We start from the raw sequence: 72,089 nt of genomic DNA, 5'->3' as shown, positions 1-72,089 counted from the left end.
TATCATCGTACAGCGCCTAATCTGAATAATATTGATACTGAACAGTTGCATTAACAGATGCATATGGGAAGGTATGAATTGGATTCCATAAATTGTTCAACTTGACTAACAATAGAGGATTCATTCTGGCTCAAGCCAAGATACCATAGTTGACTATAATGTTGTAATCACATTATGTAAAGTCTAACAAATTGAATGCAAGTATATTAATCCTGGACGGATCATTCTTTGACAATTTGTTTAGGACTGACATAATTGTATTCTCAAATTGGAAGCCCAACCATAAATATTTGGTAAAGTATAATATGTAGTATATAATAAGGATGTTGTTTATTTAGGGTTACAACAAATAAACAGGAGAATATACTTCCATCCTGCTTAAAATTGATTTTTGTACACATAAATTTGTATTAACTTTGGTCAATGATAAATTTGGTTGGATTATACAACATGCGGAAATAGTGCTATTTGACCTTCAAAATGTCTTAAATTCAATTTATAGTCAGAGTCCATGGCATTACCTGATTGAATGTTTTCATTCAATGGATTATAATAATAATGATAGGTAATGTTCAAAACTGTTCCCACTTCATCACAGTCCAGTATCAAAATTATAGTAGCAGCAGAGGTACCATTTAAAACTAGATTGTCTGTTAGATTCGGTTTCAATCCCTCCGTTCGGGAGACACTCAGATTAAACACACTGTGGCCTTCGCCCTGTCAGTCAGGAACAGGTAGAAGCATGTGTTTTAACTAACACCCTGGTCAGCTTAGCAGCATTGACAAAGCACTGCAGCCAGGGGCAAACAATATAGACAAAATGTACATCTTACAGCTGCGTTTTGGGACAGATAGCCAGAAAGTGGCTGGAAAAGCAATGCCACCTTCACGCTGTGAGGGAAGGTGGGGAACACTGTTTTGGCGTCAATGGTGCGTGTTACGACCTTGGGTGTATAGGGATTACAACTAATTTCAATCAATTATGAAACCACAGAATAAGCGTGTATCAGTCTGCAAAATTTTCTTGGAGAGCAGGCAATTAAAAACAAAAACCCTTCCATTAGCCGAGAGCCTTTTACAACAGTCCAAACTTATTGTGTCGTTCTAAAAAAGTTTTAAATTTTGAAAACAACAGTTTGTGAAGTGGCGTCATCTGAAACATACATTGGAAGTAGTCACAGTGTTTTGTTTTCATCAAGGTGAGCTAAACACGATTAGGCCTCCTCCAATTGTCACGGACTGGGCTTGGATTTTGTGTGGCCGCGTGTTCGCGTGCCTTTCTTTGCCGTCGTGATTCTTTGGGGATCTCAGCTGGGAGCTGTTTTACACACTCAGGGTTCTCATGTTTTGTGCCAGAGTTATCCCGTGAGGGAGGGCGACCACGGTCATTTGAGGAGGACCGAGCACATCTCCAGGAGGGAGTTTGGTGGTCGTCCCCCCTGTATAGACCGTAGTCGTCCTGTCTCCTGGGCTGCCATCGATCGATTTGGGCGTCAACAATTTTACAAGATGCCCTTTGAGGTTCATTGTATTCTCTATCAAAAGCTTCCCGTGCTAGTTTGCGTAACTCAGCGGCAGGCTTTTTAGAATTGGTTCCAATAGGGATGTGCTTTTTAATGGAAGGGTGTAAATTATTCAAGAACAAATTCTTGAAATGTTCATCTTCCTCCATATTCGGAACATTTTTGTTACCAAAAAATGCAATCCTCAGACGGTTATAAAATCGATTAACTGCTTCACCTTCGTGTTGACAGACGGACACGGCGGACAACAAACCTCCTAAGGCTCGGTGATCAGCAAATTCATCAATTATAGCTTGACACAGAACGGACCAATTTGCTCGGACCTCGTCTGTCTGTCGCCTGATAAAACCAGTTACCTCGCGGTTTGCGGTTCGATAAATCAATTTAACCTTAGTATCTGTGTCTCTTACACCACATTCTGTTAAGTGATATTCTATCTCCTCCAAGTAAATGTGGGTGTCTATAGATTCACCAGGCTTTGGGTCGAAAGGTCGGATGAATTTCGCAACTTTGGCTAAGTCGATATTACTCAGCGGATGCGCCGGCTGGCACCCCCCCGTGGTTTGAGGTAGGGGTACTGGTGCATTCAATGCGGCATAACCACAGGCATATGGCTCGAGGGCAGGTTGCCCGGCCGCCGGAGGTATGTTCTGAAGAGATTGAAAAGAAGGTAACATGGCGGGCAAGCCAACTGAGGCATGTCCTTGGACATAGTGTTCAGCTTGAGTGGGTGGTCTGTCTACCAGAGGCTGCTGCTGTGTTACAGGGTACTGATCATAGTGAGGCTGACCAGAGAGTGCCTGTGATTGGCCTTGGAGGTCATGGAACCTTTTAACAAAGTAATTCTCACTGATCCAGTTACCTTTCTCTAGGATTTCAGTTCTATCCCGCAATTGAGTGACACTGTCTTGTGCTATTTGTAACTTGACACTGTTTTGCGTGAAGTTTTCTGCAATGAGCAATTTTAGTTCAATGACAGTGTGTTGCAGTTGACCAATTTGCTGTTTGGCTAAGGTTATCTCACCATTTTGTTGCGTTTTCGCTTGCTCCAGTCCTATGTTAAAGTTCTGGAGCATGGTGATGTGCCCTGTTGCCGCATTCAGTATAGCTGTCTGCTGTTGAGAGGCCTTTACAGCTGCATCTAACATGGCAGTTTGCTGTTTTATTTGGTGTTGTGCCACTTCTAACTGAGTATTTTGCTGGCCCAAATCGACTCTCAGCGTTTTGTTAGTTGGTAGAGCACACCCAGTCTGTTCTATGTTGGTTTGACCTTTAGCTGTTTTAAAAGGTGCAACCAGGTGACATGCTACAGTTTGACTCATATCTCTATCAATGTCAAATTGAGCAGTGTCTTGCAGTTTAGGGTCAAAGCTGTCTGTTAAAAACTCCATGGCGTGTTTTATTGTGTATACAACTGAGTGTAACACGTGACGGAGCCCTTTTAAAGGATCTACGTATATTAAAACTAACCCCAATATCACTGTTAACAATGTTATTAACTGACCGACTATATCGGAGTAGCTGAGGGGAGTGGAGGGCTCAGACATCTTGTTGCGTTACTCGCTCTTTCTATGACTAAATCAGTTAGACTCGACAGGGAAGTCTCACTTATGGGAAGTAAAAGACAAGGATAGGATCACTCATGCTGTTACAACATATACTGCAGGTTAGTCTTAGAATAGAGTTAGAACGAGAAACTATACCCAAACTCAAAGTGTATTAATCTTTAAATAACCTCGGCCATTTACTATAAAAGTGTTTACACTGCTAAAGTAATGGACTATTAGTTACTACAAGACCGTCACTAGAATGAACAAAACCCAAGTGGCTCACTGGCCTGTTGTCTCTGCCTGTGGTTTTATGACATGCAGGACAAGGACCAGGCTTCCTCGCCCCCCCTCCCTCTGTGCCCGTTTAAGGGGTGTTCAAAAGGGTGGGTGCGAGGTATGTGTGTGTGTGTGTGTGTGTGCGTGTGTGTTGGAGGCTAGAGACAAATGGAGGCCATTTATGGCACTAAAAATGTCTTCTTCTAGTTGTCCCACACACACCACAGCACTTTCTCTACACCCTAGGTGGAGAGGTGCTTTCAACTATTAATTTAGTTTAGCTTACTGCTATGTGTCACTAAATTACAACTGGAGCACAAGTCTGCTTGTATCCGGTTACAAAAATAAATGTGTCACAGTTTCACTTTTACCTACCAACTTGTTGCAGTTTAATTATTGGTAGTTATTGGTTACACTAAGGATTAGTGATGACCTTATTTTTTTGTTTTTACTCTACAGGAAGTGAAGAATGCTGTATTTCAAACTTCCTCGACATGGAGAGGGTCATCCAGTAATTACAATATCAAACTAAATTCAATGCAGATATATTAATCAATGTATCAAATGTAGGATATTTTACTATTACTATTCTAGTAACGGATTTGTTCACGCCACTAGTGTATACACACGGAGGGAGACTCCATGGACTTAAATTTAGCACTTTGTCAGATCGCTATTCCAACAGGCTTGATGACTCAGCGTAGCTAGAGTCAAAAATATAGTATTACACTATATGATATGACAATACATTATATTATCATGAAGTGAGGTGTCACACTGTTGCTATCACTAGGCTCTCATCACTAGCAGCAAAAAGTGGGTAAAACTTTGACAACGAACCCTAACTCACAAGCTTGTGTATTCTACGAGTTGGCCACCAGATGACGCCAGCATGCGTTCTCTAAATATCTGTGGGGTTGGAGAGAAGGGGCACGGTTAAAGTGCCTTTGTTCTCTTACCACCACAGGGAATTAGATGTTTGGGAGGGAGACCTATTTTAACAAAAGATTTTCTCTGGCAATTTTTCCAAGCTTTCCAATATTTCCAATTATTCTCTAACCAGACATCAGGGACTGTGCCTCACTCGGGGCACCACTTTATGTAGCGGACATGGCGTAATAACTATGGGAAATATTAACGATAATTATGAAAATATTAAAAATATTTTCTGAAAAATCAAAATATTGATTTTCACCAAAAATTAAGGAATTGCGCAAATTAAGGGATTAATTCGCAACACAACCATGAAAAAGGCTACGCAAGAATCTTGGACACAGTAATGATGCATGGGTTCTGGTTAGAAAATGATTGGAAATATATGCGTTGAAATCAATGGGAAAAGGACTATCGTTTATACCAAAATAAAGTGTTTATTAAGATAAATCCTATGTAGATATTAAAACAACCAATGAAATGGGGAAAAGAACAATAGATCAATAACTCAAAAGATGATGAAACTGGTTAAAATCTCAACAAAATACAAAATCATAGATCTACAGTTCAATCAGGTCAAATCAGGAAATGGCCACATTTTGATCTACTAAAGGAGAAAGAGGGATTAAAGTCATAAAAGAAAAGAGAAAGATCAATGACTAAAAATAGCTAATCTACCCTTACACTACACTCAGGTTGCCACACCACATGTGAATGCATTATGCTCGCCTGGTCCATTGGGATAGGAGAGGAGATGATTCCATTGTCTCTGGGGGAGAGACCATGAGGCGTTGGCTAGCAGGTTTGGCTAGCATCCGGCTACCTCACTGCGTCACGCAGTTCTTCTCAGTCTCCACTCAACTTGGATTGAGGAGACAGTATGTGTGGCTTTTGGCCCACGTGTAGAGAGGGAACAGTTGGTCGTGGGCATCTGGTAGCGGTTCAGCAGTCCTCAGTCTCCATTCAAACTCGGATTTGAAGAGACAGGATGTGTGGCCGAGGGCCCACGTGTAGAGTAGAGGGAGCAGGGCGGTTGTTCCGGGTCAGCAGGGCATCTGGCTTTTGCTGGCTGGAGAGCTGGACGTAGGCTGTTGGCTCTTCTCGTTGGGGGGAAGGAGGACTCCGATCCACCCTTGTAGGAGAGAGAGAGGCACGGGGGAATGTTCACCCCGGAGAGATCGTCGTGGGGGGGGGACGTGGCTATCGTCTGCCCCTGGGTCCTTTGAGAGCGTTGAACTGGGAGCCACCCAGCATGTAGAGCAGGAAGAGGGGACTTGGTCAACCCTGGTTGTCGAGAAGCGGTCAAGAGAGAGCAGCGGGGGACGGTGTCGGCTCGTCACCCCGGATTATTTAGAGAGTGGGAGAGGGGACTCTGTCGACCCTCAGGACATCAAGCGTGCAGTGGAAGAGAGAGAGAGAGGGGTGTCCTCATCTCATTTATAGGTAGAAGGGGGAGTCTTCTTCTTGGTCACACTGGAGGCGTGTTTGGAGACAGGCGTGTGGAAGGCAACTTTCCTTACTACTATGAAAAACTAAACTTTTCTGCTAATTATCTTAGGGACTTCTTATTAACACATTTGACTGGATATTGGGAATCACAATGAAATTAGAATTCTCTAGATATTAAACATGACGGCATTATGTCAAATAGAAAGCAGGTAAGCATCAAAGTGTAATTAGCATGGAAGCATTTACATTTTACATCACCAAAGTTCATATTATTGTAATGGTCATAATACAGGACAATAAATATATATTTTGAAGTCACATAACATACTACGTAAGTCAATTTATTCAAAGTTCTGGTCGCTCCTTGTATGTGTGTTGGCCAGTTAGTGTGTGTGACACTATGGCAGAAAGCAAGACATTCTTTTGCATGTCATAAAAGTCTCTGGTTCCATCCTTATCTGATGCAGGATATGGAGTGAGGGAGAGAGAGAGAGAGAAAACCAAATAGTATCTGTGTGTCTTCTGGCAAAGACATTCCATGGGGCAATAAATGTTTGTCCTTATCTCAAAGCATGCAGTCTCTATTAGTGGGCTTGTTGGAGTTTGTGTTTCCTCTGAAAGGAGGGGGGGGGGTCTTTTATGATGAACCCCCGGGTCCCTTTGGTTATGAACTAAAAACAATATTAATTTGCTTTCTATGTTCACACCTGGCGGCCTCGGCATTATCATTACACCGCATACCAAAACAGTTGAGCTGCAGGGTCTTCAGCTGGGGACCACCTTTCATTGATGTTTCGCTCCTTACCCAGAACATCTCCTGGTGGCGGGGCAGTGAACAGGGACGTCTCCCTGACACCCCCTGCAGCTCAACTTATTTTGATGTTCCCCCCCAAGTCTTGTCTCGTCGTCTCAGCCAGAGCCAGTGGCTTGCTTTCTCTGCTTCCTCCGATAGCTCTTTAATGGCTTTGCTCAGTCTGGCTCCCCGTAGCCCCACGTCTCTGAGCAGGCGTGACGTGGAACTGCCAACGAAGCCCCTGGCTCCCACCTCCACCGGGTACGTCCTCGCAGTCCATCCGCTTTGCCTGCACTCCGCAACCAGGTCTGCATATTTTGCCCTCTTCCTTTCGTAGGCAGCTTCCAGACCCTCCTCCCATGGCACTGTCAACTCAACCAGCAGTACTGACTTCACCGCTGCTGACCACAGCACCACGTCGGGTCTTAAAGTGGTGGTACAGATTTCCTGTGGGAACTGGAGCTGTCTACCCAGGTCCACTTCCATCTTCCACTCCACCCCATCTCTTGCTGGAGTGTTCTGCAGGTTCCCCCTGCCTGTGGAAGTGGATCCCATGTTGGCTCCTTGATGGACCCTGGTTGTTCGCCTCCTGCCGGCTTTTCTCCAGCACCTCTGCCAGCTTCCTGAGCACTTGGTCGTGCCGCCATGTAAGTCGACCCTGTGTCAGAGCTGTTTTACATCCTGACAGGACATGCTGGAGTGAGGCATTGGTGGTCCCGCAGAGGTCACAGGATTGCTCTGTTCCAAACCACTGATGGAGATTTCGAGGGCTTGGGAGCGTGTCGTAGGTCGCTCTAATGAGGAAACTGAGTCGATTTTGTGGCATTTTCCAGAAGTCTGCCCAGTTGATTGCTCGACTCGCGACATCCTCCCAGGTAGTTCACTGCCCCTGCTGCCCCTGTGCCACAGACTTTACTCTGAGCTCCTCCTGTTCTATTCTGGTAACCTCGGCAACAACAAGATCCTTCCTCTCCTTCCTGTTTGCCTTGGACCATAGAATAGGTGGGTCGCTCCATCCAAGGCCTGCCCGCCCTGTTTGGACCCTGCCCACGACCTCTTGATGTTGCAGTCTGCCCATCACCTTCTGCACCTCCTCCTCAGCCCTCCATTTCCTTCCAGTCGCAACTCTAACATTTGCTTCTGCCACTGTCCTGTCGGCGGAGTCCCTTAATTCCATCACCAGTCTTGCCTTCTCCTGCCTGTAGCCCAGGGTGATGGATTTCAGGGGTAGTTGTAGTGAGTTCCGACCGTATAGGCCAGCTGCTGAGAAACACCGTGGCAGCCCAAGCCATTTGCGGATGAAGGAGTTGGCTTTTGCGTCCATCCTGCTTACAGCTGATGAGGTGACTTCACACAGTTTCACTCTATCATTCCTCTCCCCTTTCCGCAATGAGAGGCTCCTGGACTTCTGAGGCTTGAACTTCATCCTTGCCCAGGCGATCAGCTCGTCCAGCCTCTTTAGCAGCCTGGATGTGCATGGGGCAGTTCGTAGCAGGCAAGTGATGTCATCCATATAGCTCCTTAGGGGGGGAAGCCTCTGACCTGCAGGCAGTCGGACACCACCCACCACCTGCCTGGCCCCGATCAGGATGACCTCGAAGGCCGCCACGAAGAGGATGGGGGAGATGGAGCATCCCATTGCAATCCCTACTTCTAGTTGTTGCCAACCAGTAGTGACCTTTTTCAGTGCAAAGCACATGTACATGTCCTGAAAATAGTTCATGATCATGGTCTTGATGTTGTCTGGGATGTAGAAGAATTCAAGGGCATATGCTATCAGCTGGTGTGGCACTGACCCATAAGCATTGGCTAGGTCCAGCCATATGACATGCAGATCTTTCTTCTCCCTCTTAGTGGTCTGAATCTGTTCCCAAATCATTGAAGCATGCTCTACGCAGCCAGGGAAACCCGGAACTCCGGCTTTCTGGCAGCTGGTATCAATGTAGCTGTAATGTAAATGCGTGGATTCACGCAAGAGTGGATCTTTCAGCCAAGATCTTTCAGACCTTGCGTTTATCCGCTCTACACGACTTGTCCATTTCTGCTGGAGGCAGGAGCTGAATTTCCCCTTCTGTCCAATCGGGTGAGTCGAAGGCGGACCGTCCCAAGACTCAGGAAGCACCATGGTGCTCAAGGCAGAAGGCGGTGCGGGCTACGGGAACGGTCTTGAAAGTGAGTGACAGGTGCGTCACTCCCGTTTTTAGCGGCGCTAGCCGCTCTATACCTTTAGGTATAGAGCGGATATTAGCCCTCTATACCTGGCTTTTGCGTCAACGTTCTGATTGGTCAGGTCCGTCAACGTTCTGATTGGTCAGGCTCGCCAACGTTCTGATTGGTCAGGTCCGTCAACGTTCTGATTGGTCAGGCTCGCCAACGTTCTGATTGGTCAGGTCCGTCAACGTTCTGATTGGTCAGGCTCGCCAAGGTTCTGATTGGTCAGGTCCGTCAACGTTCTGATTGGTCAGGCTCGCCAACGTTCTGATTGGTCAGGTCCGTCAACGTTCTGATTGGTCAGGCCCGTCAAGGTTCTGATTTGTCAGGCAAGGGGACTATTCATGACATCACTATGATGTCAAGGTTTATTTTTTATTTCCTCATGTTTTTTTTAGATGGTTTATATAAACTGTAAAAGTCTGGAACATAAACACTCTGGGTACAGCTTATAAATTGTATAGATTATTTCATAACACATACATATCTTTCTGGTACCACATTTATACACACGCACACACAAAGTTTATTTTTTAGGTACCCACTCTATCAGCTATGACAGATCAGTTTTTGCCACTTACCTTGGAATGCATTTGGTGATTCGCTTCCAATGGCACTATTTAGTGCCACTGGAAGCCTTGAAATAAATTTACAGAGATTTAATATTGTTTCTCTAGTAGAAACACATATCTATGACAAAATATATCAAAGGCGCCGCTACCTTCACACAGGTGTGATTTTTTAGAATCTGCTGGCTGCAAAAAAACTGTGGCCGCGCACAACCTGCGTTTAACAGCAGCCGACCATGTTTTGGTGGGAGCGCGCCCTGACAAAGCATTGGCAGATTCTGCCCCAGAGGTAAAATAAAAGTGCGGTGGGAGCGCGCCCTAAGATAGCAAACATGTAATGTATCACTTTCCCTGACTCAGCTCAGGACAAAATGCAAGCTCTGCTTGGGTGAATAAAGAACAGTTAAACCAGTGTTGATTTCATCGACTAAAACTATGACGGAAAATGTTCGACTACCTTTTTTCACAGACGAAAACTAAATAAAAACTAAGCTATGATGACTAAAACTAAGACTATAATATATTGACAATTTCGTCAACAAGTAAAAACTAGACTAAGATGTTAGTGAGGGACTAGTGGAGAAGAGATCCAGTACTAAAAGACACGTCATTTTGTTTGGTTGTGCTCGAGTGTTGCACTCTGAAAATAGCCGATCTACAAGCTCACAAAGCGTCGCGCTGCCTGCGACGCGTTGTGAGCTTGTAGATAGGCTATTTTCAGCATGGAGCCAAGTGTAAAATCAGGCATTACGACGCCATCAAGGCACCGCCAAAACACAGTTTTAGTCGACTAAATATCATAAGATTATAGTCGACTAAATCTACAGTTGATTTAGTCGACTATAATCATATGATATTTAGTCGACTAAAACTGGACTGTAAACAGTAAAACATTTCAGAAGACTAACTAAATGGAATTTGATTCAAAAGACTATGACTAACACTGAATCAACACTAAATTAAACACATTCCTGATATCTGAGGGATGGTCTTGCAGCGTCATCTCCTGGTTGCATAGTGCAATAGAGTAAAATCAAACAGGGCAATACAAATGAAGGATTTATTTGCTTCATTATGCCATATTTACATACATGTGATTGTGTATGTACCTCATTAATAAATATACAAACATATACATTACGAGAAAGAAATTAATCTTGAAAATAAAATACATATTGTACACTTTTCCAGGTGATCCTGCTCATATTAACTATACATGAAGCATTAATAATGTGCTCTTATTGCCATAATGATAATGTGCTATTTCCTCCAACATTTACATGCATGCTTCATTGCAAAAGATATTGACACGGTGGCCAACTATAGTTATTGTTATTTCTCTTGTGTAAGTTGTCCATTAAAGCAATTAAAGCAGTCTTTTCAGAAAGTATATTGAGTTCACTATTGTATGCTCTTAAGTTACATCACCTGAACAACAGATGGCCCTCTTGTCAATAAAGGCAGCAGCATTAAGGATGATTCATGTTTCTGAGGAGTGTTACATGTGGAGTAACAATGAAACACTCATAACATGATGTAGGTCAGTCATTACACTGTGGGTTTACATTTTTTGTCTTATTGACTTCTTGTCAATATATAATTATTATATATTCTATTGTGTATAGATGTTTGTGAACCCATGAACACCCATGTTGTTTCATGGGTACTTCATGTGCATGTTCATTTATCTCCAGCCGTATGTGGTGATGGATGGAGCAAATCCATTGCAGACTACTTTCAAACCAGTCTTTCAACTTCACTACTGCACATCCTAAATGAAGAGATAAATGTATGTCAACCCTTTCTATATACTCCAAACATAGTTTTTCTGGCTCAACATCAAGACTAGTTGCTCTCTCCTTTTAAAGAGTGAAAACATCTTTGAACAACATTCAAATGAAGTCATAACATTGCACAGTTAATGTAGCTTTGAAAGGTGTTGTCTCATTGTTCTGTCACACCCCACCCCTGGCCCATTGATACAAATACAATAGAAATATAGAGTCCTGTAGCTCAGTGACACTATAATTATATATATATATATAGTATAGCAGCCTTTGCCTCTCACCATAGAGGGCTAATTTTGCACAAAGCCTTTGGCCATATAGCATAATATTCAGCCATAACAACAGTCTGTTCTTATCCTACAACTCTATCCTTTCTTAAGGGAAACCCTCAATACGTCCACACACTAAAAAACATTTCTATGTTCTGACTTCCACAGTAAAGCAAAGAAACAATGCATTTGTAAAGAAAATAATATCTCAATATATTTTCCCCCTTCATTATTAACTCAAATGGGCGAGAGGTGGAGTGTATCTTGCAATGGGTTTCGTTCTGGTTGCTATATATGACATAAGAGACCACTCAGTGGCCAATTAGTACAGAGAGGAGTGAAGATGTGCATTCTTCTTCGAGGAGCGGTGCAACTTTCCTTGCGGCACCACTGGTACAGTAGCTTCAGTACAGTGTGGGCTGGTCCAAAGCCTTCAGCCCTCATCACATTAGTGATGTTTTTGTTCTGCTGTGCTGGCTTGCAGCAGATTAGCCAGACGCTGATCAATCCTATTATAGGAGTCCAGTCCGCGCTAAGCCCACTGTGCGTATACGGCCTGTGCTCTCCGTCCTCTGCATGCTCACACCTTCCAGTCATCCCTCCCTCCTCTCTCGTTGTGCGAATGTGTCCTTTTTCTTGCTTAATGTCTTTTATCTCCCTCTCGAGTGTCCTCTTGCTCAGGTCTTCTTGTTGTTCTTAGACTTGCGAAATATGGTCTTAATCTCCTCTGTGACCATCTCCTGCCAGTTGTCCCTGAAGGGGGAGAGGTTAGAGTTAGGGCTCAGCATCCTCACTATTTTATGGGCCAGGGGTTGCAATTGCCATTTCAATAGGACTTTCAATAGTTTTATAGTTTTGAAACACTATGCACTATTATATCCAGATTTGTTTTGGATGTCTGAATGTTGGCTGTTCACTGAGGAAGTTTTCGTTTTAGGAAAGTTCATAGAGAAGGCGTGGCAGTTGCGTTGCGGAGAACGATGTATCCGTAACTCACAGCCTTGACAATCAATATGTTTATGTATTGTGTTTGTGGTGCATTGTGGTGTATGTACATTATGTGAGTGTCTTGTAAGCCTGTGCGGGCTGGGCATCTTGTGATGCACTACACTATAATAACAATCTATCAACAGTACTGTATCTATCATACCGATATGCTCTGAATTTTCCTTTAGTATCTGTCAAAGTAGCTAACAGCCAAAATCAGAGTCATTGTAGAGGAGAACCATATTGTTTATCTACTCTATATGAAATGCCAATAACGATGCAAGTCTGGACATTTAAAAATATGGTTTGGATTCTGGGTTTAATCTAGTCACTGAATGCATCCTGGTATGACGTAATAATCCAAATACACCACTGAAATGACAAGTGCAATTTTCGGTTATTTGGACATATACAGGTACATTCATTAAATGTGTATGACAAACAACACTGCAGCAGAATGATAACCACAAAACAAAAAGAAAATAAGGCTCTTTAATAGAAAACGTCACACGCGGAAAAACTGCCACCAATTTTGGAGAAAAAAATAATGAAACAGAACCAGGCACAATGAAAAATGAATGACCTAAATGAAGAGGACCTCTCCCATGAAGAAGATAAATCTGCTTAGAAAGATGTAGAAGGTGATGAGATCAGGAGATTAATGAGATAAGTAGATCAAGAGGCAAATAATGGAGATCACATCCGTGTGTCTATGTGTGCGCATTTGAACATGTGTGTGTGCGTGAGTGAGTGTGTGTGCGTGTGTCCACTGTTTGTAAATTTAGATGTGCCTCTGTATGTATGCATGCGTGTGAGGGGGTGAGTTTGTGCTCACAGTGTGTGAGTGAGTGAGTGAGTGAGTGAGTGAGTGAGTGAGTGAGTGAGTGAGTGTGGGGAGGGGGGGCATGTAGAGCTTCAGCTTAAAGATGCTGACAGATTAAAAAGCCACAACACCACAAGTAACATGCATCGCTGCATCTACCACAGCTACATGTTCACCACAACAACAGCTAGCTACCTCCTATTTTTGGACTGAGAGGGAAAGATTTTTCTCTGCTTTCTCTGCTTTCCTTCTCCTGTAAGCAGCTATATCTTCAGGGTTCAGTCCATGGTTGTCTTCCCTAAAGTAACATTCACAGAGTTCTTATTTATAGTAAATCATTAATTTAATTACACGCTGCAATGTTCAATAATGGAACAGCAGCTGCAGTCAGGTGATAATTGTTAACATAAATTATAAAGTGTTAACAGAGAGGTGTTTGTAAGATAACTACTAAAATGTACACCTTGAATTTAAACCCACTACCACTACTACTACTGCTACTACTACTACTACTACTACTACTACTAGTCATCATCAGCTATAATTCTGAAATGACTATTTGCTGTAAAACAAGGCAACAATCAGTAAGGGGATACTGATTCCAATAATTAGTCTCCCACAAAACAAAGGACCAGTGCAAAAACAAAGAGTAAATGTGTATTGAATTCTTACCCTGGTTTGATAGATGGAGGTTTTGGCAAAGGCTTCGTAAAGTCTGCTTTTCCAACTAGCCAGTATGTTTCTTCAATGCCTTTACCCTGCAAACATAAAAAATACAAATTGAATTAAACCCATCATTTATTCAGTACGTGTTAGATGGAGAAGTTATCTAGTCTTCGAAAATGCTTTGTAACATAAAATCATAACAAATTAGGTACTTATTGTCTCCGCCAGGCCGAAAGGCATGGCCGAGACTATGTTTTGCACCCTGTCCGTCCATCCGTCCGTCCATCCGTTCGTCCGTGTGTGTGTGTGTGTGTCCGTCCTTCCGTCTGTGTACAGCTAATCTCCGGCACCGTAGGCCCTATCGCAGCGAAACTGTGCACACCTGGATGCCAGAGCAGAACCTCTGCCCCAAATGTTTCACATGGGCCTGTTATAGTGCCACCATGAGGCCGATTTGTGCAACAAACATAATTGACAGTACTCCTACAGATTTTGTCCAAAAAGTTGGTACACAGTATCTCTATCGTCATTGAACAAAACGGGTGTTTCAGATTTTTCTTATTCCATCCTGACTGGCTAAGATTGTCTTCCAAAGTTTGCTGGAGTGCCCCGTTTTGAACAAAATGCCTCAAATCATGAACACATCGTGCCATTTTCGTGATTTTTTTGCACACACATTCGCAATAGGTCGAGGAAGAAATGCCACTTGAAAATGTTCAAATCAGCCTCATGGCCACCGATCTGTGTAAGACTTTGTATGCGTACTCCCTAGAGAACAAGGAAAAACCTTTGCCCTGCATTTTTCCCCATCTGCCTTTTATAGCGCCACCAGGAGGCCGACTTATGTAAAACAAATGTTTTGATATTACTCCATCATTTTTTCTAGTTAGTATTTATTTTTGATGTTAGTCCCTGTTTACTCAAAATCACAATCAATTTCAAATTCTTTTTTTGAATCAAGATCTAGTCTCATTCTGTTTTAAGTTTTGAAATGAACCAAAACCTCTTAAGACAGCATTGTCTTGAGAAAGCTACTCAAGCATGCATGAGTAGCTTTAACAATGTGAGGTGTAATATGGGTTAGGGTTAGAGGTGTGAGAGTGAGAATCATCTCCCACTTTATGAATAAGCATTGAGATAAGAGGATTGCAGACGCAGAGATAATCTTACCTTCAGCTCAGTTTTGCCCCTGACCTCTATCTTATAACCAGTATTGAGAGAACGGAGGATGTTCACAGTGCTTATATTCACATGGATTCTATAAGCTGAGGGAGAAACAAGAAGTTTTTGAAAAAAAAACAACAAAACATCCCAATGTAGAATGGGAATAATGAACATGCAATATGGAAATTGATATGAACACATGAAACAGAGCATAAATATAATTCATATGAAGGAGAAGAGAAGAGAAGAGAAGAGAAGAGAAGAGAAGAGTGAGAGGAGAAGAAAGAACAGGAGGAGACAGAACAGAACAGAAGAGTATGTAGGAGACTCACGCAGCCCAGTGGATTCCATACGAGAGGCCGTGTTGACGGTGTCTCCAAAAAGGCAGTACCGAGGCATGGTCAGACCCACCACCCCGGCTACACAGGACCCTGCAGATATACATGAACCAATTTGAGCTAATCGGTAGCAAAGTAACGAATAACAACCACTGAACCTTTTTTTCTCAAATTACTCTAACTAAAATTAATGAGGCCTTTTGGAATGAGGGAAAAGTTGCTATGCATCCACACTGCACAGTCTGTGAACACAAAGACAACAACAACGAGACAAACACAGAGGTCATTGATTCAGAAGAAAACATAGGCATATGGATGCATAACAAATCAAAACATGATGAACAGCTGCAGCACACTTCATTCCTCTCCCTGATTCACAACACCTGAACTGCATATTGATTCACTAATTACTGGAGAAAATCACAGACGGCACCACAGATTGTGGTGATTGGTTTGATTGGGGTGATGGGGCAAAGGGAAGTAGGGTCCAATGTCAGCTTACCAAGGCTTGCGCTCAACAGCCTGAGTCGAATAATGACTTCACATTAACATATCCATAACCATAAAACAGCAAAAGAGGCCAAACTCAGCCTTCAGGTGAAGACTTACTGGGCTGAAACCTATGTTGTCATTTTCCGATTAAATGCCAGCTTAAAAAAAGGATCCCAACCTGAATGCATCCCTATGCGTATCCTGACAGGTACGTCAGGCATATGGCGCATCTGAAAGCTTCCCACTGAACTGAGGATGTTCAGAGACATGTTGGCGATCTCTGCAGCATGCTTGTTGCCATTTCTCTTAGGTAGACCTGATGCCACCATGTAAGCATCGCCAATGGTCTCCACCTACAGGAAACATGGACATAACAAAGTCAAAGAGCATCATTAATTACTGAATTACTCTATAAACCCTATGCATTTCTATAGCACCTTTATCCAAAGCGTCTATGTGCGTCGCATAAAGTACTCATTCACACACACATTCACATGCTGATGGTGGAGGCAGCCCTGCAAGAAACAAACCTGATAATACAGCAACACACCACTTATACTGTATACCCAGTGCAACTTAACTAACTTACACATACAGGATACATGTACAGTACTGTCAATGCGCCTGGTCATTAAAGTGATGTTAATTCAGACCATAAAAGTGATCCAATACATGAAGGCAAAATTGCTGACTGTATTCAAACAGCCACATGCCAATGATGTTATTGACTACAGTAATTAAACTAGCGTAAATATGTTTTTAAAAATCCTTGACACACATTATTGTCTTTCTGCAAATACATGTTCACTGAACTATCTTGATCTTTAGATCGACTGTAGTACTGACGTTCTTATCATCTAAATGAAGTTTAATAGGTTGTTTCAAAGTACAGTAGACTAAAGCTAGTCTAACAAAGACATTCTCAGATTTGTTTATATCTCATAAAATACAATCTCCATAATCCTCAAATACAAAGTTAACCAATCAATAGGCAGTGATATAATGATCCCAGTGTGTATTATTAGTACCTATCTACTGACCCATTACAGATGGGTGAAAAAAGAGGGGTTGGTGAGTTGTGAGAAGACATTGTAATGACAATGATTATACAGTACTATGCAATACCTTGTAGACATCATGGTTGCTGAGGACAGCGTCAAACAGGGTGTAGAGGTCATTCAGGAGGTCGACCACCTCAATGGGGTCGCTGAGCGAGGAGATGGTGGTGAAGCCCACAATATCGCTGAAGTAAATGGTCACGTGGTCAAAGTACTCTGGCTCCACGGTGCCCCCTGTCTTCAGAGCCTCTGCTACAGAGCTGCAGAACAAAGAAGGGACAAATGCATGTTTACATTTGTACATGCAGTGGTGGAAAAAAGTAAAAGTATCAATACTGGAGTGTAGAAATACTGTGGTAATCAAACATTACTTGAGTAAAAGTACAAAAGTACCAAAGTACCAAATGTAAAAGTGCTCATTATTCACAAGTTCAACATGTATACAAATATTTTGAAAATAGCATATCTACAAGCTCACAAAAGTATTGAAAATGGGAAATACTCCAGTAAAGTAAAAATTCCTCAAAAGTGTACTTAAGTACAGTACATGTATTTAGTTACTTTAAACCACAGTGTACATGTGTGTGGTATAATTTTGTGTGTGTGTTTATGCGTGTGCATATGTGTGTGTGTGTGTGTGTGTGTGTGTGTGTGTGTGTGTGTGTGTGTGTGTGTGTGTGTGTGTGTGTGTGTGTGTGTGTGTGTGTGTGTGTGTGTGTGTGTGTGTGTGTGTGTGTGTGTGTGTGTGTGTGTGTGTGTGTGCGCGCGCGCGCGCGTGTGCGTGCGTGCGTGTATCCATACTATATGTGTGTAAACTCACGGTGGGAGCATCTCAGCTAATAGTTTTTCGGTCCTCTGTTTCTCCACCTCCAGCTCATCGGTCCTCTCTCTGATCAGGTCCTCCAGGTTGGAGCTGTATTGTTCCAGCATCCGCAGCATGGAGTCAATGATGTTGGTCTTCTTACCCTTGTTGATGATCTTGAACTGGTGGGACAAAACACACAGGACACGATCCCTCAAACACTTTAGACACCATTATGTGCATTACAAAATTGCGGGTACGGTCTTAATTAAACTCTTTTGATTTATTTGGACATTTTAGGAACTATTTACGAGCAAAGTATTTACAATAATGGAGCGACTGAGCAAAACATGTTATAGCTATTATAGCACTAAAGCTACAGTGGAGTCAATAAGAAAAAGAGGTTGCGCATCAACAATGGATTTTCTCTGTGGAGAGCTAGACACAAAATCCAGACCAGTATACACATCAAAAGTAGGAATTGAAAAAAAAAAAACCAAAAAGGGCAGTGCTCTGATGAAGGCTCATAGCCGAAACGAGTAAGCGTTCGTTTATTGGTGTGTGGCAATAAAACAAGTGGAAATGTGAGTTATTTGTCCTCCATTGATTTGAAATTTTGTATGTGCTACCTTTTTTGGAATTCCTACTTTTGATGTGCTACAGTGGAGTCATTACTGCTGTATGGGGCCGAGACATGGACGCTCACAGCACAGCAAGAAAAAGCCCTGGATGGCGTCGTCTGCACAAGAAGACTACGAATGGCACTTGATGTAGTATGGGCGAACCGCATCAGAAACATGGACCTCTATAGAGGCCTCCCACAGGTCACAGATAAGGTCAGAGAGAGAAGGATGAGGCTGGCAGGGCACTGTGTCAGGCACCCGGAACTGGCAACGAGAAATCAGACACTGTGGGGGAGCCAACCCAAGGCGCTGCTAGGAGGGGAAAAGGGCGTGCAGTACCAACTATGTAGACACACTGCGGCACGACTGCAGAGCTCAAGACCCTGATGCTTGACAGGAGGGTGTATGTGGAGGGCAGCGATTCAGGAGTCCCGAGTTGGTGTCAGCTAGTCCACACTCTTGCATCGCATCACATTGCAGCACTAATGCAATGCATGCCATAACCTGATTATTACCAGTATGTTCGGCATGTTAGTGTGGTGTAAACTTAATGTCCGTCTCAACTACTGTATTCATTCCTGTGCAAAATGTGTTCCAGATTAGCACATTATTAGCACATGTATAATAATGTGAAATATTAACCTAGCTTTTTTAAATATACATTTATATCTATCTAAGTTATTTAACAACAATGACCTGCTTCATACTCATATTTATACATTCATATTTGGAACATCGGAACACCCAAGTTCAACCGCAGTCCTTACACTGTTATAGGGTCTTGACTGACCTGATCAAAGATCTCATCAAAAGCAGGCCTGCGGTCAGGGTGTTCACTCCAACACTGCTTCATCAGCTGGATGCACTCTAGTGGAGCTTGGTCTGGGGCCACGGTGGGCCGACACATGGGAGGAGGCTTCTTCACCTTACGGATGATCTCTGGTGAACAGTGGAGAGTTGGAACGTGTTACTTGTGTAAATACAATTTGAAGGTTTGACGCTGTTTTAAACACACTGATTGATTGGCTGGCAGAGGGAGAGTAGTGCCCACGATTACACACTTAGGCATTGGCACTGGGTGAAAAATAGGGGTTAAAAAATCATGGGATTAAAATGTAAGAAAAAAAACAAACGCATTGATTTAAGGTATCATTACGATCAAGCTATATATTATGCAGAAACAACGGGAAGGGGAGGAGGATTACTGACAGCATGGTACTGCAGATACACAGAGCAGTGGGGCCGAGAGGAAATGGTTGAATGAACTGAAAAGGTTTAAGATAAATATTGAAATATTGAATGACAAAATAAGACAAAGGTTAAAGCCTTTTGTTCAATCAGGAAATCAAGGATGTTATAAATCTGAGGAACTAAATCAATTTAAGGATACAAAGAGGCAGTCTGGTTCCTATGGCATGGTGCCTAAGGGGTGCGATGTCTAGAAGAGTGTTCATCTGTATATCATCCAAATGTTTGTTGTCTGTGTGTCCGTCCGTCCATCCTTCGCTTTTTTGCGACTAATCTTGCAAACTGCTACACCAATCTCAGTGGTGTAACGTAACTAAGTACATTTACTCAAGTACTGTACTTAAGTACAATTATGAGGTATTTTTTACTTTGCTGGAGTATATCCAACTTTTACTTCTACTCAACTACATCTCAGAGGCAAATATTGTACTTTTACTCCACTACAATTATTTTTATTTGAAAACTTTAGTTACTAGCTACTTTGTAGTTTTGATTATTATTAGAAAAAATACATTAACCACTTCAGCCCTATATATATTTCGGCCATTTGAAAATAGCTGATCTTCAAGCTCCCAATGGGAGTGAGAAGGTTACCGTTCATTCAACACAGTTTCACACCTTCATCAACACCTTCATCACCAGTTTTGATGGTTTAGTTTTGTTGACTGATGCAGTAATGGTCTTTTTCTTTTTTTTTAGGTCTTAAAAGTCCTTACGAACCACTGATGTAAATATCTGGGCAGTGAACTGGAAGTATCATGGCCACATACAGTGGTAGGAAAGATGGATGCTAAAACCACATTTTCGAAAATCAATGGTAATTGACAGGATGAAATATCTGGTGACCACAATGGTAAAATGTCACCTAGAAGATTGTTTGGTTACTTCATGGTTCCAAAACATCTAATACACTAGTTTTAGACAACTCGAAACAAACAAGGTAGGCTGAACTTGGGTCATGTTGATACAAGTTGTTTCCAGCAAGTCTGTGGGCTTCGGGTGGAAAGCACAGCTACAATCAAAACTCATGCATTTTAATAGCCTATACTGTCATTATTAATAACACTGATCCTTAATACCTGTGTAAACTATTCTCCCTTCATTCGGGCAGGACACCTGTTCAGTGGTGGAAAAAGTACTGAAATGTTTTACCTAAGTAAAAGTATTAATACTGCAATGTAGAAATACATGTTTACAGAAGTAAACATCCAGAATTCAAAATGTACTTGAATAAAAGTACAAAAGTATTGGCATTAAAACCAAAAGTAAAAGCACTCATTATGCATAAATCTTCCATTTCATGTTTTCAAAATATATACAATCATTTGAAAATAGCCGATCTACAAGCTCACAACATTGTGAGCTTGTAGATCGGCTATTTTCAAATAGCCAAAGTCTATATAGGGTTCAAGTGGTTAATGTATGTTTTGTAATAATATTTTAAATCTACAAAATAACTAACGGCCCGGCCTTACACCAAAGGACATTCCAATCATTTATTGTTGCAGACAAATTTCCCAATGTCGGAAATCACAACAGTTTTGCTTGTGCCATATGGTGACACTGCTGCCCAAGCTTTACTAAATCATCATCTCCATTGTTTTGTTTAGTGTAGTCTGAGCTATCTTAAGCGAGTATCTTTTTCCTCATCTTGATGGTCACAATCACGTTTAATATGATCCTATTAGTCTATAGTCTTAACATATGCTCAACTAAGTCCAATGACATGTACAGTACCTAGTCAACGACCAATAGGTGCGCTCTCTCCAGCGCCAAACAGGCATCATGGAGCAAACAACAACAACACCACCTTCCCATCAACAAATTCATCTTTATCATTTATATGTGCTGTAGTACCTCTGCTTTGTCACGAGATGGGGTGCTTTCCCAATATTCCATGTGGTTCAATACCACGTTCGAAATGAAACTCAAAAGTATGTTGAAAAATACTATAATACTAAATACTGAATCATTATGTATTTTTCAACATACTTTCTGATTCCATACTTATTAGTATCACTGATTAGTATGTAGCATGTAGTACAGGGATACATGATTTCGGACTCAGCTCCTTGTTGTTGCTGCAAATAATGACACTGCAAAATCCCCAAGCTTTACTAAATCTTATAGTGGCTGACAAATAACTGTAGATGTGAATTCAAGTCTTTTAGAGGTATTACAAAAGTATTTTCAAAGTCTTCTGGGGTGAGAGGGTGTCAGACTTTAGTCTTTTAAAAATCTTTTCGAAGTGGTGATTTTTTTCAATGATATTTGAGCAGTTTATTGCTTTATTAGGATAATAGAGAGACCGGAGGCGGTGGGCAGAGGGAGAAAACTACCTGGTCTCTAGTCAGAAACAAACCAGGGAAGTTGCGACTATACATCACAGTAAATTCATCAGCCTTAATTTCCATTTGTAAGCAAGTGTACTCTAAGTCCATTTGGTTACATTTGTACACTCTCTGAGATTACCACTCATTTTTACAGTGTATGTGGTCAATGCTCCAACCGGTCGTTCCATTATGATGAATTCTCTGTGTGCAGACCTACCCTCAGGCTGCAGCCCCAACATGCAGTAGGGTGGTCCTCTAACAACCACCTCTTGGAGTATGATGGCGAAGCTGTACACATCTCCCTTACACGTCCCTTTACGGGAGATATCTGGGTCCCGCAGGAACTCTGGAGCTGTCCAAAACTGATCTGTGAGGAAGGAAGGTAATAAAATAAAAACTTCAACTGACTGTGTGTGTGTGTGCGTGTGCGTGTGCGTGTGCGTGTGCGTGTGTGTGTGCGTGCGTGCGTGCGTGTACATATTACATATATGTATGTGTCAATGGACATTGTATGTATGTATGTACGTACGCCTGTACGTGCGTGCGTGTGTGCGTCCATGTGTGTATGTGTGTATGTGTGTATGTATTACCTTCGTATCGCGGTTCTTCCCGAGGAGCTTTCTGGGACTCCAGCAACTCATTGAAGCCATAGTCTGTGATCTTCAACACAAAACGTCCGTCTACCACGCAGTTACGAGATTTCAATCTGCCATGGGGGAATTCTCTATGGTGTAGGTATTTCATACCCTGGCAGGGCAGTAACATAGATGATGTTGTTGTTTATTACCATGCATGAAACGTTTGTGTAAACTTATGCTGTAGCTGGTATTTTTGAATAAAAGGATGAACAATGTTGTCGATCGTGCAGGCTTTGAAGAACAGCTGATGCACAGTTTGTGAAATGGATGCCTTGTTCTGAAGCCAATTCAAGGGCCAATCAATGGACAGCTCACCTTAATGAGATCAAGCAGCAGTGACGACTTGAACATCCAGTCTAATTTCACATCCTCATTCCTCAGCAGATCATGCAGACTGCCTCTCGAGCAATGCTCCGTTACGACCGCAAACTCTGGAGAGTCCTGGAAGAAACCGAGGAACGGGTTCACGTTCTCATTTCTCAGGTCCTTCATCTAGGGAAGTAAACAAACACAGTGAATTGATCACAAAAGGAAAAATGGTAAACAGTGCATTTTGAAGCCATTAATGTTGCCATACATAATTTCAATGTGGCTTTCAGATACCTAATTTAGATGATTTAGATGTTTGATATCTTCAATATACAGAAACCTATCCATTGAGTGTGATAGTGACAACCTATTCAATTATATTTGATCCTTACAGGTACACAGCTCCTGTTAAAATGTGAAACATGACATCTGATTGTCAAAAAAAACATTAAGCAACCTCCTGGTCAAGTATTAACTAGAGATTTAGAGTCCTGGACAGTCACCATATGATACAGTACTTCCATTTATTTTCTGGTGCAAAAAAAAATATTTTATATATATACATATATATATATACATATATATATATATATATATATATATATATATATATATATATATATATATATATATATATATACACACAGTATATATATATATACACAGTATATATATATATATCACTTTTATCCAAAGCGCTTTACATAGATTGTGTATTACATTCACCCATTCACACACACATTCACACACCGATGGCAGAGGAAACCATGCAAGGCACCAACCTACTCATCGGGAGCAATTAGGGGTTCAGCGTCTTGCTCAAGGACACTTCGACACAACTCTGGGGGAGCCCGGGATAGAACTGGGAACCTCACGGTTCCCATCCGGCCGCTCTACCGGCCACTCTACCCCTGAGCCACTGCTGCCAAAAGCCTAATAGCTCCCCCAGTCAAGGGAGAATTCCCCTTTAGGCTAGTGGAGAAGATATTGGCTTTCCATGTGGGAGACCAGGGTTCGAGTCCCGGGCGTTACACACATATATACTATATAGATATAGATAGATAGATAGATAGATAGATATATCAAGAGCACTGCACATGGAGGCATAATATGCCCAATAGCTATTGTAACAAAAACATTTACCCTTGACCTTGGATGCAGAATGCTGAAACACTATGCTGGTTACTAAGCCCCTGTATAAAGTATCATTCAAATCGGAGCTATAACGAAGGCGGTAGAATGACGGCAATCTTTTTTGTATTTATAATAAGAATGTTCTTGACCACCGACCTTGACTTTGGGCGGTATTGTATTCCTCAAAAATCGATCGACTGATTTGGAGCAAGAGAACACAGTTCTGGAATAAGATCAAAGAAATGCCACTTTACCTTTGTAAAGATCCTGGCAGTGCTCTGCTTCACTTCCTTGAATTGTCCTTCCTTAAACTTCTTCAGCCACACCCAGTCACCCTGGGAGAACAACACCACAGTTAGGAAAACATACTGTTTAGACCTTAACCTGTTAAGACCGGGAACAAATCTGTGTCATTTTAAGATGTATTTGGCTATACAAAAATAGCAGATCTACAAGCTCATAGTGCGGCACCGAGTGCCACGCTATGAGCTTGAAGATCTGCTATTTTAGAAACATCGTGAAAAGTTTGCGCAAATCTTTGAATAAATATATTTTCTAAAGCTAACATTTTTAACTCAAATTTTTATTCTGGGGGTCCGCGGCTAAATACATATAATTGTGGGGGTCCTTGACATGAAAAAGTTTGAGAACCACTGATATTATAGCATCATACGTTTTCTCAAAAAACGACATTTGTAGAATCCCTAGAAGCAAGATTTGAGTTACAAAATTTAAAAAACATATATATATATTCAAAGATTTGCAAAAATGTTCATGATTTTTCAATACATAGCAGATCTACAAGCTCATAGTGCGGCCCTTGGTGCCGCGCTATGAGCTTGTAGATCTGCTATTTTTGAATAGACAAAGTATAAGATAATGGTTAAAGTGGTTAAAATGAAAAGATACGAAAATGACAGATACTTTCCCGGTTGTAGTGGGTTAAGCTGCATGATTGTCTGCTACACTGTCTGCTATACTGCTAAAAACAAAAGTATAGCAGACTTGTGGAGCAGGGCTCAAGGTAGATAGATAGATACCCCAAGAGGAACCCCACAGTAAAATCCTCAGTGTGGATTTTGCTCGGAGAGTGTCCAAATGTAATAATAATTTTACAAATGGACATTCACAGACTGTGTTGATTTTATCGACTAAAACTATGACAAAAAATGTTCGTTGACTACCTTTTTTCACTAACGAAAACTACATAAAAACTAAGCTATGATGACTAAAACTAAATATATTGACAATTTTGTCAACACATAAAAAATGAGGCGCAGTTTACGGAGCTAGTTCAGGCCAGGCAACTCAGGGATTGGGCCAACCGACCAGGTGACTAGTCACATGCATTTTTCTCCTGGTCGGTGGGTTATAAGCATTGCTCTGCCTACCTGTTCATTCTAGTTGCGCTCTTCTGCTGGGCTGACGTGCCGACGCTGCTGCTGCTCTGTTGCTGAGATCTGCTGGATCTGCTGCCTTTGCTTGCTACGTATGCTGCTACCATGAATAGTCTCATCCCACCACCTCCCCGGCATCCACCTGTAGGTTCTGTTTCTAGATCCCCGTGGGGGTCTTTATTCACTCCCTGTAAATGCTATTTGGCATGTAACATTTATTAAAATGTTATTCTTACAGGGAGTGAATGGATTCAGAGACCTGACGCCAAACTATGCTTCTTCATGCTTCCTATATCTATGCTCAAGCTTGCTAATAAATATATATTCTAATCCAATCCAATTGTTGTCTGACTGAACTATACTAAAATGTTAGTGAGGGACTAGTGGAGAAGAGATCCAACTAAAAGACAAGTCATTTTATGTTTGGTTGTGCTCAGGTGTTGCGCTCTGAAAATAGCAGATCTACAAGCTCTGCGACGCGTTGTGAGCTTGTAGATCGACTATTTTCAGCATGCAACCAAGTGTAAATCAACCATTACGACACCATCAAGGCACCGCCAAAATACATTTTAGTCGACTTAATCAACTGTAGATTTAGTCGACTATAATCTTATGATATTTAGTCAACACTAGAACTAGACTAACAGTAAAACCTTTCAGATGACTAAAATATGACTAAAACTAAATGGAATTTGATTCAAAAGACTAGGACTAGAACTGAATCAAAATTTGCCCAACAAAATCAACACTAATTCACACTGACGTCTGTGTCAGCTGTAATTCAAATGTGACTTACCTCATACACGGCTATGTTACTTGTTCCATTTCCTGCAGAGTTGTCCCCAGACTTCACGCTATTCCCCTCGATCGCGCTCTTAGACTCTGAATGGTCTAGTTTCTGCGGGACAGCAGAATCAAAGATTACTACGTATAATCATGAAGCCTTCAGTTCATACAGTACTGAACTGTGTAGTAAGTGTTAGAAAGACACAGCAGACTCACACATTGAATTACTGACATCAAAACTGTCTGTTTGCAATCACCATGACTAATATCAGTATGCTACTGCTTATGGGGCAACATTGCTGCCTGATCACTGGCTTTGTTATAGGGACTTATTCGATATAGTAACATGTAGTGCTTTGTAAAGACCTGTATTGTCAGGTGGGAAAGGTTCCCAAAATATGATTTGTAATCTACAATTCTACAAGTTAAACACTTTTAGAATACATAAGAACACACTGAACCTTTAGATGGATTCAACAAATTGCTGATTTTATCTTTAATGGATAGAGTAAACCAAATAGTTTGTATTTAATAACATATTTCCTCTTCCCTATTACAGAATTCAAAAGTTAAATAACTTCTAACAGAAGTTATTTGAGACACGGTATGTGTGTGAGATGGTAATGAATTGTTGGTGCTGCATATTAATGTATTAACTTTTAAATAAAGACAAACAGTTTTAAGTAGACCGCTGGACAGTATGCAAGAATGTATTCAAACTAAAGTGCTAGAAGATAGACCTAAGGGCCTTACTGTATTGCTGTTCTGGGGTTCGATAAAAGTGAGATCTTCCACGGTCAGGAGGATTCGATTGGGCCCCTTGACCATCTGCATGTGCTGGACTCTTCTCCTGCAAAATAAATTAGGGTTCAGATAAGATATAGGAATTGATACAGCCGATAATTATGCATTTTTCCCAAAAGTATCTTTGTTGACTTGCAATAGTACAGTAGTAGTAGGCTACTCATTAAAAATACTTGCGCAAATCAATGAGTATGAAATAATTTCTTTCAGAATGTCATGAAAGTGCCACCAAAGAGTTTTATTATATTACTAAAAAGTGTTCAGAACATACAAATCTGTGTGAAAGCCTTCATTCCAATTATCCTTACAGAGGATCATTTTAGCTGAACCCAATACAAAAAACTCTCAACAAAAAAAATTGCCATTGATTATGCCTTTATTTTTTATGTCATAATACAGGGTTGAATGTACTGTATATGCTCTCATATTCCGTCTCCAAAGGCAGGAAAATGATCGTAAATTTTACCAAGTTTTATCCTTTATCCTTATCCTTAGTGAAGAATAAGGTAATGAACAAAGGCAGTATAGGGGATAAGAACACTATGGTTAATTTGCAATTTACATACACAAGAGCGTATCGCTATTTACATGTACATGTACCTTATAAAAAGACTTAGACCGATCCCTCCTAAAGCAAGAATGACGATGACAACCAATATCACGATGACATAGGTGATCTCCACACCTATAGGGGAAAGCATGATGGTATGGGAATGTGGATGGTGGATCTTACACACATGTACAGACAACAGACACATGTACTGCATGCACATCAAGTGGACATGTCCACACGTTATACAGACACATACATTTGAGATGTATCTGCTTTATCAGTAATGAGATTACACAACAGAACATTCAAATATTAGGGATTGAGCATATCTTTGGGACATCTAGCAAGACACGTCTGAACAGAAATTTGCAAGATAGTGACCGTCTGCATGCAACGCACACACATGCGCATGTGCATGCACAGCAGTGGTGGAAGAAGTACTCAAATATTTTACTTAAGTAAAAGTATCAATACTGCAATATAGAAATACTCTGTTAGTGTGCGCTCCCACCACACTTTTATTTTACCTCTGGGGGAGAATCTGCCAATGCTTTGTCAATGCAAATGCGTGGATTCTTGGAAAAAATCTGCAAGACCAGGAATCCACGCATTTGCATTGACAAAGCATTGGCAGATTCTGCCCCAGAGGTAAAATAAAAGTGCGGTGGGAGCGCACCCTTACAAGTAAAAGTTTGGAATTCAAAATGTGCTTGAGTAAAAGTACAAAAGTATTGGCATCAAAATGTACTCAAAGTACCAAAAGTAAAAGTACTAAAATATTTGAAAATATCAGATCTACAGCTTGTAGATCGCCTATTTTCAAATAGCCTATGTATAAAATAGAGCTAAAGTGGTCAATGAGATGTAGTGGAGTAAAAGTAAAAGTATTGGAAATGGAAATACTCAAGTAAAGTACAAATACCTCAAAATTGTACTAAAGTACAGTACTTAAGTAAATGTACTGTACTTCACCACTGATGCACAGTCACATGCACGCACGCACGTACGTACGCACACACACGCACACACACACACACACACACACACACCAAACCCAAGGCCCTTTTACCTCCATTGCAGATGGCGCTGCGGTCAAACCAGCAGCTGGAGTCAGCAGCTGGTGGGGAGCCTCCTGGGAAGTGAATGGACCTTCCAGCGAGGAGAAGGTCATCCGCTCCCAGGTCCACTGTGTAGGTGCTGTACAGCTGACTCCCCGTCCTGTCAGAGTCCAGGATGACGTAGCGGGTCGTTCCTTCTCCCGCGGGGTCGACCACGATCCTCTGGTTGAAGCCATTGAGCGTGGTGTTCCTGGTGAAGTAGGCCAGGTTGGAGGCCGACAGCCACACGCCGGCTCTCCTGGCGTTGCTGATGGACCTGGCCAGCAGGAAGAGGCTGTTGTAAATGGTCCCAAACAGTGGGTTCACCTGCAATGCAAGGTGAGATAATAGAAGCACACGTGACCACTGAGGATATACAATTTACAATTCAGGCATTTAGCAGACGCTCTTAATCCAGAGCGATTTACAGTAAGCAAGGACAACACAAGATAATACATCAAATGCATAGAAATGGTAATCTAATAATAAAGTAATACATAGGTAAACCAATAATCTAACTAGAAAAAGTGCTCCTCGGAGCACAGGTCTCCGCCAGGTCAGGTAGGTTATTGTGGCCTCCTGGTGGCGCTATAATAGGCCAATGTGAAAAGGGTGGCATTTCTTCTTAGGCCTTTCAATGGGACACTGCATGCATGATTTGAGGCATTTTGTTCCAAAAATGTGTTTTGCTAAATTAGACCTGCTGGTGGCGCTATAAAGGCCAATGTGAATGTGAAAAGGGGGGCATTTCTTCCTCGGCCTAGTGGGAATCTGCAGGCAAACTTTCACGGAAATTGCACACTGCATTCATGTTTTGAGGCATTTTGTTTAAAACTGACCAATCCTGCTAACTTTGGAAGCCACTGTAAGCCAAATAGGATGGAATATGAAATATCGGACAGATCCATCAGAATCACATGACCATGGAGATGCAGTGTACCAATTTGCATGTTTTTTGGACAGAATCTGAAGGAATAATCTCCAAAAATGTATTTTACATAAGTCGGCCTCCTGGTGGCGGTGTAAAAAGCAGATGTGAAAAATGCAGTCCAATGTTTTTCCTTGGCCTCTAGGGAGTGTGCGTGCAAAGTTTCACGCAGATCGGTGCAGTTATAGTTAAAAATGCAAATCGGCCAGTTATAGCGCCACCATGAGGCTGATTTGAAAATGTTCAAGTGGCATTTCTTCCTCGGCCTAGTGGGAATGTGCGTGTGCAATTTTATGGAAATGGCAAGCTGCGTTCATGATTGGAGGCAGTTTGTTCAAAACGGACCAATCCTGCAAACTTTGGAAGCCAACCTTAGCCAATGAGGATGCAATATGGGAAATCGGACAGATCCGGGTTGATCACATGACTATAGAGATACTGTGTACCGATTTGCATGACGTTTGGTTAAAAGCTGTAGGTGTAATGGGAAAAAATGGGTTTTGCACAAATCGGCCTCCTGGTGGCGCTATAACAGGCCCATGTGAAACAATTGGGGGAGAGGTTCTGAATTGGCATCCAGGGAGTGTGTGTGCAAAGTTTCGGAGCGAACGGGCCAATGGTGCCGGAGATTAGCTGGTAACACACAGACAGGACGGACACACGGACACACGGACACACACACGGACGGACGGACGGAGGGTAAAACATACTCTCTCGCCATGCCTTCGGCCTGGCGGAGACAATAATATCTAATACATACGTAAACCAAGAACCTATCATCAGCCTGTACATTGAGACTGTACATATTATAGGATGCCAGGTCAACAATGACCTGGCATTCTGTCTACATAACATGCTATCTAAGTTACATTTTAGCCTTTGCATAAGCCTGCAAGGTCGTCAAGGCTAGGGCAAGTATACAGTATACAGGCGGTTATACTGCTCTAAAGTGCGTCTAAAGAGCGTTTCACTGTTTCAGCCCAGCCCTGCACATGAACTCTGCAGCCGCACTGAGGCCCCTGCTGGATAGCATCCCAGCCCAAACATTAATGTAACTAATAATTGGGCCGCGCGACCTGGAAATGGCCGTAATAATCCTAAAATGGGAGCGAAAATATATATACATATATTTTTTGGGGCCCAGCGGCCCACCGGGCATTTGCCCGGTACGCCAAATGGCCAGTCTGCCCCTGGCACCATCCACTCATCCATACATGCATTTTTTACATTACTGACTACTGATTTCCACACCTCATCTGTTTATTTCTATTTGTTTGATTTGGGTTTTGATCATTAATAAATACTAAGTATACTTTTTACACTGCCTCTCCCTTGTTTTTGCTATGTTCCCTGGTTCCCCTAGCCCAGGGTCATAACAGTATCAATACATTTGATTCAGATTCTGTTCTGAGGGAGGGTGTATACAACCATGTGTCTCCTCAGATACTGTACAGACACATAAAGGCACTTCATTTCACCTGACAGTGAGAGTTCTATCAGGAGAGGAGGACATAATGCATGTGGAGGGATGTGCTATTCTTCCTAGTTCCTAGTTCTGAACAGGGGAATGATCTCTGTTGCTAGTGCAGTGACAGATCTCCAATTGTGTTTTTTGTATCGCCTGACCAAGCCTGATACACCATGGAAGATTCAAATCACTGTCCAAAGGTGGGCCCCTTTACCCCTGCACCACCAGGACACCATTTCAAATTACCTAATTATTAATAGTCAGGCCAGGCCAGCATAAATAAACATCTAACACAAAGAAACAATTCAACCAATAAGATACATACATATTTTAACATACACACACTGGTTTATGAAACAAATGGAAGTGAATGGAAAGGGGGAAAGAGAATCTTCATTCTCCACACAATGACCACAGAAGTTACAACAGAAGTTCTCGGTTATCTCATTATATACAATCAAATATTTTACAAAACTTCCATATCACTTTGAGGCAGTAGAAAATGCAATCACTGTCTTCATCAATTGGTTGTTTTCCCAAAAAATGATTTCTTGGTCAAGGAAGGCTTACAATGAATAGTCTTCCTGAGACGCTATGAACAAGTTACCTGTTCTGGCTCCATGGCAATTTGAAGCTCGTCTGAACTCCTGGCAATGTTCAATGCCTCTGTGAAGGACATGAGCTCTGAAGAAACAGTGATGGTGAGCACAGCGTCGTAGGCCTCCCGCAGCTTGCTGTCGTTCTGCAGGGGGGAGTAGGATGTGTTTGTGTAGGGCAGGCTGTAAAGGAGCGTGTCGTAGGGCACAAACACATACTGGCCCCGGGTCAGGCCCATTGCCCGGGCCTTAAGGAGAAAGTCAGCCTGCTGCTCCCCTCCAATCAGGACTGAGTGCATGCACATGATGATGACTGTAACACAGAAACAAACACAGTGGAGAGTTGTCAAGTGTGAGTGCATTATAATGTGTGAGTTGTACTGCTATTGCACTCAAGAGACAGCATACTGTACATGTTGTTGGTTTCTGGCATGTTGTTCTCATCAGTGGTGTAAAGTAACTAAGTACATTTACTCAAGTACAGTACTTAAAGGTAGGGTAAGTGATATGTTTTGGTATATATATTTTTTTTGTTAAAAAGGTTCAAGTACTATATTCTGATAGTAATCATTGCTACAGAGCATTTGTTCGGTCACAGGGGTCTCCCCAGCTCTTTAGTAAACACAATATACGTACATTTTTAGGTAGGTGACACATTTAAGCCAATCAGGAGAGAGCACTGAAAATGCATTTTCTGTTTAATAAAGAGGTGGAGAGACATGGAGACTCCTTTTACTTAACAAACACTCTATAGCAATGAGTACTATCAGAATATAGAGCTATTTAACACTTATTTTAACCAAAGTAAATCACTTACCCTACATTTAACAATTTTGAGGTATTTTTTTACTTTACTGGAGTACTTCACATTTTCAGTACTTTTACTTCTACTCCACTACATCTCAGAGGAAATATTGTACTCCAGTTACGCCACTACAATTATTTGACAACTTTAGTTACTTGAGATTTTAGATTACATTTTTATTATAATTACAAAACATACATTACCACTTTGTGGTTAATATGCTCTGTAAATATTTCGGCCATTTTGTCACGGTTTGAGTCAGGACGGAAAGTAGGACCCAAGTGCAGGAAGAGGCCGAGGCAGAATAGATTAGATCAAAGGGTTTATTAAGACAGGGATACAAACAGGGCCGGAGTGGGACTCCAAATCTGGCCGGGAGATACACGCCCACCCAGGCCACCCTGCGCGCGCGCAGCGCGCGCCGTTTTTTTTGGGGGGCCCTTTTTTGGGGGGGCCTTATTTTTGGGGGGCCTTACAAAAGGGGGGCCTTTTTGGGGGTTAAAGGTAGGGGGGAGGCCCGCAGCTGCACTGAGCTGCAAGCAACACTGACTGCATTGAATTGAAATTGACTGTGGTTGGCCTGGCCTGTGCTTAGGAGAGATTTTTTTTTTGCTGCATCACTTAAGCGCCGCGCTGGCTCTGGATGGCTGGCCTGACCTGATATTTTTTTTTGATGCAAAAAAAAAAAAAAAAAAAAAAAAAAAAATTTTTTTTTTTTTTTCAGGCAGGCCACTAGAGGGCAGGCCACCGGGAATAGTCCCGGTCCTCCCGACGGCCAATCCGGGCCTGGATACAAAGTATAAGTGCTGAACTCAAGACAGGATCACACAAAACAGTTCATCACATGAACTAGCAACCCAATACTAGGAACAGGGAGGTGTAAATACACAAGGACTACTAGACACAGGTGAACACAACCGGACAATCAACACTGGGATAGGCTAACAGGCAAACACAACACAGGTGACTAGGGTTACAATAATTACAGGGAGGTGAGACAAGACAGGTAACAGTAACTAAGCACAACAGGAAACAATACTACAAAATAAAGGTACACAAAGAACAGGGAACAAATGGAACGATACAACAGAAGATCCCTCATAAGTCCATGACCTTATAATGGCAGAAAAGGTCCAAGGACTGAGAAACACAGTCAAAGTACAAGGCCCGAGGAGCGGACCGTGACACATTTGAAAATAGCAGATCTGCAAACTCACAATGCGTCGCAATGCGACCCATTGTGAGCTTGTAGATCTGCTATTTTCAAAAGATGTTTGTACAATTTATACATTGGAAAACTTGAAATGGGACATTCTGCATAATGAGTACTTTCTACTTTTGGTACTTTAAGTATATTTTGATACTAATACTTTTCTACTTTTACTCAAGTACATTTTGAATTCCGGACTTTTTACTTGTAACAGAGTATTTCTACATTCATTGCAGTATTGATACTTTTACTTAAGTAAAAAAATGTAGTACTTTTTCCACCACTGGTTCTCATAGCCTAACTGAGTGGTGGACTGTTGACAGGTGCTCAGAATGGTGACCATGTTAATAGCCTATCTTGTGACCGCCGCTGTAGTTGTTTTTTTACAATGTGGAATCTGTGACAACTTAGAGAGAAAAATAACTCAATTCATCAACGATTTACTTTTTGTCAGAATTAATTAAAAGTTAAGTGCCAGACACTAGACAAATTTAACAAAACATATGCGTTTATTAAAGCAGGTCCATGATCCTGAAAGACTCTTCTATCCTGCCGGCACAGGATTACTGTAAAGTCAAATATTTGGTAATTTCACAAAGTGTGTGTGTTGTGAATTCAGTTGACCATCCATGTGGTCCTAAGAGTCTCGTGTGTGTTTGCTCTCCGCGTCATTTCCAGTTGCCATTGGCTGTATGCGGAAAACAAGATGCAGCTTGTGAAATGAGTGGTAATTCTTCAGTACTCTCTGTACACCAGAGGATTGTCAGGATTTGAAAACGCAAGACTTTTTGATAAACGGCCCGGTCTGCTGCCTGGGGTTTTGTTTTGATGTATTTCTGACAAAAAGACAATTCAGTCAGCAGCCTATAACTCACACATTTAATTAACGTATTTTAAATGACTAGAAAAGTGCACTTAGAAGAGCACAAATCTCAGCCAGGACCTCCCTCTGTTTTCTGTCTGAATCATGAGATGACAATGTTGTGGGATTGTGTGCGTTGTATGAAAAGGGATATAATAAATGTCTGTCATGACTCATGACGTCCTTATGGTGTAACCACAGTTGGAGGCAAATCTTTGAACAGTGAACACATTGAAAAGTAGTGTGGCAAGTTGTCATTATCACTAGGACAAACATGATGTTACAACTTAAATTCCAATTCATAGTACAGACTCAGCATCAGTGGTGTAGAGTAACTAAATACATTTACTCAAGTACTATACTTAAGTACAGTTTTGAGGTAGTAGGTTTGAGTATTTTCAATTTTTACTTCTACTCCACTACATATCAAAGGCAAATATTGACCAGTGCCCATAAAGTTTAACCCAACCTGTTCACCAGACGAAACATCTGGATGGAATCTCTGCTCCTGCTTGTGGCTAAAATAGCCAAACAGTGAGCATGGAGCCACACGCTTAAGTAGGTCACCACCTGTGGTGTAAATTTGCGACCAGAAATCCTCAATGTTAATTTAACTCTGAGAGTGTAAGTGTATGGATCACAATACAGAGAGGTAGGCTACACATCATGTATAGACAAGCTGGCAGAGACGGGCATGAGAGTGTCTGTACTTCTTCTCCCTGCTGGCCACAGCTGCTGGCCATATGTGACGCTGTAGCTACAGTATACCACAACTTGCTTATTAAAGGATGACTTCACCCATTTTCAACCTATCTTCATATAATAGATTCTCACTAATGCTCCTGATAAAATTGTGTAATTTCTTTCTACTCAGTCTGTGTCTCATAGGAGAGCTGTGGACACTTCAGAAACCCTTCTACCAGTGACATCATCGTTAGGAAGTTTTTTTTTCTTCAATATTTAATTTGGATTTTTATTAACGTGAGAACAGTGGCTTTCATTATAGCATGCTAACTTTCCAGGGATAGAAAGCCTGTAGTTTCTATTACAGTAGCTTGGATTCCCCATCGATGATGTCACTGGTAGACAGGTTTCTGAACTGTCCACAGCCCTACTCTGAGACACAGACCAAGTAAACAAAAATGGTGTCATATTATCATGAGCATTAGTGAGGACCAACTACTGTATATGAAGACAGGTTGAAAATGGGTGAAGTCGTCCTTTAATAGCGATATATCAATACGTCTGTGCTTAAGAAAATATAACTCCTTGATGAATATAGCAAATATAATGTAATTATGTTAGGTAATAATGGTTTAATATACTGTTTTTGTTGTTGTCAGTGACAGTTATTAGTGCAACATTCTACCCAAAGTTGAAAATGTTTCAACTGTGCAACCAATTGAAAACACCAAATATGCATGGCTTAGCACCGCATCCCATTGAAACCAATTTAAAAATAGTAAATACAAATCAATCTACAAGCTCGCAACTTGTCGATGTAGGTCGGCTATTTGAACTATTTTAAAATATTTTTCAAAATAGTAAAAAATGCCAAAAAGGTTTAGGCTAATAGGCTAGGGGGTAAGGCGCCACGCAAGATAGTCTCCCCTACCAAATAGGGGTCTTCTGAATCCAATCCGATCCTATATCAAGGGTCTTGAGAATTGAACCATGGCCTCCCAGTCTCAGGGTGGACATTCCAAGGAACATAAAAGTGGACAAAATAAACTTATAAGTGCATACTGCAATGTGAAATGTAACGTCCCACTGAGCCATAGTCGTCTATTAGACCTCCGTCTAAAACGGGGTTATAATTGGTCTACAGGTGAAGTACAAAAGTATTAGCATCAAAATATAGCCTACTTAAAGTACCAAAAGTATACTTTAGTAAAAGTATACTCATTGTGCAGAATGTCCCCATTTCACAATTTCAAAATGTATAAAAAATCATTTGAAAATAGCTGATCTACAAGCTCACAATGCGTCGCATCGACGACGTATTGTGAGCTTGTAGATCGATCGTCTATTTTCAAATGGATGGAATGTATATAAGGCTGATGTGGTTAATGTATGTTTTGTGATAATAATCTAAATCAGCAAAGTGACTAGTAACTAAAGTTACAATATGTAAAAGTACAATATTTGTCTCTGAGATGTAGTGGAGAAGTAAAAGTATTGGAAATGGGAAATACTCCAGTAAAGTAAAAGATCCTCAAAAGCGTACTTAAGTACGGTAAATGTACTTAGTTACTTTACACCACTGAACATTTGTAACAACACGGTTATCTGTCTAAATCAAACTGTCTCTATTGTTCCCTCTGACTGTGCACAACGTTAAGAGTTTTTTTGGGGTCTACTTTCAAGTTTATAAATTAATGTCTTGACAAAACATGTGCTTGCAGCGAACTGTGTGTTGGCTGTCTGTCTCACTTCAACTTCAACTTCTTGCTCTCTCGTGCTCGGTATAGGGCGTGGTCCAAGTAGACAGCTTATGACACTATACCTGTTCACACCGCTGTCTTAAAAGTGAAATTGTAGATTATAGATTATCAGGCTGATACCCAGCATGCATTCGGTGATGAGTGGAGCTTAATAAAGGAGAAAGGGGAGGCTGCAGACCTGGAGCATTTACAGTATGGCCCAGGCAGATAACATTTTAGGTGAGAAATAGGCCATGCAGTTGCTGAATATTGATTCAATTTCACATTTACACTGGCCAGTTTAAAAATATTGTTAAGAATGGTCAAGAGCATAAATACGTTTCATATCAGCATTTCTAGGCGTGGACATTGGCGACTCAAAGTACCTCAAAAATAAGTACAGTACTTGAGTAAATGTACTTAGTTACTTTACACCACTGGCCATCACACTGCTTGGTGTGGGCACTCGCTCTGGTAGCACCTCGCTTGGGCCTACTATATCTGCAGAGCTCAAGTCTGTTTCTTTTGTGTACCTGATTTGTTTTCAAATTATGTAAAAATCTGGAACAAAATGTTATCAGGTAGGTGAAATAGAGGTTATAGGGATGTGAACTAAATGGTTAAACGGTGCGGCCCCTACTAAATGTTTACCTTTTTTTTTGTTCTCACAATTTCAAATATTTTTTTATTCTGCCAAAAGACATCGTTTTGGAATAGAAATCCCACAGCTGTTGTTACAGCAGCTCTCTTTCAACTTCCTTAAAGGACCACTTCACCCATGTTCAACCTTATGTTTATACTATTGCTCTTTCATTATTAAGATGCCAGCCACCATTTCTGGCAGGTTTGGTCATTTCAAACAAGATGTCAAACTTTTGAAACCTTTTTTTTTGTAATGTAAGAACGATGGCTTCTATTTCAGCATGCTAACTGTCCAGGAAGCGAAAGGCTGTAGTTTATATTAGCTTGGACTCTACTCATTGATGATGTCATTGGTAGGCAGGTTTCTGAACCCTCGTCAGCCCACCAATGAGATGCAGAGTGAATGGATGGAAATTGTGCCATCTCATTATTGAGGACCAATGGGTGAAGTGGTCCTTTACATGCTCATTCTCAAGGTAAATTATTTTCCCTTGTTAAGGTAAATAATTTTCCCTTGTTAAGGGACATTCACTCCAAGCACGATAACTATATAACTATAAAGATATCGTTTTAAAAAATCCTTACTTCAGTGGATGGCAGAGTCCACACCACAACTACAATACATATAATTAAAGTTATTGTTATAGTGCTTGGTGTGAAAGGCCCTTTACTTTGAACAGCTGTGCTGTTTTCAGCTTTATAAAACAGTGGCTGTCTCATGGGTACATTTTGGGCAAAGAGACTGCCTTGCTAAGCGTAACCACACCACCATACGGATAATGGAGAATGTTTGCTGGAGTAGCCTATGATACATCCAGTCAGTTAAGTTAACCATGGTTTTCCCCGTTTGGATTTAATGTGATGATGTAATGATTTTCTAATTGCTGTCTGAATTAACATATTTTGCTGACTCAACTGCTGATTGATTTCTAAGGGTGATTTATACTTTGAAGTTCTACAAACTGTTCCACAAGCCCTGCTTAACTTTTATTTTACTTTGTGTTAAGCTATGCCACTTTGGGTCATGACTCATGAAAGCTCTGCCATTCTGCCTGCTCCAGGTTTGCATCCTTCCCCTATAGTAATTAAGTGCAGGCTCTGTAACTAATCCTCACACTGAAGCGACACTTAATTCTTTCTAAAATAATGCATTGTGGATTTTGTCGACTCAATCTAAGCATGGATGTATTAAGATATCTAAGTGCTACCAAAGTGAAATATGTTCCAGGACCAAATTGCCTCCTTGTCAGGTGGCAGGTTGTGAGTAATGAGCCAGCTGGGATGAGATTTTTAAACAGACAACCTAAGACAGGTGACTGCCTGTTTATTTGTGTTCCATTGCTCACAAGACAGAGATGCCCACTGATAGAATATCAGATCCAATGAGACCATGTTCTCCTTGGATCCAAGCATTTGTTTTTCTATTTCCCAAAGAGTTAAGACATCCCTCAATCCGATTCAACATGGTCACATTTTCTAGCCAACATGTCCTCTTAAATTAGTGCAGACTCACCCTTTATCCCGCCTGCAGCCTGAATTCTTCTCAGCGTGAGCTCAATCTCAGTGTCGTTTATCCCAATAGATGTTACTATACCGACAGGAAGTCCCCTGTTCCTGAGAGCACTGGCCACATTACTGGCAGTATCCATCCATATATCCTCATTGGAAGACACTACCCCAATGTTGGCCCAACGGAAGAACTTTAACACAGTGAGTAAGACTTTTGTGGGAGACGGCAAAGTCCTGGCAAATGTCGGGAAGCCAACGATGCGGTCTAGTTCATAGTTGATGCAGCCATAGGAAAAGATAGCCTTATCCCAGTTCTTGGCCAGAAGTGAGGCCGCGTTACAATAGCCCGGGTTCGTGGGTCCCACAAATGCATCGGCCATTTTCTCATAGTAGACAAAGGTGGTGAGAGCTTTGGAGGTCCTGCACGGCTCTTGGAGGATAATAAAGTCCATTTTCAGACCCAGATCTAAACTGGAGTCCTCATTTATTCTGCCCACGGCCAGTTTGGCTGCTGCGTTTGATAGGGCCCGGGAGTAAATCGGGTCGCAGTTCCAGGGCCCAAGCACACCCACTTTGAATATTATACATCGGACGCAACACGGAAACGTCAAGATTCCAAGGAGAATCCATAGCATAAAATTATGCAATGGCAATGTTGCAAGATTATTCCTTCGAATAACAGGTATGCATGGATAGTTGGAAAACTCCCATAACGCCCTTTTAAAGTTTTGAGGAATATGTTGCATTTTCCACCTTCCAGAATATCCTTATTAGTGAATCTTTATATTCACTATAGCATGATCAGATGAGTCCAAAGACACCTACAAAAGAGGTAAACATGTATTTAGTATAAGAGTCCAGAGTCCAAAAAGGTGTAATATTTAATATGAACTAAAAGTGTAAGCTTACCATATCTGGCACGCTTTGGACAGCTTCGAGCTCCGAAGACAATCTTACAACTGCCCACTCCAACTTTCTCAAGCAATTCCCACTTCACCATTCCAAACATCTAGTCACACTGAACTCAACTCAAAAGACTCATAGTCACCACAAGTCATAATGTTGAGATAGGCTGAGTGACAGGCAAATCTTGGATGCGTTGCGTTCAGAGACCACTTCAGCACCCCGGAGAGCTACTTATGGCTCACAGTTTAGTTGTTCACAAACAGGTCCACTCCACTCGCAGGCAGCATCTTCCAGGTTGAAACAGAACCATGACAGACCAGATCGGTCAATTTACACATCAGCTTTCTCTAGTTAGTCTGTCTCACAGGGAAAAAATAAAATAAAAAGTACTTCCCGATGAAGATGGTTTCCATACAGTGTTGAGTCGATCGATCCAAATATTGGAAATGGAAAATTAATAAAAGATATACAAAAATATATATTTGATTTGAAGAAATCTATTAATTAATAAGAAAGCAGGTCTAGATGGGCTCTAGGCCCATTCAATCCCTTCAAAGTGACCTGAGAGCATGTGGATCGTAGGCGTTACTCATTAACCTAATCCATATTGCACTGTAAGGCACAATATAAGAGGATTGACAGTATAGGCTACATACTGTAGGCTGGGGTTGGAGAGAAACCAAACCTTGCTATAAGGAAGAAGTGAAGCCCTTTCCCACCTCACAAAAATCATCAGATATTAAATTGAACTGATGATAACATGATGAAAAGGACACAGACATAATGCAAACTCAGATCTAAGATCAGTCGAGGTTTTTTACCATGGAGACACCTTGTTGCACGAAGACACCTGAACCGTGCCTTAATTGGTCTAATATGCCAACTGCACAGGCCCCACAGTTTAAATGAATTTGCACCTTGGTGGACAGGGAGTAATTAGAGATAACGAAAGGTTATCCCAGCCAGGGAGCCCCATGAGCTTTTCATATTTGTGTGCGTCAGTCTTTTCAGCTCTTTTGACAACACCACCCGGGAAACTGCAGCATGAGCACCAACACACTCACTCCAAAACCCTCTACAACCTGAAAGTGAACATTGATGTCAGTTTAAGGGACTGAATAAGTTGATTTACTTATACAGGATCAAATCTTATACAGGATCAAATCATAGCATTGTCTAATACGATCATGGCCCTTGTGGCCTTGCAGCAACCAGTACCAATAGGATCATAGCGATTTTGCAAATATTGAAAACAGTAAAGTAAATAAATAGCCTAAAGCAAAACTTAAAACACACATATTTTTGTTGAATATCCATAGTCAAATAAATATACATATAACTGTGAGTTGTGGTGGTTTAGGATGTAGGACTAGGTATTACAAATCTAAGAATCTAAGTTACATTCAAATAACAAAAGAACAAAATAATATATGTACCGTATATCAAAATAAGAATGACTATTTGGTAAAGTCAACATTTTGACAAAGGCCGGCAGGCTTCACATCACACTATCGCACTGATATCAGGCTATCGCCGTTCCACCTTTGTTGACCCATATCCCATAAGCTGATGAGCCTCTTAAACGTAACACCTTGATACCGCTGCACAGCATCCAGGAATAGAGGAGAAACATGAGGGCTCAGCAGAACACCCCTGCTGTGAATGGACACCGATGGGCACCAGTACAGTACTCTACTGCACTGTCACGACATCTGCCTCTCCCTCTGATTGATGTAGGTTTGTATCTTGCCAGTGGTGGAAAAAGTACACACATGTTTTACTTAAGTAAAAGTATCAATACTGCAATATAATAATACTCTGTTACAAGCAAAGGTCCGGAATTCAAAATGTACTTGAGTAAAAGTACAAAAGTATTGGTATCAGAATGCACTTAGTAGTACCAAAAGTACCAAAAGTAGAAAGTACTCATTATGCAGAATATCCCATTTCACAAGTTTTCAAATGTGTAGAATGTCTAAAAATCTTTTGAAAATAGCAAGATCTACAAGCTCACAATGCGTCGCATCGCGACGCATTGTGAGCTTGTAGATCTGCTATTTTCAAATGGCCAAAATGTATATAGGGCTGAAGTGGTTAATGTATGTGTTGTAATGATAATCAAAATCTACAAAGTCTCTAGTAACTAAAGTATTCAAATAATTGTAGTGGAGTAAAGGTGCAAAATTTGCCTCTGAGATGTAGTGGAGTAGAAGTAAAAGCATTTGAAGTTGGAAATAATCAAGTAAAGTACAAATACCCCAAAATTTTACTTAAGTAAATCTATTTAGTTACTTTCCACCACAGGTTAAGCATATCCTTAATATAAATCATGCTAGAACAGGGGGGATGCAACTTTGATGATGGAGAGGGCCACTATATTTCCACCCTCACTTCACATTGCATATACTGTCGTGCAGACATCTCTTATCTACGTATTTTAACTTTTTTTCGTAAATGAATGCCGCACCTCGCCATTCAATGTCACACAAAAGTAGCAAAAGTAGCCGATCTACAAGCTCAAAACACATTGCACGTTTTCAGCTTGTAGATCTGCTATTTTTTTATTGGAATCCTGATTTCTTTTTGCTATTTTTGAATTGGAATCCCGAAAAGTATTTTTTTAAATTTAATTTCAAATGCATTTAGTTATACTTATGTTAACTTTAGGAACTTGAATACAAATACATTGGACATAAAAAAGACAATACATTTTTAATACTAGTCATTAAGCTACTAATATTGACTGAAGTAATTAAAGCGGGTCATGTTTGCATGTTTGGAATTGTAACAGCTGAAATCAATAATAATATTATTGTTTTGGAGAGTATTGTTTTCACTTTCTAAATATGACACACCGATTGGTCAAGCCTCACGTGACACGTGACAATACGGTGAAATACTGTATAAATACATGGCGTCACTTTGACAGTGTCTTTGCCACTGTCAAAGTGAGGTAAGACAGGAACCATCACGAAATGGCTGCATGGCTGATACATAATTGGCAGATAGGACAGATAGGACACTTATATACTGCCCTGCCAAGGTAAAGAGCAGTAACTACGAAAAAAAAAATCACTGAAAAATGGGTTTAAAAGTGATTCAACTGGTCAGCCAAATGAGATATCGGCATATAAGTGATATTACACTAATTTTGCATCTGTTCTTGAGGTAATTGTTTATCCCCCAAAATCACAAAGGTTAATTTGACCTTTGGGATACACAAATAAGTCGGCGTGTCCAAAAACGTAGTTACTGCTCTTTACCTTGGCAGGGCAGTATAGACAGGAGGGATATGACACGTACACAGACGGATAGGACACTTACAGTACACAGACAGGACGGATAGGACACTTATACAGACAGGACGGATAGGACACTTATACAGACAGGACGGATAGGACACTTATACAGACAGGACGGATAGAACACTTACACAGACAGGACGGATAGGACACTTACATAGACAGGAGGGATATGACACTTACACAGACAGGACGGATAGGACACTTACAGTATACAGACAGGACGGATAGGACACTTACAGTATACAGACAGGACGGATAGGACACTTATACAGACAGGAGGGATAGGACACTTACACAGACAGGAGGGATAGGACACTTACATAGACAGGACGGATAGGACACTTATACAGACAAGACGGATGGGACACTTATACAGACGGATAGGACACTTATACAGACAGGACGGATCGGACACTTATACAGACAGGATGGATAGGACAGTTAGAACATAAGAATTAGAACATTCCCAACATTCCCAACACAAGTCTGGTAAGAGTGAGGTAAGACAGGAACAATCACGAAATGGTTGAGAAATGGCGGATACTGTAACAATTGGATAGGACACTTACACAGACAGGACGGATAGGACACTTACACAGACAGGACGGATAGGACACTTACATAGACAGGACGGATAAGACACTTATACAGACAGGAGGGATAGGACACTTATACAGACAGGACGGATAGGACACTTATACAGATAGAACATTCCCAACATTCCCAACAGCGGAGAGTTGTGCTCCGAGGAGCACTTTTTCTAGTATTAATATTATTATTGATTATTGATATATTATATGAGTAAGTGAAGGTGGGGGCCGCCAGTTGCCCATGTACAGTATTATGCTAGAATCAAGCCAAAATGTAATGTCAAGGATCTAGCCGATGATGCATTCATCCTGCAGACAATGATTCCACATTGCTGGAATTCCTCTCGTACAACCCAAGGATCTGTTCCCAGCGATTTGAAGGACCCTTACAATGTTATGTTTCCATTGACATGTTTGAGAGCATTCCTTGTCCTGCAAAAGTCCACACAACAAATCTAAAAAGTGTACAAATGTAAACACAACCCTTATATATGTGTACAAGAGCATCACAGAGGTCATCTCAAAGGAGCTGAGCAAGGTAACTGTACAGTATCCCAGACAGAGGATCATGACCTCCATCCTCACAAACAATGCCTGTAGTTCATACATGGGCAACTGGCGGCCCGGGGGCCACATGCTGCTCTCACCTTCACTTAATGCGGCCCGCAGGTTAATATCGGAATAATTATGTATTATTGATTTCAGCTGTTTCAACATGACCCGCTTTAATTACTTTAGTCTATATTATTAGCTTAATGACTAGTATTAAAATGTTATTGTCTTTGTTATGTCCAATGTATTTGTATTTAAGGTTATAAAGTTAACTTAAACATAGTTAAATGCATTTGAAATTAAATAAAAATGTTACTTTTCAGCACAATAGCAAAAAAAATATTCAGGATTCCAATCTAAAAATTGCAAAAATAGCAGATCTACAAGCTCAAAACGCATCGCTCTGCAACGCTTTTTGAGCTTATAGATTGGCTATTTTTGCTACTTTTGTGTGACATAGAATGACGAAGTAGGGCATTAATTACGAAAAAAAGTTAAAATACGGAGATAAGAGGTGTCTGCCGACAGTATATGCAATGTGGCCCTCTGGAGTGAGTGTGGAAATATAGTGGCCCTATCCATCATCAAAGCTGCCCACCATTGCTGTAGTTTGATAGCCATGCAGCCCAGAACGGACAAACTCATATAACCAGTTTATATAATTTCTATGTAGACTATCTTATGCATGTGTAATATTGCAGTATGTGATGCAGACTTAGGCTAATTATTGCATACATTGGAACATAAAATCTTACAACAGACTGCACACAATTTACCTAATGCCATATGCTCATAATGACAAAACCCCTGATTCTCCCAAACACAATCTGAAAAGCATTTGAAACGGTTTTAATCAAATGTACCCTAAAATCAAACTGGTACCAAATAGATGTGCAACCTGAGGTGGTACTGGTACCACATTCTGTAAATTCAGCATGTCATAGCTCTTGTTTTACTCTGTCGCCATCTGTTGGATCATGTCTTGCACTACAAACTGGTGCATCGATCCTAAATGATGAATCAGCCAGCCTTCACTCAAAATAAAGAAAGAAAGAAGGAATAAAGAAAAATGCAACTCTTTCTGTTTCTGAACAAGTTAGGCCATTGTTTTATTTCTGTGGACCTCAAAACTCTGGATTGCTATTGAAACCACTTCATCAACATACAATAGACATTTGTTTCAGATAATTAAGTTTTTGTTAAAGCTCTGTGTTCTGAAAGTAACCATTGCTATGGAGTGTTTGTTCAGTCTCTCCTGCTCTTTATTAAACACTAATAATAAATGTTCAAGTGTGTTACCAATTTCATCCAATCAGGAGAGAGTGCCCATATATCAGCTTCAATGTTATAGCATTCCAATTCCAATTGTGTCTGCTCATTTAATTATTTCATTACATCCAATTTCACTTGTTTATCCTGTAGGCCAACACTGATCTCTCTCCTGATTGGATGACAATGGTGCCCCGACTTGAAAATGTATTTTCTGTTTACTAACTGGAGAGAAGGGGGGGGGGGGGTACGAGACCCCTGTTTACTGAACAAACATTCAAAAGCAAAGAATTATGAATGAATGAATGAATGAATGAATGAATGAATGAATGAATGAATGAATGAATGAATGAATGAACTTTATTTGTCATTGTTACAGTTAAGAACAATAAAATTGTAGCAAACCCCTTAAAGTGCATTATACCACAACCATATATATTAAAATACAGAAAACTAGACCAGTCGATTTTTACAGTGGTGTCTCTGCACCTGCACGTGCAGAGAATTATCAGACTACAGAGCTATTTACCACATACTTAAAAAAGGGGAAAAATCACAAAGGTACACAGATTAGTGACAGTGATAGGGATTTTCAAAGTAAAGCATGGCAAGGCAAGGCTGCAAGGCAATTGGCTATATATAGGCAAGCTTATTCGTATAACAAATTTCAACAGCAATTCCGAACGTTCTATGAGCAATTAGACCAAAATAAACGTTATATAAATGTTATAAGAGGACCTTAAATAATTAATATAGAATAAAAAAATGCAAATACTTAAAATAAAACGTGAACGTAACATAAGAGAGTAACATGCACGCAAAACAGATACTTTGGAAATGAAAAGTACATCAATAAACAAAATGTAGCCTACTATCCTCTTGGCTTTTAGGCAAATCACCCCCCTCCCCCGCACACACACACACACACACACACACACACACACACACACACACACACACACACACACACACACACACACACACACACACACACACACACACACACACACACACACACACACACACACACACACACACACACACACACACACACACACACACACACACTCATGTTTCTGCACAGCATGCTAGCTGTCTGAGCTCTTATCTTATCTCCTTCAAACAGTAGACAGAGCTTTGAACATTCCCAGATTCTCTCACATAGAGCAGGAGAGAGAAGTCCTTTCACTTGATCTTTGTTTGTTTTTCAAAAAATAAAGATGGGCTGCCTTGAGTTAAGAGCTGGCTCAGATGAAATGATTAGCCTCATGTGTGGACAGACAGATGATGAACCCCAGTCTGGGATGTGGGAGTGTGTGCATGCAGTATGCATGGGTGACACTGGGCGTTGAGGTCATGACACACAGCTGGTGAGAGTATGTGGCCAGCAATGTGAAGGAGATGACCCCCACCCCACAGCTTTGGAGAATATGTGAGGAGACCCAAACAAACACAAAGTTATGAGTAAACACCACAACAGCTGGGAGTGTGTTTGAATCTGCAGTACTGTGTGTGTGTGTGTGTGTGTGTGTGTGTGTGTGTGTGTGTGTGTGTGTGTGTGTGTGTGTGTGTGTGTGTGTGTGTGTGTGTGTGTGTGTGTGTGTGTGTGTGTGTGTGTGTGTGTGTGTGTGTGTGTGTAAAGTAACTAAGTACATTAACTCAAGTACTGTAACATTTTGAGGTATTTTTACTTTAGTGGAGTATTGCCAATTTTCAATACCTTTACTTCTACTCCACTACATCTCTGAGAAAAATATTGTACTTTTACTCCACTACAATTATTTGAAAACTAGGTACTAGTTACTTTGCAGATATAAATGAATATATTATGGAACATACATTAACCACTTTAGGCTATTTTCAAACAACTTTTACTTTTGGTACTTCAAGTATATTTTTATACCAATACTTTTGTACTTTTATTCAAGCAACATTTTGAACACAGGCCTTTTACTTGTAACAGAGTATTTCTACATTGTGGTATTGATACTTTTGCTGGAGTAAAAAAATGTAGTACTTTTTCCACCACTGTGTGTGTGTGTGTGTGTGTGTGTGTGTGTGTGTGTGTGTGTGTGTGTGTGTGTGTGTGTGTGTGTGTGTGTGTGCGTTCGTGGTAGGTTGCTTATTATTTAAAGAAAACAATGGGCATGTCAGTGGAGCAGACACCCCCCAGATGGGAAGCGAAGCAGGGCCCACAGTACTCCCTGTAGGCTTTATGAAGAAAGGGCCTCCATTCCTCCAAGGAAGGAACCTTTTCAGATCCTTCACACTGCAGCCATGAAGGGACATTTACATTTTAAAGGGATAGTTCACCCTAAAAAAACACTTTTTTTCTATCGATCCACCTGATTCGGATGCTATCAATGCATAGAATGGGAGATTATCACGTTCTATCAGACCATTGAATGGGCGAAGTAGGCGACCTACCGTCTACCCCGCGATTTATCAGACCATTCAGTGGGCGTAATCAGGAGCTACTGACCTACCGACGGAGATGACTTAAATACTTTAGTTTCGGTTTTGGTTTTGGTTGTTTCGGTTTCGGACCATGACGGAGGCGCGCAGTCTCAGGCGAGGTGGAGCCCCGCGACGGGCCACCGAAGGAGCTAAGGCGACTGAGTTGCCGTCCGGAGCGGTGCGACCCTCGCCTGTGCCTACTCAGCGCCGTTCGAGTTATGTACCGATATGGACAGAATCGTAAATATTGTTGTGGGGACTGCTCCGCCTCCGTCGGTAGGTCAGTAGCTCCTGATTACGCCCAATGAATGGTCTGACAAATCGCGGGGTAGACGGTAGCTCGCCTACTTCGCCCATTCAATGGTCTGATAAAACGTGATAATCTCCCATTCAATGCATTGATAGCATTCGAAGCCGGTGATCGATCAGTCACCCCATTGAGACTTGAAAATTATTGTCTTAGGAATGCGAAAAAAAATAAAAACACATCCATGAATTCAAGTCTCCATGGGGTGACTAATCAAATTTTTTTTTTAAAGTAATTGGGGGGTGAACTATCCCTTTAATTATTCTTGGGCCTTTTTGTTTCTATGCCCTGATTTGACCTAGTTTTTAATTGGACCCTTTACCCTAGTATCATGTAATTGTTTGCTTGCCTTTGCTGTTTTATGCCATGTTTTTAAACCGTGTAGCCAGTGCCGCTTCTCCCTACACGCACACTACGCAGGTTGCGTGGGGCCCCGCCTACCCGCCGATCAAAGAGGCCCCCTCTCCGCCCCCTCCCTTCAGAAAATAACGTGCATTACTGTGTTCACATCCGCGCAGGCTGCCCAGCACAGTCTCTTCTGGGGGTCCCTGGCACAAACCATTTTCAGATGGGTGTCCGTGGCCAAATATACATTAATTTACGGGTCCTTGACATGAAAAAGTTTGAGATCCACTGCAATAGGGAACATTACTGTAAGAGCAATTATGTATTATGAACAAACTTAAACATTGATTTTGATTTCATAGCAACTCTACCCTGACCATGAAATGTACCAAGCCCAAAAGCCCTGTTGATACTGTAACTCACACAATCAGCTTATAGTTGGCTATGGTGAGCAGATTGCATTTTCATTTTTTTTGACTGACCCAATGCAGTGGCCTGGAAAATAGGTTATTTACTTTCTGCCAAATCCATTAGCAATTCTTTAGCAGTTCCATGGTGAAAGAGCACAAGCCATGCATCCTTCACAGACTGTGAGGAAAGTGTTAGAAACATTGACATTCAGATAATCAACGCACGCACGCACACACACACACACACACACACACACACACACACACACACACACACACACACACACACACACACACACACACACACACACACACACACACACACACACACACACACACACTTTAAATTGTAAACAGCAGCAATGCTACAGAAAAAAAAATATTCACAGACTCCATCTGCGAGAAGCTTTCATCCTTCTATCTAAACCAACAGGGTCCATATTAAACCAAGAGGGTCAATATTAAACCAACAGGGTCCATATTAAACCAACAGGGTCCATATTGAACCAACAGGGTACATAGTAGGCTAAACCAACAGGATCCATATTAAACCAACAGGGTACATATTAAACCAACAGGGTACATATTAAACCAACATAGGGTCCATATTAAACCAACATAGGGTCCATATTAAACCAACAGGGTCCATATTAAACCAACAGGGTACATATTAAACCAACAGGGTACATATTAAACCAACATAGGGTCCATATTAAACCAACATAGGGTCCATATTAAACCAACAGGGTCCATATTAAACCAACATAGGGTCCATATTAAACCAACAGGGTACATATTAAACCAAGAGGGTCAATATTAAACCAACAGGGTACATATTAAACCAACATAGGGTCCATATTAAACCAACAGGGTCCATATTAAACCAACAGGGTACATATTAAACCAACATAGGGTCCATATTAAACCAACAGGGTACATATTAAACCAAGAGGGTCAATATTAAACCAACAGGGTCCATATTAAACCAACAGGGTCCATATTAAACCAAGAGGGTCAATATTAAACCAACAGGGTCCATATTAAACCAACAGGGTCCATATTAAACCAACAGGGTCCATAGTAAACCAACAGGCTACATAGTAAACCAACAGGGTCCATATTAAACCAACATAGGGTCCATATTAAACAAACATAGGGTCCATATTGAACCAACAGGGTACATATTAAACCAACAGTGTCCAAATTAAACCAACAGGGTACATATTAAACCCTGTTTCACTGAGGATAAATCACACCATCCTTATAGAGACAAATAGAACCCACTGTTTTGACACTCTAACAAAACAAAGCAACACAAATACAACAACACAAGAATACACAACACAACAGCACCAACACAACAACAGCAAACACAACAATACACATCAGCAAACAACAACAACAACAACAACAACAACAACACACAACAGCAGCAACAACACAATATCAACACAACAGCACACTCTCATACATGCAGGTACACTTCCCTACCTTTAGCAGGTTCTCTTGTACTTGTTTCTTTGACAGATCCTTAGAGACGCTGATAGAATCCTTAATCCACTGGGTCTCAACGTACGGGTCCATTTGGTTCCATTTGTACACTTTCAGAAAATAAACACAGTGGATTATAGGGGTCCCAGAGAATAAAAAATAACATGGTATCAAATGGGGGTCTCTGGTAGGAAACTCAAAGAGTCTCCATTGAGTCAAAAACAAAACAAATCTCCATGAATTCAAGGCTTCATGGGGTGAGTAATAGCTACAAAAAAAGTCATTTTGGGGGTGAACTATCCCAGAGAATAATAATAAATATACTTTTAATTTAACATTTCAAATGAAACCTCCATGGTTCAGTCAATGAGGTCTTCCTCACAGGAAAGTATTCAAAATGGCCGCCATGCTCCTTCCTGTCAGGAGTAGTCACATGTCCACAGAGTTGGACTGGCCATTTGGCATACCGGGCAAATGCCCGGAGGGCCGGTGGGCCCACTGGCACAGCGGCCCACACGGGAGCATATTTTTGCTCCTGTGTTATGCTTATTACGGTCATTTCCGCGTCGTGTGGCCCAATTATTAGTTCCGTTAATGTTTGGGCTGGAATGCTTTACAGCAGTGGCATAATTTACATAGGGTTGCTGGGTTAAAACAGTGAAACCCCCCCGTTGACAAAACGGTGTGGGGGCTGGTTCGGACCAAAATGCCAGGGCTGAATTTAGGTCCCAGTCCGGCCTTGCAGCACACTAAAACCGAAATAAAGTATCAAAAAAAGTAACTTTATCCGCGGGAAACCCGGAAAAAAATCGCGCGCGCTAAGCGCGCGTGCATGTGTCCCGTATCATGCGTAGAGCCCCTGTGGAGTCTAAAGCGGCACTGCCTGTAGCACTTTGAGATTTGCAAGAACGTAAAGTGCGTTATAAATAAAATGTATAATTATTATTATTTAAAAAACACTTTCATAAAATGTCTTCTTCACACACCCCTTACATTTGAACAGGTGTTCTTCGTGTTCGTTCTCCTTTTGGGAGTTTCTCCTGGTCAGAAGTCCAACAGTGCTTGTTTTATGGGACCCTATCCAGACGAACCCCACGTTTTAGAGCGTAGCAACAGATGTTAATCAGAACTCACTTGACCTCATCCTCTCTGGCTCATCTCCTTAGGGACTTGATTGTTAGCCTGGACCACGTTGACATGGTTTTTGTGTGCATTAAACTATGAGAATTAACTTAACAGCACTGTCAGTTATCCATGTAATCACATATTTAGTTTGATATTTGATTGATTGGTTGAGGAATGAGCCCTTTGACAGTTGGAGTTAGTACAGAGGCCTTGATAAGGTGCAACCAAAAAGGTGACATGAACACATGAAGCAGGAAGCTCTCCACACAGGTGCCATGGTGGTGTCCAGCTCTCATCCAGCTCTTATCCTATAACACAAGTTGCTGGCAGCCTTTTATACTCAGCTGGAGGCAATTAGTTTGGACTCCACCATGTCAAAGGGTCGATTAACGAATAATACACATGCATAAATGCATATAACATTAACTCTCATAACATCTATTAAAACTCCATGAACTACACCAATAATGATTCTCATGCTACAACATTACACAACAATATCCCTAGCAATTCCAAATACACATTACAACCCCCCCTCTGCCCTTCTGACTTGGTCCAGCCCAATTACACTGGCCACAGTACAGCACAACTTACATGTTAAGCTTTCAATCAGCACTCATACCTATTACCCATTGCACCTGCCCCTCATGATTATCATTCAATACATTCTTAAAATCATGACTATTAATCATGCAAAATACATAATATATCCTATATTATAATTGCTCAGTGGGTCAACCGACCTACGGTGGGCGGACGGACAGGCGGGCGGGCAAGCAGGTGGACGGACGGGCGGACGGACGGACGGGCAGGGCGCCACAAACTTAACATGCAAACCTGCAAGGCACACCGTTGCTCCGTTCCACATGAAACCATTGCTCTGCCCCCTGGCCAATAGGGACAGGCTGTCATTGCTTAATCCCCGCCCCCTCTGTGTTCCTATTGGCTGGGCTTTAAACAGCCATAACTTCAGTTCCAAGCATGCTAAAGGCCTCAGACTTGGTGGGTGCTCTTAGACGGCAATTAGGGACAGGCTGAAGCCCCACTCCCATCTCTGTTCCTATTGGTTGGGGTTTAAATACCCATAACTACAGTTCCCAGTATGCTAAAGGCTTCAAAATGTGTAGGTCACGGGTGGTCTTACCAGATGGGCTGTAATTACTGAAGCCCCGCCCCCCTCACCAAACGCACAGGTATGACAGTGGACCTAGGTGCTGAAAGTGCATCACTGCTTGCCAGCAGTGTTATAGCTGTGTTTAATGCTTCAAACTGCCATACTTGGTGACCATTGCTCTTATCAGCGCAACATAGGACTAGTTGTGAAGGCCGCTTAACGGCCTGAAAATCTAGGCCTACTATGTACAATAACAAAACAAAACAAAGCTCATTTCAAACTAAAATTGTACTTTTTATAGCATTCTTGAAAGAAGGCCATATCCATCATGGCCACATAAAACCTTAATCCTTGGCAGCATTGTTTCTCAGTATAGTGGACTGGGAATATACTTTGCATGACATGGACCAATTCTCATCTCCAAATAACTGCCATGCCACTCGGGAATGAATATCCATACACAGCAGACTAGGCTTGTATTTTCTTTTTTTACAAGTTTCCCCATAAAACGAAAACCATCAAATGAAACTCATCATGAATGAGTCAACCCCGCCACTGTGTTGCATAATACCATTTTTCTCTTTTTCATTTCATGTGGCTTTTCTGCGGCCTCTCCAGTCTCCACTAGAGTGCGTATTGTGTGCAGCAGCACTGAGCAGCACAGCGTGCCCAAACGTGCATATATGCTGCTCTCTGCTCCAAAAAGGAGTGGATTGCGGCGGAAACATACCCACAGCAGACCAGGGGGGGGGAGAGAGAGAGAGAGAGAGAGAGAGAGAGAGAGAGAGAGAGATGGGAGAAGAAGAGGAGCGGCAGTCTCTCCTCCTGACACTTCATTGTTACATCGCTAACAACAGCAGTGAGTCGACTCCTCCAGACAGACAGACAGACAGACAGACAGACAGACAGACAGACAGACAGACAGACAGACAGACAGAGGTGACAAACTGACATTATAAACTAGTGAGTGCAGCTCTCTGTGTGAACTAGTGTGGACGGACGATCGTAAAATGGGAGCGGATCGCGCGGTTCCGTGAAGTATATGAATAGAAGTGGACTGTCCAACTCTTCTCTCTCTCTTATACACCATGGTGAAGGTAAGAAGACGTTATACATCATGAGAGTGTTACAACACGGTTATAACGGTTAGATAGAACCGTTACAGAGCGGTTACTTTGTATCCAGTAGTTGAGTTCGGACACACCGCTGGTCAGATCACATTTCACATTGAGCTGGCTCTCTGGGCAATGTTGGAAGAAGTACTTTTTTTTTTTTTTTTTTTACTTAAGTACAAGTATTAATACTGCAAGGTAGAAATACTCTGTACAAGTAAAAGTCCGGAATGTCTAAATTTACTTGAGTAAAAGTACAAAAAGTGTCAAAATAATACTTAAAGTAGGGTACCAAAAGTAAAAGTACTCGTCACGCGGAATGTCCCATTTCACAAGTTTTCAAAAATGTATAGGATTTTTTTGAAAATAGCAGACCTGCCTTGTGAGCTTGTAGATCTGCTATTTTCAAATGGCCGAAATGCATAGGGCTGAAGTGTTAATGTATGTTTTGTAATAATTATCAAGATGTAGGCCTACAAAGTAGCTAGTAACTAAAGTTGTCAAATAATTGTAGTGGCGTAAAATATACAATATTTGCCTCTGAGATGTAGTGGAGTAGAAGTAAAAGTACTGAAAATTGGAAATACTCCAGTAAAGTAAAAGTTCCTCAAAAGTGTACTTAAAGTACAGTACTTGAGTAAATGTACTTGGTTACTTTACACCACTGCCAGTAGTTCGGACACCGCTGCACAGAGCTCTCTGGATCAGATCACATTTCACATTGAGCTGGCTATGACTGAGCAGCGGTGGAATGAAGTATACTCAGATATTTTACTTCAGTAAAAGTAGCAAATATACCACAATGTAGAAATACTTTCTTACAAGTACAAAAGGTCTGTGTTCAAAACGTTACTTGAGTAAAAGTGCAAAAGTATTCTACTTGTCTTCTGCACGCAAACTGTATAGGCAGTGTTGCCAGATTCTGCGAGAGAAAAAAGCAACCAGATCTATGAAAACAAGCCCCAAAAAAGCGACTACAGGCCACATGAGCACTTTAAACGTATCTGCATTGGCTATTTGAAAACAGCAAACAAGCTCATCGCGACGCGTTGTGAGCTTGTAGATCTGCTATTTTCAAAACAATCTTGAAATAAAAGGTAAATGTTGATGGATGGGTCCAACCAAGGACAAATACATATTAATTTGGGGGGTCCTTGACATAAAAATATTTGAGAACCACTGGTTTAATCAACATTAGGAAACATAAACAAGCCCAAAAAAACAACAACCCGGCCGCAACTTCCAGTATTTACTAACAAATTTACCAAAAAAAAAGCAGACCTGGCAACACTGACTGTAGACCTGATAACTTGTGTTGATGGAGTGACATGTGGAGCTGTGATTGACAGACGGAAAGGGGCGGGGGAATGACACACACACACACACACACACACACACACACACACACACACACACACACACACACACACACACACACACACACACACACACACACACACACACACACACACACACACACACACACACACACACACACACTGCCACGGCTGCAAAAGAAACCTGATCTGCATAGGTAGGCTTCTCTATACCCGATGTAGGCTGTGTCTGTCTGCCCGCCTCTAAAACGTCCCCGGCCCCGGGCAATGGGGGGGGGGGGGGGGGGGGGAGATGGGGGGGTTTGTAGAAATACTCTGTTACAAGTGAAAGTTCAAAATTTACTTGAGTAAAAGTATAAAAGTACTGGTATCAAAATGTATTCAAAGTACCAAAAGTTGAAAGTACTCATTGTGCAGAATATGTCACATTTCACACGTTTTTAAATGTATAAACCATCTTTTGAAAATAGCAGCATGCTCACAAGTTGTGAGCTTGTAGATCTGCTATTTTCAAATAGCCAAAGTTTAAATATGGTTGAAGTGTTTAATGTATGTTTTCTAATAGCCTAATAATTACACATCTACAAAGTAGGCTAGTAAGTAAAGTTTAATAATAATTGTAGTGCAGTGCTTTTATTATTGTTGGTAATATTGTATTTGTCTTTTGATTTTAATTTGATTATCTCTAATCCAAAGGGAAAATGTCCACACAGTATTATCTAGATCACAATCTAGACGAAGTGCATCAGCTATCTGCCTGGATCAGTTCTTTTAGGTGAAAGCATTCTTCAGCAATAAATAACTCGTGATTTCTTGGACACAGATCAGTGATGGACAGTAACTAAGTACATTTACTTGAGTACTGTACTAAAACAAAATCAAGCACATGACTCCACTTCGCTTATAGGCTAGGAAGGGACTATTGGAACCCAAACTTCAAATATATTATGAATTAACACTGATGCCCTATTTCAAATATAGTGAAAATACCCATTTCTGACTTTGGGAAAATGTTATATTAAAAAGAAAATGTACTTCGTAATTTGTACTTTTGAACATTTACTTGAGTATCAGTGGTGTAAAGTAACTATGCACATTTACAAGTACTGTACTTAAATAAAAGTTTGAGGTATTTTTTACTTTACTTGAGTATTTTCAATTTTCAATACTTTTACTTTTACTCCACTACATCTCAGAGACAAATATTGTACTTTTACTCCTCTACAGTTATTTGAAAACTTTAGTTACTAGTTACTTTGCAGATATAAATTATTATAAAACATATACATTAACGACTTTAGCCCTATCTTATACATAGGCTATTTGAAAATAGCCGATCCACAAGCTCACAACTTGTGAGCTTGCAGATCGGCTATTGTCAAACATGTTGTACTTTTGGTGCTTTAAGTATATTTTGATGGCAATACTTTCGTACTTCTACTCAAGTACATTTTGAATTCCGGACTTTGACTTGTAACAGAGTATTTCTACATTGCAGTATTGATACTTTTACTTAAGTAAAAAATGTGAGTGCTTTTTCCACCACTGTTGAGTATTATGCTTTGTCCAGTGCTGACACACAGACACACTGGATTCAGATGTCTCAAAAGGAAACCAGAAAGTGAGATGGTTATCAGGGTGGGACATCAAAGGCCACGCTGCCAATTGGCCTCTATAAAGGGGCTTTGCCGCTCTAACTGCTGTTGCCATTTTGCTAATTACTGTGGTTAGAGAACGTGTCTTGATTTGAAGCCGGTGTTAACAGCAGATTGGTGTTAACTGAGATTTATTGGTGAAAGGGTTGAGAGGAACACCTGGTGTTGAAAGTTCACGATCCCTTTTAAAGAACAGATGGAACAATATGTGGGTGAAGAAGGAGAGATGGAGGGAGAGATAGAGAGACGAGGCTACAAAGCCAAATGGAGAGGGGATTCTGACAACTAGTAACTAGTAAGATAACTAGTGACTTGACATATCTCATTCTCACTGGTATTTTCCCCATGTCTAGTGCAGTGGTTCTCAACCTTTTCAGGCCACGACCCCCCAACATAATATTTGAACTGAGGACCCCCGCCCTGATAAAAGCACTTGGAATTGTAGGCATTACATTTAGTTTTACTTGGTTCCACAGATAAATGTTGTGAAAATAGCCGATTTACAAGCTCACAATGCCTTGCTTTGCGAGGCGTCTTGAGCTTGTAGATCTGCTATTTGTCATTGATGCAGTAATGGTCTTTTCTATTTTCTTCCCGTCTTAAATAAATAAATAAAAAGGTATTAAAAAAGGTGTCAAAAGTCCTTGAATTGTCACTTCACTGTCATCATGGGGACCCCCCCCAAAATCATGTGGGGACCCCCCTGGGGGTCCCGACCCACACGTTGAGTACCACTGATCTAGTGGGTTCATTATGGCCTGGGTGTGGTTTCTTGACAAGGCAGACGTTTTTGACTTTTTATGGCCTTTATACTGCAGCCTGCGTGAGGGGAGACAGACTTGTAAACATTGGGGTTGGATGGATGATGATGATATCCTATAGGAACCTTCTTCACTGACGATGAAGTCATTATTTTTATAAGAGCATATGAGGTCACACGAAAAGCGGAAATGAGAGTTCTGCCTGGTGCCTCGAAAACAATGGAAGACTAGATTAACCACTGGAGTCCCTCAGTGCTTTATGCCATTAAAGCCGGGAACGCATCTGTGTCGGTGCCGCGCTATGAGCTTGTAGATCTGCAATTTTTGAAAAATCGAGAAAATGTGTGCAAATCTTTGAATATCCGTATATTCTTTAAAGCGAACATTTGTAAAATATTTTGTTCCAGGGACCTCCTAAGCAAGTCAAAGTCACAAATGTTTGCTTTAAAAAATATGTATTCAAAGATTTGCACAAATTTTCATTTTTTCCCCCAAAATAGCAGAACTACAAGCTTGTAGAACAGCTACGATCTTGTAGATCTGCTATTTTTGAATAGCCAAATAAATCTCAAGTGACACAGATGCGTTCCCGGTCTCAATGGGTTATGCTAGTGTCTTTTCTGTTTTCACTCTATACAGTAAATATCTTGGCTGAAAGCTGATAGCTTGTCATCTGCAATTTTCAGCTGCGGTTTAAGTGGTTCTATGGTGTAAATCGTATTATCTTTATCTCATTATTATTAGTTATGTAAATTTGAATTTGCAAAGTTGTTCAAATGATGAACAACATTTAACATTTGCAACGTAATGCTACGTTTTAAAGAAAGACCAGGATGTTATCTCAGCTCACTGTTAAGATGTTTATGCATTCCAAAGGAAGAATGGTTTGCTTGATAAGAGCATGGCAGCGAGATAGCCCTAAATGTCATTAGGCTTTATTTAGGAGGTGATGTCTTGTTTGTACTTGATTTTACAGTCATAAGAGGCGGTCATGCCCATTCATGTGACGTCAAAACGAACTCAAATGACTCAGGTTTTTAACCCATTCAACCCGGGAACGCATCTGTGTCATTTTAAGATTTATTTGGCTATTCAAAAATAGCAGATATACGAGCTCATAGCGCGGCACCGAGTGCCGCGCTATGAGCTTGTAGATCTGCTATTTTAGAAAAAAGAAATCGTGCAAATCTTTGAACATATATATACTTTTTTTTTTTTTAAGTTTGAGAACCACTGATATTATGGCAACATAACTTTTTTTCCCCAAAAATACTGGATTTAAAAGACATTTGTAGAATCCCCCAGAAGCAAAGATTTGAGTTAAAAAAGGTTCGCTTTAAAAAACTCAATCAAAGAGTTGCACAAATTTTCACGTTTTTTCAAAAGAAAAAAAATTGCAGATTTACAAGCTCGTAGCGCGCTACGAGCTTGTAAATCTGCTATTTTTGAACAGCCAAAGTATAAAATAATGGTTAAAGTGGTTACACAGATGCATTCCCGGTCTTAATGGGTTAAAACAAAACATGCTTGCATGCTCATACGCACACACACACACACACACACACACACACACACACACACACACACACACACACACACACACACACACACACACACACACACACACACACACACACACACACACACACACACACACACACACACACAGCCTATGTCGCTGTACCCAATGTAATGGAATGAAAATTACAACCACCATCCTTTATAACAGCTGCAAAATTAAGTGGGGGTGAATGAATAAAACAGTACACGTAAAACAGTACACATTCCAAGACTTTTTACAAGTAAATTACCTTGTTACAGTTGCAACGGTCAAAGCCAAAGCACTGCACAAAACAAATCAGCAACTCTCTTTGATTAGACTTTGATCTTTGGAATGGGAATCTGCTCACACGTTGAACTTCAAGGAGTATACACACACACACACAACTACATAACATATTACATAACTACACTGTATAAAGGTCTAGTCTGAATAATGCTTTCTTTTTTCTCACAAAGCTTTTAATCCTTAGTGGTGAAAATATATTTCCCTCTCTTATCATGATACACATTTTCCTTTTTTTTAGGGTGAGATTTGTGCATCAAATGACTTCTGTAACTTTTGTACAGTATGTTAATAGCAGTGCTCTACTTAAGTGCACTGCACATATGTTGAATTGTGTCTTCAAAGATGATACAAACAAACAAATGGTTAGTCAGCCCCGCCATCCCAAAATACTAAATAGCAGTGGAGGCATTTTTTATTTATTCTCTAAACTGTAAAAACTCTCTGAGTTAAATAAACACTGAGGATTTTACTGTGTAGATGATTGACTCAGACAGACAACAGATACAGCACATCATTTGTAAATGGTACTTACTGTTTTGTGGCTGTAGTAAGTTTGTTTCTGTTGGTAAACATTGTAGTAAAACTGACTTATATAGTGAAAAAACAAAAGGACAAACAGCACATTTTCCATAGAAAATACAATACAGATCATACTGTTTCAGAATGTATTGTGAATGTAAAACCTCATTTCTATATTCAAAACATGGTGCCTTTAATTATTAATTTTGTGCCAAGTCATGCCTCGGTTAGGCTTAACCGTGCCTGCTTAGTTTCACAGAGTTACACAATGATAACCTCTGACCAAATTGTGCGTGTGTGTTTAGGAGTATATCTGATCTATTACAGTGCTCCTAATGTGTTTGATAAGCTTGTGTAACAGCAGATTAGGTGAGACACACATGTTCAAGGCAAACCGTACAAGTGCAAGTTTTCTCAGACGGCTGGCTGTCGACATTTACGATCTTACAGTTATTGAGGGGTCCTGGTGACGGCTGTGAATAGAGGTACAGTACTAATAGACGTATATGCCATTGTGATGTGAATGGTTTTGCGCTTGTTTTAACATAGATATTAGTTTAAATTACTCTCTAATAAGCATGTATTTAGCCTGCTTCTCTCTGAGATTAGCTGCTCATAACTTGCGTTCTGACATGGTTTATCCAAAAGCATTCATTTGATCGCATTTACTGGTTACATTCTAGAGAGGATTTCTTTCTGTGGTTTGCAGCGATGCAGTAACTGAGCTTTAGCTGGTAAATAAGAGTGAGTCTATGTTTCCATGATGAGTAGTTCTGGCTGAGTCTAGCTGAACGCACCTAGAGTAGTCCAAGGGCTCATCAATCAGTTGCTGCTGAAGATGTGACATTCGATATGTTTGATCTTGTTTATGTTGTTGTACCTGCTTTGTCATTGCATTGTGCACAATTAGAAAGTGCAAACAAAGTCTTTGATCAAGGATCAAAGAATCCCCCCCCCCCCCTTCTCCCCTGGGGGAGAAATTAGAGCTGCTCAAGTCAAGTTGCATGATTTAAATAAATAAAAAAGCTTCAAGTCCTTACAGAAAAGAGGTTGAACAAAGAACTTAAGGATGGTGTTTCACATGGGAACATTATTCTCCAATTTCCCCTAAAACTGCAAATGAGAGGAGACCTTAAGCTGGGCAGATGAAGGTTAGTGATTTTGATGTGGAATGTTACTAAGTGGAGTGCAGGGGGGTGTGCAGTGTACATGGATTAAGCTCAAAATCTAACTCACTGTAGCTGTACAGGAGTTTAGATTTGATTTTGGTGCAGGAACGTGTCAACATGGATGTTAAAAAAGACATTCAAAGCCGTTATCTTGGACACTTATTAAAGGTAGGGTAAGTGATATTTTTTGGTAATTCTTTTTGTTTTGTTAAAAAGGTTAAAGTACTATATTCTAATAGTAATCATTGCTACAGAGTGTTTGTTCGGTCACAGTGGTCTCTCCAGCTCTTTAGTAAACAGTACATTTTCATTTCAAAATGTAAGCCAATCAGGAGAGAGCACTGAGAATGCATTTTCTGTTTGATAAAGAGCTGCAGAGACATGGAGACTCATTTTACTGAACAAACACTCTATAGCAATAAGTACTATCAGAATATAGAGCTATTTAACACATTTTAACCAAAGTAAATCACTTACCCTATAGCATAGCTCCGATTCTCTCTCAGTTACGTCATCAGTCTGTATATGGTCAGTAGCTTGGTCCATATGGTACATACATTTTCCAACCTTATACCTCGTATTGAAGCATTGTATTCATGAAATAGTCTCATACGCCTACCTGAGCACATGCTTCCATTGACACATGAAACAATTTCTACGTTTCTTAAAATAAACTAATGTTTGTTTCGTTTTGTGGCTGAGTTTTTCCCACAGATTTCTTTACAGCCTTAAAGGTTGTAAAAAATCACTCGAGACTTTAATTGTCCTCATAAACCTTAAACATCAAATGAGAAAAAGAAAGGACTGCAGTTACTTTTTTTTCCCATGACAGAGGCCATAATACTGTCTAGCAGTGGTGGAAAAAGTACTCACATTTGTTACTTAAGAAAAAGTGTCAATACTGCAATGTAGAAATACTCTGTTATAAATAGGAGTCCGGAATTCTAAATTTACTTGAGTAAAAGTACAAAAGTATTGGTATCAAAATGTACTTTAAAGTACCAAAAGTAGAAAGTACTCATTATGCAGAATGTCCCGCTTCACAACGTATACATCATATGTTTAAAATGTATAACATCTTTTGAAAATAGCAGATCTACAAGCGGTTATTTTCAAATGGCCGAAATGTATATAGGGCTGAAGTGGTTAATGTAGATTTTGCAATCAAAATCTACAAGGTAACTATAACTAAAGTTGTCAAATAATTGTAGTGGAGTAAAAGTATAATATTTGCCTCTGAGATGTAGCAGAGTAGAAGTAAAAGTATTAAAAAATGTAAATACTGAAGAAAGTATAAATACCTCAAAATTCTACTTTAGTACAGTACTTGAGTACATGTAGTTAGTTACTTTACACCACTGCTGTCTAGGTCCACACAGCCTGAAGCTGCTCGTCTGTCATGTTAAGTACCATAAAGCTCTGCCCTGTCTTGCCCTGTTAGTCTCGCGAGTCGCGAGCCAGACGGTTGCCTCCCACAAATTTCAAATGCTTCCATCTTGGAGTCTAGAGCACGGAAGCTCTGAAAATGATCCGGGGGTACAGCGGAACCCCCACCCCCCCCCCCCCCCACACACACACACACGTGTGCGCACACACTTCCGTTTCGTCTTTGCAGTCACGTAAATATTTCCTACTGTATATCTAAATAGTGGAAGCATAATGCTGCTTAGCAGAAATGGGAATTCAAAAATATGTTTTAAAAGGATAGTTCACCCCCAAAATGTCTTTTTTTCTATGGATTAGTCACCCCATGGAGACTTGAATTCATGGATATTTTTTTGTTTTTGTCTCATTCCTAAGCGTGGGGTTTGATGACCGGCAGCGGTTCCGGTAGGAGACACAAAGAGTCTCCTTTGTGTCTCCTACCGGAACCGCTGCCTGCCGGTCCGCTGGTCATCAAATTATTGGCTTATTGGAATGAGACAAAAACAAAAAAAATATCCATGAATTCAAGTCTCCATGGGGTGACTAATCCATAGGATTTTTTGGGGTGAAGTATCCCTTTAAAGATATTTTAAAATACGTAGCACGGAAATGACGGACAGATGACAGCTTCCTTTCTCGGCTTTCGGGAGGTTGTACCTGTTCCAGACTTTACATAGCATTCAGGAGATTGTGGAATAGTAGTCTGGCTACGCGAGACTAGTCTTGTGTAGTGGTTCCCTGCTCTATACCGGGAGGCATGCGATAATCCGACAGACCTTTTCTCCGACTATGTGGCATCCGCGTGCGGTTAGGGTTAGGGTGCGGGTTTGGTTCGGGTTTAGTATTGAAACGTCGGAGCGCTGCGCTGTCGGAGGAATGCGCTGTCGGACTAACGTACTGCACCCCTCTATACCTGTTGTGGTGCATTGTGAATTCTTAGAGTAAAAGAAACCAAATGCATGCATGCCCTGTTTTCCACCCCATTCCTCATAAATACAGTATGTTTGTATCAACTACATCTTTTCAGGATATTGTTTCTTTACAATTATTTGTGTTTTTAGCCATGCTAGTGAAGGCCTTTTCTCCACTACACTAGCAAGTGCATCATGGGGATCTAAGGATATTGGATCAAACCACTTTAGGTTACGTGGGGTGTAAGGAGGAGCAGCCGCTACGCCAGATAGCGGGGCATCAGGACTCTTGTTCTGGGGATATCAGGATAGCAGTGAAGCTACATGAAATAGAACATTCTTCACTGTTCTACCGCGGTTCTGGGTGCTTGGTTCAGAGTATGGGAAGCCATTGGCGACGCTCTCATTGGCTGGCCTTTAGCCAATAGGGAGAAAAGGGAGAAAGGGAAAAAAGTGACGACTAGTTGCAGCGTCTGTTTATTGACAGCTTTGCCAAGCTGTAAAAATGTATGCATTGGTTATAGGCAGTGGTGTAAAGTAACTAAGTACATTTACTTGAGTACTGTCTGTACTTAAGTACAGTTTTGAGGTATTTTTACTTGACTGGAGTAGGCTATTTCCAATTTTTAGTACTTTTATGTCTACTGTAGTTACTAGTTACTTTGTTTGAATTATTAATACAAAACATACAACCTCTTCAGCCCTATTTAAACTTTTACTATTTGAAAATAATCGATTTACAAGCTCACAATGCGGCCCCTCACGACACGTTGTGAGCTTGTAGATCGGCTATTTTCAAAAGATTTTAATACATTTGATACATAATATCTTGTGAAACGGGACATTCTGCATAAAGAGTACTTTTACTTTTGGTACTCTAAGTACATTTTGATGCCAATACTTTTGTACTTTTACTCAAGCACATTTTCACCTGTAACCGAGTATTTCTACATTGCAGCATTGCCACTTGAAGCTCAAATGTATTTGTTACTTCCTCAGAACACAATGGCACACCTGCTGTGGCTGGGCGTGTCTCTGGTGCTGGTGGTGGATGTCCACGCTGCTGGCACTCCGGTGAGGAACTGTCACCCTGCCTGCCACTGTGAGGTGGAGAGCTTCGGCCTGTTCGACAGCTTCAGCCTGACCAGGGTGGACTGCCGGGCACTGGGGTCCGGTACCACCATGCCTATCCCCATACCCCTGGATACCGCTCACCTGGACCTGTCCTCCAACACTGTGGGTCCGCTCAGCGATGCCATGCTGACCGGTCCTGGCTACACCACCTTGGTCAGCTTGGATCTCAGCAGCGACCGCATCACCCAGGTCTGTCTCATGGAGAATCACGCAGTAATACATTAAATACAATTAGATTAAGCACTTAACCCATTCAGACCGGCAACGCATCTGTGTTACTTTAGATTTCTTTGGCTATTCAAAAATAGCAGATCTACAAGCTCATAGCGCGGCACAGAGTGCCACACTATGAGCTTGTAGATCTGCTATTTTTGAGAAAGAAATACTCAAATCTTTGCTTCTGGGGGGTCCCTGGAACAATATTTTCAGATGGGGGTCCGTGGCCAAATACATATAATTTTGGGGGTCCTTGACATGAAAACGTTTGAGAACCACTGATATTATATAGCAACATAAGTTTTTTCAAAAAACAAACTGTTAGGATTTAGAGGACATTTGTAGAATCCCCTAGAAGCAAACATTTTAGTTAAAAATGAATAAAAAGAAAAGAAAAAAGGTACAGATTTGTACAAACTTGCACCTACTAATGGACAATAAAGTTATAGTAAATATAAGCCAACTTTATTTGTAATAAATACCTCAAAAAACAAGATTACAGAACAATGAAAGAGGCAAAATATAAGAACTAAACATGTTAGAACAAATTGGTCTGTTTAACACTCTCACTGACAGCCAGGTATTAATTAATTAATTCTTCCGCCTCTGCCAGCGTTTTTTACCTTATTTTTAAGATCCATGGAGACCCACAGAAGCTACGTTGTGGACACGGATGTAAACAAAGGCCGTCTGGGGGGGGGGGGGGGGGGGGGGTCTCGTCTATCCACCGGAACAAAAACATTTTACCGCGATCATCAATTCTATTGTTATCTGCTGTTTTTTTTTTAAATTGACGTAGATCTATGTCAATGGCAGTCAACAGTTGGACTGACACACTGATCTTTGTAATTTAATTACTTGATATTAAAGCTGGTCAAAACCACAATGTACTAGACCATCTTCCTTAGTTATAGTCAGATTTTCCGTGTAATTCTGTCATACAGTATACTTTTTAATGTTGCAGTTTTTACCCAATATGTGGATGCATCTTGGAACTTACTGATCCATCATTAATGACTTCATCTCTTTGCTGTGTCTTTGCGCCTCGCTTTTCCTCTTCAATGTGTTGTCCATTGTCCTCTTTCTGTTTCCTCTTCTCCTTTTCACCTCGTCTTTCTTTAACTCCTTGTCCTCCTTATCCTCCAATCTCCAGATAAGTCCAAAAGCCTTGTCCAAGCTTCGTTACCTGGAGACTCTCGACCTGAGCCACAACTCCTTAGAGAGCCTCCCGCCCAGCTGCTTCTTCGGCCTCCCTCTGGCAGAAGTTGACCTCAGCCACAACCGCTTCCAGGAGTTTGACATGGACGCGTTCACCACCAAAGCTCACAGCGAGCCTGTCAGCGTGGATCTGTCTAACAACCTGCTGACGTCGGTCTCCAGGACTCAGGCCGGAGGAGTCCTCCACGTCCAGAGCTTGACTCTGACAGGAAACAGGCTGACCACCGTCCCCAGACTGGAAGCCGTTCCACTGAGATACCTAAACCTGGACGGGAACCCCATCACCCGCATCGAAGAGGGGGCCTTCGCTTCGCTCAAGGACCTGGTTCACTTGTCTCTCAGCAGTCTCCACGAGCTCCAGGAGATCCAACCCCACAGCTTCAAGGGCCTGCAGAGCCTTCAGGTATTGGATCTGTCCAACAATCCTAAGCTGAAGACGCTGAGCCCCATGGTGTTCAGTGGACTGGACTCCCTGCTGGAGCTGAACTTGTCCAACTCCGCAGTGACATCCTTGCCAAGTAACTTGCTGAGCCATTTGCCCAGCATAAAGGACATTACGCTGGGACACGGCATCCACTGCTGGAGGACTCGCAAACAGGGCCAGTTCCATTGGCAGCTCGGGCAGGTCACACACGACGACGTGCTGAGCTGTAACGTCAAGGGCATTGCATCGTGAGGTTGTGCCTTGAAGAAAAGGAGCGTAACAAACATTTCTGTGCCAGAACTGTGCTTTTTGTACTCTTGGAAGTATATGCAAACCATTTTTCGGGGGTTATTCATGTCATTTTGATAATTGATCTTAAGGGGACACTATCATGCTTTTGCATTTCTGTTAATTGCTGATGGTGGTCATAGTCTATTAAAGCAGGGGTCTTCAACAGGGTGTCCGGGACCCCTAGGGGGTCCTCAGAGGTACTACAGGGAGTCCACCAAATCATTGTGTGATAGGAACTTAGTTTTTTTTACATTAATCACTTGAACCCTAACATCCCTATTCTAAGGACAACTTTAGCCAAAAATAGCTGAGCTTGTAGATCATCTATTTTCGGCAAAGAGAGTACAGAGTGAACGTTTACTAAGTATTGACGGTTTAAGTGGTTAAATGTCTGAAAATACACATTAACATGAGTCCAACATCTATGAAAAGGTTTAATCTGCAACACAATTTCATGCAATATATAGTGGGAGTCCCTGCTTCATCTCGCTCTCAGAGAGGGGGTCCTTGGGCTGAAAATGTTGAAGACCCCTGTATTAGAGTATTTACCTGTTTGTTTTGGCTGTCTGTTTTGGCCTTTCTCAGTGTTTCTACATCCTATGATGCATTTTGCAGGCAAGCATCAACTTGACATGCCCACACGGCCTATGGCCGCCATTACATCAACATGATTCATGATTTCCGAGGTCAAGATAGATATTTTGCTGAAGACGCTCACAGCCACCAAGGGTAGCGACTAAAAACCAGGAACTAAGGGTTGTAGGTTTCACATTAACTTTGACTTGACTCCAATGACATCACTGGAGTAAAGTTTTCAGCACAATGTCGGTGTCAGCAGTTTTTATGGCTGCTAATGTAACTTCAGCTCTACAAAAAGAACATGGATAATGTGGAGGTCGTGATAGTGTCCCTTTAAAGGTTCTGTGTACACATTTTGTTTTGTAAAGGATTCATGAAGCATTTGTTAACATTAGGTAAGACTTGATTTAAATGAGAAGTTCTCAAAGTGTGTTTCATAAGGTATTCCTCCGTAATGGTCTATGTAGCACACAAACATTTCTTCAGCACCTTTTACAAGTCTTTGGTCATGTTTTACAGATGTGTAATGAATCCAAAAAGTGACACTGTGTGTGTACATGGAACTTAAGTCCTTATTCAGTAACTATTTGTATTTTGCACTTTCATCCATGCATGTGGGATATTTAGTAGGTCGTGGCTTCTGAACCATCTGCTGGTACCGAGGTAAAAGCTTTGAACCGAGGGGTTTGAGGTCATGCAATATCCTTGGCTAACCTCCCTCCCAGATCACAGATAACCCTGACTCACCTTAACCCTTACCCTGACCTTAACCACACCAAACACATGCCTAAACATAACCATTTAATGACCAAATGCCTAAACATAACCATGTGTAGCCTTATACCTGAACTTATTGTGTAACGTAATGCCTAAACACAACCTTATTAATGTTATGCTATACGTGTATTCAGGTCAGCTTCGCGCTGCTATCATGAAACGCATTATGGGTCGATACCGCGCGGTTCAGGAGCCACTCCTTTATTATTCAACTCTTAGTTGGCCCAAATCTCATGCAAAATGTAAAAGCCTACTATTGCATTGATTATGATAGCCAAGGACACTGCTTTGGCACCACCTAGCATCCATCCTTACTTTTAACCACTACAGGTTTTCTTTTTCCATATAGAAGGAGATGCTGTCTTCCAGACATTGATAGACTAGACAGTAAGCATTTAATATGTAAGGACATGAATTGTTTTCGACTATCCATTGCCAAATATACTATCAGTGATGTATTTACTACTGTTTGAAAGGTGCCATACTTTTTGGCAAAGTCCAGTTATCAAACCTATATATAATGCAAGTATTTTGCACATCTGTACAAAGGAGACAGGTGCATAATGAGAAGACCAAAACGAGGGCCCCGACGTACTGAAAGAAAACTTCAAATGTAAAAAAGAAGGAAAAAAAAGATTTAATGGGAAAATGGTTATTCCTTCTGTTTCAAACCTTACAATAAGTGCATTCAACATAGCTAGGCAAGGAAACTACTAATCACCAGAAGTCTTAAGTGTATTCTCTTCTAAAAACAAGCAAAAAACTTCTAAAAACTAAGAGCATACCTAGAGCTAAGGTAAAAGTGCAATATATCAGCTACCTACTTTCTTCTGGTCATATTGGTCATATTGATGCACAATATGACCGGGATGTCATCTAAAATGGGTAAAAAGGCATTTTTAATTTCATTAGCAGAATAAAAGGTGTCCCGTCAACTTTGTTTGTGCCATTTGGCATAGTGATGGTAAGGTTGGTCATGTTTCCAGCCTATGGCTTTGAATTCACTAACTGCCGCCTTGCACACACATTACGCAACAATAACGCTGTTTATATCGCCAAGCGGGTTTACCTGACCCACCAAGGCCTGACACATCCCCGTGACCAAGCTAAACACAACATATTTTGGTGCCAAAGCAAATTGACTTAGGCTGTATTCCAGAAATGCAGACATGTTTGATCACGATCTGATAGGCTGAAAGAGACATGTGATCATAATATATTAAAATAATGTTTCCTTGTTGATATATCCACAAAGATTTAAATATCACAACATCAGACATGTAGTTATGTTTGCCAATATTTTTCATGTTGAAACATATAAGACATCAACCTACACTATGCTTTTTAGTGTACATGTAAACTTGCCTTGGTATTACTGTGGTATATTATTGTTGGCCTTAAAGGACAATCTGCCGCTTGACTGCAGATGAATGTGTGATATCTGTGTGAAAACAGGGCTGGAGTCTGTGTTCACTTTGTCCTCAGATCAATTGGACATTCTAATTGAAACTGTCAGTCAATGATTTGTGTTCTAGCATTCATTCACAGTTATTTGATTCAGGGTGAAAGTTAAAACGAGTTGACTCCAATGAAGAGGTTTGTAATTGTGTAATTATAATGTACATAGCTTTGCATACAAATTATAGGTAATAAATTGATTATTCTCACACTTGGCCTTCAAGTTTCAGTTTCTGTACATTTCTTGTAACCAGTGGTGGAAAAAGTACTCACATTTCTTACTTAAAAGTATCAATACTACAATGTAAAAATACTCTGTTTCAAGTAAAAGTCATGAATTCAAAATTTACTTGAGTAAAAGTACAAAAGTATTGGTATCAAAATGTACTTAAAGTACCAAAAGTAGAAAGTACTCATTGTGCAGAATGTCCCATTTCACAGGTTTTCAAATGTATACAAATATTTTGAAAATAGCTGATCTACAAGCGCACAATGCGTCGCATCGATTCGTGACACATTGTGAGCTTGTAGATCTGCTATTAGCCAAAATGTATGTAGGTCAGTATATGTATATATATGATGTGGTTAATGTATGTTTTGTAATAATAATCAAAATCTACAAAGTAACTAGTAACTAAAGTTTTCACATAATTGTATAGTGGAGTAAAAGTACAATATTTGCCTCCGAGTCTGAGGTGTAGTGGAGTAGAAGTAAAAGTACTGAAAATACTCCAGTAAAGTAAAAAATACCTAAAACGTGTACTTAAGTACAGTACTCGAGTAAATGTACTTAGTTACTTACCACTGCTTGTAACTCATGTCTACTGAAACAACATGCTGGCTGTGACCACATCACTCTTATTAGTTTGTTCTAACAATTATAGGTGTGGTGTCCTTGTAGAAACATTTAAACCCTTAAGCCCTATACAACAAATAATGCAAATAGCCGATCTAAGCGCACAGTGGTTCACATCGCACCGCATTGTGTTACACCCAAAATAGAGATGCCAGGATAAGCTGGAACAAGTCTGCATCATACCGTATCCAATACCGGTCCAATACTGTATGTTAGTATTAGTAGTAGTACTTTAAAGGGATAGTTCACCCATAGTTCTGTTTGTTGCATTCCTAAACCAATAATTTGATGCAGCGGACTGGTAGGCAGCGGTTCCGGTCATCATATTATTGGCTTAGGAATACGACAATAGCAAAGAAATATCCACGAATTCAAGTATCCATGGGGTGAAAAAAAAAGTCATTTTGGGGGTGAACTATCCCTTTAAAACTCAGGATTTTTTTTAGCAGCCTTGTGGCATTTTACTATGCACAATAGTGACTCATAACAGGGTGTGTCTATTCACACGACAAGGAGAAAGCTTACGTCCAAGTGGTTTGGGCTCACAGATGTTTATTTAGTTTAACAATTTACTAACATGTTGCTTCACTTCAGAGCAGTGGTGGAACAAGTACTCAACTTTTTTACTTAAGTAAAAGTATCAATACTGCAATGTAGAACTACCCTTACAAGTTACAAGTAAAAGTCTGTACAAGTACAAAAGTATTGGTATCAAAATGTGCTTAAAGTAGGCTACTACAAGTAGAAAGTAGTCATTATGCAGAATGTCCCATTTCACACGTTTTCAAATGTATAAAATGTATATTAATCTTATGAAAACAGCTGATCTACAAGCTCACAATGCGTCGCATCGCGACGCATTGTGAGCTTGTAGATCAGCTGTTTTGAAATGGCCGAAATGTATATAGGGCTGAATCAAAATCTACAAAGTAACTATTAACTAAAGTTTTCAAATAATTGTAGTGGAGTAAAAGTATAATATTTGCCTCTGAGATGTAGTGGAGTAGAAGTAAAATTACTGAAAATTGGAAATACTCCATGCAGTAAAGTACTTTACAGCAGTGCTTCAGAGGCACTATACATACAGTCACAGCGATACTCGCTCCTCTAGTCTAGTGGTCTCGAGTGGTCTTTTACAACACAAGGGGGTCAGACTCTACGAGTACTTCAGTAGGGTATCATTCTCTGCTGGCCGGTCTCCCAACAGGAAAGTGGGTAAACTGAGTAGGGCAAAGGAAGAAAGAGAGAGAGAGAGAGAGAGAGAGAGAGAGAGAGAGAGAGAGAGAGAGAGAGAGAGAGAGAGAGAGAGAGAGAGAGAAAGAGAGAGTACACTCGGTGCCAGGTCAACAGAGAGAGAGAAGGGGTGTGTGGGTCCCTGAGTATACAGTATCTGTGCATCTACATGCATATGCATTCTAGGAGGAGAACGAAAGCGCACTCGGTCAGTGGTAGAAAAAGTACTCAAATTCTTT

At 40.9% G+C, this 72,089-nt stretch overlaps 2 protein-coding genes across 2 annotated transcripts; one reads left to right on the top strand and one right to left on the bottom strand.

The window, feature by feature from the left end:
• Positions 1-12,037: 12,037 nt before the first annotated feature.
• gucy2f (guanylate cyclase 2F, retinal) lies at positions 12,038-39,801 on the bottom strand (the record flags this gene model as incomplete). The annotated part of the gene is made up of 18 exons (XM_084064621.1): positions 12,038-12,113; positions 13,843-13,928; positions 15,007-15,101; positions 15,333-15,431; positions 16,009-16,183; positions 16,956-17,148; positions 17,709-17,872; positions 19,104-19,252; positions 22,112-22,261; positions 22,485-22,641; positions 22,848-23,024; positions 24,230-24,310; positions 26,169-26,270; positions 26,912-27,008; positions 27,563-27,647; positions 28,585-28,939; positions 31,616-31,917; positions 39,060-39,801. 18 exons carry the CDS (start codon positions 39,799-39,801, stop codon positions 12,038-12,040), a joined length of 3,285 nt encoding a protein of 1,094 aa, XP_083920747.1.
• A 13,868-nt stretch (positions 39,802-53,669) lies between these two features.
• On the top strand, positions 53,670-69,972 carry tsku (tsukushi small leucine rich proteoglycan homolog). Its single transcript, XM_084064250.1, has 3 exons — positions 53,670-54,023; positions 64,664-64,987; positions 66,168-69,972. Exons 1-3 carry the CDS (start codon positions 54,015-54,017, stop codon positions 66,906-66,908), a joined length of 1,074 nt encoding a protein of 357 aa, XP_083920376.1. The 5' UTR covers positions 53,670-54,014; the 3' UTR covers positions 66,909-69,972.
• Positions 69,973-72,089: the final 2,117 nt, after the last annotated feature.

The sequence above is a fragment of the Gymnoscopelus microlampas genome (assembly GCF_963454915.1).
Source record: "Gymnoscopelus microlampas genome assembly, chromosome: 8".
Lineage (NCBI taxonomy): Eukaryota > Metazoa > Chordata > Actinopteri > Myctophiformes > Myctophidae > Gymnoscopelus > Gymnoscopelus microlampas.
The sequence above is the reverse complement of the archived record's forward strand: the minus strand, read 5'-3'. Positions and strand labels throughout refer to the sequence as shown.

Bases quoted from the DNA above. Each gene is read 5' to 3' on its own strand.
- tsku (XM_084064250.1), top strand. The intron at 64,988-66,167 runs GTCTGTCTCATG...TCCAATCTCCAG, and splicing joins GCAGCGACCGCATCACCCAG to ATAAGTCCAAAAGCCTTGTC.